Source organism: Nomascus leucogenys, chromosome 7b (assembly GCF_006542625.1).
Source record: "Nomascus leucogenys isolate Asia chromosome 7b, Asia_NLE_v1, whole genome shotgun sequence".
Lineage (NCBI taxonomy): Eukaryota > Metazoa > Chordata > Mammalia > Primates > Hylobatidae > Nomascus > Nomascus leucogenys.
In genome coordinates, this window is record NC_044387.1 from 103,216,340 (window position 1) to 103,288,428 (window position 72,089).

Below are 72,089 nucleotides of genomic sequence, written 5' to 3' on the forward strand. Positions count from 1 at the left end.
AGTAAACCTAATCATACATCAAGGGGAAATAAAAAGTTACACACATACTCAAACTTTACAGCTCGCTGAAATTTCTTTGCACTTGAGAAACTGAGTATATTAATCACTCTCTTCTCCCTACTTTCCTTCCCTAATTTCACTATTCTTTATTTAAGGTTCCATGGTAAGATTAGCAACAAAATAGAAAACATTCTTTCTTTCTGAAGCTACAATAGACTCCCTCAGGTACATCACTCAAGAGAATTATGAAGTAAGTAAGCCTCTCAGATGAGATTTTAAAAGGTGACTAACTTTCTCTGGTCTGCCCACCTACTCCTTGCTATATACCCAAAAGTCAGGGTTTGTTTTTGAATTTAGCCCATTGATGGGGAAGGTGCAAGAATGAGAGTGCTTTGGAAAGTTTGTGATGGAAGGAGCAGGGCTTGATGGCAGCCTAATTGGGGAAGAAAAAGAGTCTAAAATTCCTTCACATGATAGGTTTCAAGAGATACTAATCTTCCATCAAGTACAAAATGTACTTTAATGCATACTGAAAACTAAAAGTCACAGTTATTTTAAATAAGTAAACAGACAAGATTAAATGACATTAAATATCAAAAGCTAATTTGAGTTTCTCACATCAGAGCCAATGCTTCCTCCACACATGTGGGTAGTGGGTGATAGATATTCCTGAATTGGATTGTCACCAGCCTTCAGTTTGGGATGTCATCAGTCACCGGTAGGAACAGTGAACAATGAGTCAGAGACTTTCATGGAGAAAGTGCTCCTCTGGGAGGGGGTTCACTGCCATGTCCGCTTGCATATAATAGGGGAACAGTAAATGTTTACTGATATGTGGTTTTTCTTGCTTTAGAAAAAAGATAAACAGTCTACTAGTGTGTGTAGGCAGTGATATGTTAGGGTAACAGATAAAGTCTGAAAACTCAGTGACTTAGCACCATGAAGGTTCATTTCCAGCACACACAAAGTCCATCGCGGTTCCAGTGACTGCGAGTTGTGTCTTCCATGTCATTGAACCAGCTTGCTTATGACCACAGGCTTTACCCATTCAACGTGCAGCTTTAGTGCAGAAATGAGGCTTATCCACTTCCCCTCTGCAGGGGCTGAGCCTGCAGGGGAGCCTGGGAAATATCTGCTGAATATGCTGTCTCTATCACATGTGGGTGGACTTCTGCAAATCTACCTTTCAATACCAGATGATGGGCTCCTCTTGACTGTGCTTCCTATTGATTTGGGATGGATGGGAGAGGACTAACTAGAATTATTTATTACAGGGCCAGAAAGCTATTTCCCTCCCAAATATGTCAGCTTCTGGGCAAAAAAAAAAAAAAATTCAGCATGGTTGACTGTAGCAGTAGAACCACCAACTAGCAAAAGCACAACTATTGTTTAGTCCACGCTATGTTAGCTACAATTTGAGTGATAAATTTTAAGCTTAAGAGGTCAATCAATATTGGTTGATATAATGAATACTCATCAGCTGACAAAGTCAGCATCTTATTTACCCATGTCTTCCTCCTTCCTCAAAGTATTTCTGGAATAAAATGGGATTTAGTCTCCCATGACTCTGTTCCTTCTGGTAAAAGCCAATACTCAAACCCAGGAGTTTATCTGAAACGTCCAGACATCTGGGACCACAAATAGTGAAAAATGGGACTGTCCCAATAAGTGCAGATGGCTAATAAGCTTGTGGTACCATGGACTCATTTGCAGGTATGAGATCAGTCGTGATGGAGCCAAGTTATTTTCTTTTGTGAACTTTTAATGTTTTTTGGCATACTTGAAAAGTGCAATAAAAATGAAAAAATATTCATCAATATTAGTGTATCTCTGTAGTCCTACTGTTGCATGGTAATATCATTAATTATGTATGGCTCCCACAGGGTAGTGTGTTTCAAGGGAGTGGAAATTGAACACAAAGTCTTTTATTCTTGTTTTCACTCCAACTCAAGTCATTAGTTCTCTCAGAATATCTGCCCCCAACCCCAAGCCCCAAATCCTAATGCTCCCATCCTTGCCCGCTCACAGCAACCTTCTGGCAAGCCAAAGCGCTATGCGTCGAAGTGAATTCGTGGTTTTCCTTCAATTCCCAGCAAGCGAGCATTCCTATTTTGAGAACTGGCTTAGGCTAAGATAGCCACTCATTTCTCCAAGTGCCGTCAGCACAATGGTATTTTGTGTGTGGCATACACATTTAACCTTCCGCCCTTGGAACAGTGTAATTGCTTGACATTTTGGCTGCCTAGACACATTTGTATCTCTGACCCCCCAGGTCCCATACCCAGAGCAGTGACAGGCTGGGACGGATATCTGAGAGAAAACATTTTCCTCCTCCCTTGTGAGCTGCTCCTAACAGCTGCGCTCAGTTCTTGAGACCCTCCTTGTTTTTTCATCCTCCGCAGGCAAGAAACTGAATTGAATCCACTTGCAGGGCCATCCTTCTCCTGAAGATGGCAGAATCTGAACAGCCAAAGTGAAAGACAGGGGGCCCCACAAGCCCCTGTCCTACCCCCGGATCCCGAAATAGAAGGAAATGCCCTAAACTAGGAAGAAAAGCGCACCAAGAAAAGTGCACTCTGAGCGACACCTTCCGTGTGGACAACGTCAAGACGTGGGTTCCTGGAAACGGAAATCTTGTCACTGCCCTTCATCATTCGTTTTTTTCTTCTTCTTTTTTAGAGACAAAGTCTCACTCTGTCGCCCAGGCTAGAGTGCAGCGCAATCAGAGCTCACTGACCGATGGAGAGGGAAGCTAGATGGGGAGAGAAAAGAGGTTTAGGGGCGAGAGGGCAGACAGGTAAATACAGAGAAGTGGAGACTGATGGCAGAGGGGAAGGGCACAGGGAAGGAACAGTGCCCTGCTCTTCTCCCGGCCACACGCGGGAGGGCAGTATGTCCACCCGCATTTGGCCCGCGGGGCCGCAGCACAGCACTGCCAGGAAAAGGCCCGTTCCCCAGGAAATGGGGATCACCAAGGGGGCTGGGCTCCTCTCATTCCTTCTGAGAAATCCTCCTTCCCTTTCCGACTCCCCTCCAACCAAAAGCCACTTCTCAGGCCTGGCCATTCTCCTCTCTCATCAGACTAGACAGAGCTGGGGGCATTTGAAGATGCAGACTTCACGGAACGTTACCAACGTTTCACGTTATCACGGAACGTTACCAACGTTCCATGTTACCACGTTACCAACATGCCTCCTCCTCTGCGAAGCACCCCCGATTGCCCCTCCCATCTCCCATCTCAGTGCACTGTTTTCACTTACCCGCCTCTCCCTCCGGCTCTTGAGCTGACCGAGGGCAGGGACTGTGTCGTGTTTGCTGTTGTATTCTCGGTGCCCTCTAAGGTGCCTGGGGCATGGTAGGAGATCGATAAATATTGGACAAATAAATTAACAAATGAGTGGGGTGCGGTGGCTCACTCCTGCAATCCCAGCACTGTGGGAGCCCAAGGTAGGTGGATCATTTGAGGTCAAGAGTTCGAGACCAGCCGGGCCAACATGGCGAAACCCCGTCTCTACTAAAAACACAAAAGTTAGCCGGGCGTGGTGGCGCACACCTGTAATCCCAGTTACTCGGATGCTGAGGCAGGAGAATCACTTGAACCTGGGAGGCGGAGGTTGCAGTGAGCCGAGATCAGGCCACTGCACTCCAGCCTGGGAAACAGAGCAAGACTACGTCTCAAAATTGAAAAAAGAAAATTAATTAATTAACAAATGAATGAATGGAGCACATTATTACTTCTAAAAGCGCAGTGCTGAGTGTGGCATTCTTCCGCGAAAAGAGAGACTGGAACCCTTTGCATGTGGTTTTTCCCTCAAGGACAACCAGGGCTAAGGAAATTCAGCCCTTCGGGACAACACCAAGGAAAAGTGTGGCCAGCAGAAAAAACCATTTAATTTCCTTTCACAACATCTCTGGTCACCACTGTTCTTTATTTAATCCTATAAACCCCTCTTTATAAATTTACTTATTTATATTTAACAGGGATACTCATTCACTACTACTGAGTTTTTCAAAACTGTGTCTGTCTCAGCATATTTTATGGGCTGAAGCACATGCCTGGCCAGCTGCTAGAGCCGCTGGAACCGGCGTTTGGATCAGTGCTGGAACACGAGTTGGGGCCAGAGTGATTCCTGCCGCGACTGCTGACAGCCAGCTTGTGAAGGACTCAGGTGCTGATAGACCTGGCAGATAAACAAACCTCAACTTCTGATAATATTTCTAAAATAATTAAGTGTTGTTGGGTAGACCGTAGTATATGATGACAGAGCCTAGACATTCTGGCAGAACCATCTTAGAAATGAAAATAGACATATTATCATTTAAATTTCCAAGGAAACTTATAGCACTGGTATATTCAATCTGAGCGACACGTTCCCTGTGGATAACGTCGAGGCTTCAGTTTCTGGAAATGAAAATCTCGTAACTTTCCTTCACCTTTCAGTTTCTTTCTTTAGGAATGAAGTCTCACTCTGTCATGCAGGCTGAAGTGCAGTGCGATCATAACTCACTGCAGCCTTGATTTCCTGGGCTCAAACAATCCTCCCGCCTCAGCCTCCTGAGTAGCGGGCACTACAGGCGCACACCACCACACCCGGCTCTTTGATTCCTTTTTGTTTTGTTGAAAGTAATCAACTCAAATTGATCATCTTTTAGAGAATACGTGAGGGATATGGTACCTAACAGAATTCTTACCAGCCAGCAACACAATGAATGGACCAAGCCAATCAGACCAGGTTAAGTCTGTAACATCGTATGCTAAGTGAATTTCCCAAAGACCTGTTGAGACACTAGCTATTCCAAGTGGCATAAACCATCCCTTCTGGTGTCTGCATTCTCTGGTCCTTATTCTGTATAACTTCCCTGCAGTTCCTCCAGTAAAAGGCACAAACTGCCCATGGTGGGCTGCATTTGGCCTACAGACATTTTCCTTTGCTCACTCAGGAGTTTTGAAAGTTTCCATTAGGTGTTGACATTTAAAAATTGGGAGACCTCATTAAAAAAAAAAATCTAGGTTTTATTTTCTCTTTAAAAATCAGAAGATGTAGCAACACTAAATATGAATTCTTTTATGGACACATTGAGCTCAAATAGGAGCAACGGACTCTAATAACATTGATAAGAATAATAGTAGTAATAGCTATTTGTATAATAGGATGTACTACGTGCCACCTGCTCCTTAAGTGCTTTGCATATATTACATCATTTTATCCTCACATCAACCCTATGAGGTGGGCACTATAATTACCTGCAGTTTCTAAGTAAGGAAAACAAGACCTAGTGAGGTCAAGTCACTTGCCTGTAGTCACACAGCTATTTATTTATTTGTTTGTTTATTTATTTATTTTTGAGATGGAGTCTTGCTCTGCTGCCCAGGATGGAGTGCAGTGTCGTGATCTCAGCTCACTGCAACCTCCACCTTTCAGGTTCAAGCAATTCTCCTGCCTCAGCCTCCTGAATAGCTGGGATTACAGGCACACACCACCATGCCTAGCTAATGTTTGTATTTTTAGTAGAGATGGGGTTTCACCAGGACAACCTGGTCTCAAATTCCTGACCTCAGGTGATCCACTCGCCTTGGCTTCCCAAAGTGCTGCGATTACAGGCGTGAGCCACCGTGCCCAGCCAGTCACACAGCTTTAAATGATAGAACCAAGATTTGAACCAAGCAGTCCGAATAGTTAAATACTCATAAATGCAGTCTACCAAACGATGCTGGGTAGGAACAAACTATTGTAGGCACACGGATGTCTAGATGTAAATGCTGTTGTGACTAACATATAATAGTTCAAAATAGTATGGGGTCTGGAGTCAGATTCCCTCCATTTGAATCTAGTCTCAGCCACATTTCACCTGGGAGAACTTGGGCAACTTAATATTTTTAAGCTTTAGTTTCATCTGTAAAATGAGGAAATAGTACCTTCCCTATGGATTATTTAGACTTTACAGAATTAAGTGAGGTAATAAAATCCTTAGCACAGGTAAGCAGTGGCACATAGTAAATGCTCAATTAATGGTCACTATCGTTATTTTTATCTAGGTAACTTTTAGCACTGGAAATTTCATGTGTGTCTGATTGAGAGAAGTCTTAAGCTGAAGCAAAACATATTCTCCAATTTCTAACATTTTGTAGTTTAAAGGACATATTTATAGACAAAAATAATACGGCTCTTTGGGAAATAGTTCTCAAGTACTATTTCGCTGGAGAGCACAAGTATATAAAATGAAACGCTGCTTTAATTTTAGTTTCAGTCTTTCCGTAAGTACAGGAGTCCCTCCTTATCTGTGAGGGATATGTTCCAAGACCCCCAGTGGATGCCTGAAACCACAGACAGTGCCAAACCCTCCCTATATACAGCATTTTTTCCTATGCCTATATACCTATGATAAAGCTTAACCTATAAATTAGGCAGAGTCAGAGACTAACAACAATAATAATAAAATGGACCAACTATAAAGATACACTGTAACAAACGTTATGTGAATCTGGTCTTGCTCTCTGTCTCAAAATATCTTACTGTACTGTACCCACCCTTCTGATGATGATGTGAGATGATGAAATGCCTTTGTGATGAGTGAAATGAGGTGAATGCCATTGGCATTGTGACATAGTGTTAGGCTACTACGGACCTGCTGACGTTATGTCAGAAGGGGGATGAGCTGCTACGGGTGGTCCGGGTCACTGGGCCATGACAATGTTGATGGTTGAACGTCAGGAGTCGATGATGTTGATAGTTGGGGATCCTGGATAGTTGAAAGATTTTTTGCTGAAAACTTTTGGAAGAACATTGTAATCAGAAGTTTTCCCTAACTCTTCAAAGCTTTGCTGCAGATGTTCTAATCCTTTGGTGATCATGCAGGTGACTTTAATGCTGCATTCCAACTAAGGATCACATTTCATAATTTTGTCTTTAAAAGTCTGTGAAATCTGAAACACTTCAGCAAATGTTGGTAATGTCCACATTGCTGGTTCTGCTTCAGTTTCTTCTTCCTCTTCCTCTGTAGATGACTCAAGTTCTCCCAATTCCTGGTTTAACGCTTGTCAATGGCCTTCAATGTGTTCTCCCACTTCCTGTCAAGCATGTCGATTTTCTTTCTGCATGAGTGATTTTCCTAACTTCATCAATCCCAGAAAGCCTTTAAAATCATTCATGACTTCACTCCATAGGTTCTTGCAGCAGACATTTATAATTGCTGGTTTTGATTCATGCATTGTAGCTTTGGTGAGTGTTAATTGTGTCAGTGATAGTGAATAATTTCCAGCACAGCATTATGCCCAGATTAGAGTCTGCATCGATTGCTGATCAAAATCTCAGGTGGGTGTATATTGTTTTGACAAACTAAATGATGTCATGCCTTGGACAAAGGGCTGAAGCAACAAGGTTGTACTTGGAGGTAAAAACACAAACTTGACATTTTAATTTTCACAACAAACAAATTCAGGATGTCCAGGTGCAATGTCTATTGTCTAAACAGGACTTTAAATTCCAACCCTTCCTCTTCCAAGTATTTTTTCACTTCTGGGATGAAGCATCGGTGGAGCCATTCCATAAACAAGATGATTCTCACCCACACTTTCTGATTGTATTGACAGAAGATGGGCAGATAATTGGGGGGGGGGGGTGTAATCATGAATTTTTTTATTTTTAATTTTTGCGGGTACATAGTAGGTTGTTGTTGAGAGCACATGTGTTCGTCACTCTGTGCATGACACCTGGCTTTATCGTATGCCCTGTAGCATTGCCACTTGGTACCAGGGTTAATCTGCCCATCCATGCTTCATGCCCCAGTGCCTCCTTTGAACTTCTATGAATGTAGGTTCTATCGGGCATCTTCTTCCAGAAACACCTTGTTTCATCACAATTGAAGATTTGCTTTGGATGGTATTCTTTCTCCTTAATCAACTTCCTCAGCTCTGCCAGAAATGCAGCAGCAGCTTCTTCATCCGCAGGTGCAGCTTCTCCAGTAATTTTTTTATTTTTTGGTCCAAACCTCTTCCTGAATCTGTGCAGCCATCCCTTACTTGTAGTAAATGGCTTGATATCACTGTTTCAGGGGACCCCTTGCTCAAGTCTTCCCATAAGTTCAGTGCTTTATGGCACAATGCATTTGTCGTCAATCGAAACACATTTTCCACTCATGTCCTCCACCTGCAAATCTAGATGGTTCAACCTACAACACACCTAGGTACGTGGTATACCCTACGGCTCCTAGGCTACAAACCTGTATGGCATGTGACTCTACTGAACGCTGTAGGCAACTGTAGCAAAATGGCAAGGATTTATGTATCTGAACATATCTAAACACAGAAGAGGTACAGTAAAAATATGGTATCAAAGACAAAAATGAAACGCCTGCATAGGGCAGCTCCATGATAATCTTGACCGATGCTGATCGAAACATCATTATGTGGTGCACACCTGTGTTTATAAAAACCTAAAACGGGCATACTTTATGACCAATTAATTTATCTTGTATAAATTAATTTTAAAGGCCAGGGGCGGTGGCCCATGTTTGTAATCCCAGCACTTTAGGAGGCCAAGGCAGGAGGATCACCTGAGGTCAGAAGTTCAAGACAAGCCTAGCCAACATGGCGAAACCCCATCTCTACTAAAAATACAAAAATTAGCCGGGCATGGTGGTGGGCGCCTGTAATCTCAGCTACTCGGGAGGCCGAGGCAGGAGAATCACTTGAACCTGGGAGGCAGAGGTTGCAGCGAGCTGCGATCACACCACTGCACTCCAGCCTGGGTGACAGAATGAAACTCCATCTCAAAAAAAAAAAAAAAAAAAAAAATTCAACTTAAAATATGATCTCATTGATGAAAATGAGCAAAAAGTGATAAACCATCTAATAGGAAAAACACGCAAAAGATATGAAAAATACAGCCATTGTCCCTGTGTTCCAAGACCTCCAGTGAATGCCTAAAACATGTTTTCTGTTCCTGTCTTCCACCCACAAGTTTGATGCCTTTTATCCACCTTCACTGAGCGCTTACCACACGCTGTGGCCATGACTATAGCACCCTGAGATGCAACAGCAGAACTAGCACAAATTTCTCATTCCTTCTTCACAATTTCACAGATAGAAGATTTGACCTTACTGTAGATCTTAAGAACCTCAGCGTACAAGGTTTTTCCTTCCTTATAAGTTGAAAACTTTCTCTTTTTCACATTCACATGGCTTCTCTTTGGCATATCCAAATTGCCAGCATCACTACTCTCGCACTTTGGGGCCACTAGAAAGTAAAATAAGGGTGGCTTGGATGCAAGCATTGTGATACCCAAGACAGTCAATCTGATAATCAAGCTGGCTACTAAGGGACTAGCAGGCAGGTAGTGTAGACACCACAGATAAGCTAGACAAAGGAATGATCCACCTCTCAGGTGGGACAGAGCCAATGTTGCGAGATTTCATTACGCCACTCAGAGCAGCATGCACTTTCAAAACTTATGAATTTTGCATTTCTGAAATTTCCCATTTAGTATTTTCAGACCAAGGTTTGCTGCAGGTAACTGAAACCACAGAGAGCAAAACTGTCCATAGGGGGAAACCACTGCATTTTCAGTAAGTATTTATTGAGCATCTACTATATCGTATTCATCATTGTATCTCTAATATTTTAGCCTAGCTCATAGTAGGATTCAGATAAATGTCTGCAGAATGAGTAAAGACAAAAGTGAGAAGTTGATAGAATTTGGTTTGTTCTTTTAAAAGGTAAGATGCCAGAAAAAATTCTGAATATCAGTTCATGTTAGAGTAAGCAAACAAAAAAAAAAGTGTAATCAAAGAAATTTTCCTTGTTAAAATCAGAATGCATTAATACTAACGAAAAGGAGAATGCAGACCCCATCTGACATATTTTATACTGTTTAAAGATAAACATTTGTGCGCTGCAAGCCACAAATGGATTGCAACTCCAGTGAGGACTTTATAAGCCATCTGCTAGTCTCCTAATGAGGCTAGTAACTATCATTGTTTACAGTTAGGCACCAGGGGTCAGGGGTATTTGTTATAATGAAAGCTGCAATGCATCACTGCAGAAACTAAAAGAGCCTTTCTTCACAAGGGCTAATTACAAATATGATAAAACAACATTTAAAAAATCTCTTGAAATCCACAGAGAAACCTAACTTGGCACACCAAGTACAAACAGCAGTACCTGCTCTGTTTTCATTTAGTGGATTCTGATTACAGAAGCCATATCATATTTAACTACTAACAATACAAGGCCACCGATGGGTCCTTTGCCTCAGATCACTCAATCGCAAGATGCTTTGTGAACCATCTGGATCTCTAGGATGTTTGCTCTGACAATCTATGCATAGAGTATGCAAACTCATAGCAAGACCCATGGGGTTTTTGGGTCTGTGTGTATGTTTTTAATAAGATGCTACTTTAAAGTTCTGCCTCCCTGGTGTCCAAACTGAACTTTCTGAGTTAGTTATCTCAGTGTAGGGGTGGAATGTGAAAAACTGATTGCTTAGAGTCATAGAAACAAAGGAACTAATAGGCTGACTACATTTTTTTACTTTTTATTTGCAATTTTAGCATCCTAAAAATGTAGTCCAATCTTAATTGTTTTGGCCAATAGATAGTGGCAGTATCTCCACACTCCAGTGGAGAAATAATTTGGTCTGTTGCATTAGTTGATGACAACCACATCAATTTGTGTGTTCCCAGCATCTCAGACTAGGAAAACTTAGAGTCACAATATGAAGGGCTTCTTATAAAATGTTATATCAGTAACAGTATCAAAACCTGAGATCTCCCAGATGAGAAAAGGTTACCTATTTTATTAAGATTGCCTGTTAATAGGATTACTAATAATAAGACTACAAGAAGAAAAATGTCGCATATTTGTAGAGTGCTTCTCGCTTATTCCAAAGCCTTGTGCATGAAAACCAAAACCCAAAAACCACTAATATATGCACATCCCCTAAACAATAGCCAACACAAATGTGAAAATAGAAATTAGGTGGACCTTGCACTACCAAATAGGAAAACATACTAAGCTTAAGTAAAGTAGTGCAGTGCAAATACAAGAGTAGAATAAGGGATCAAAAAGTGGAACAGAAAGAAAAGAGATTTGCCTGCAGGGCTGATATGAAGGGAGCCCCTGAAATTGTGCTGAAGGCATATAAGAAAGTGTATGTCATCAACGTGACAGTGGAAATAAATGGAGAAAATAAAAATGATTTAATGAATACTACTGAGATAATATGTTAACTTTTTGGAAGAGGAATGGGATTCTCATATTATATGCAAAAATAAAGACCAGAGGGCTGGTTGTGGTGGCTCACGCCTGTAATCCAAGCACTTTGGGAGGCCAAGATGGGCAGATCACCTGAGGTCAGCAGTTTGAGACCAGCCTGGCCAACATGGTGAAACCCCGTCTCTACTAAAAATGTAAAAATTAGCTGGGCGTGGTGGCGGGCACCTGTAATCCCAGCTACTCAGGAGGCTGAGGCAGGAGAATTGCTTGAACCCAGGAGGCGGAGGTTGCAGCGAGCCAAGATCACACCACTGCACTCCAGCCTGGGCAACAGAGCAAGACTCCATCTCAAAAAAAAAAAAATCCAGAGAATTAAATAACAAAGGATAGAAAATAAAACTACGAAAAATAACCTTTAAAAATGTGAGCAAATCTTTAAGTGGAGAAGGCAAGAGGTGGAGAGCAGTGTGGCTCACACACCCTGGGTCATCCCTGTAAGGCAATCACGCATCCCACAGGCAGCCTCAGAGGAAAAGCGATGAGGCAATTTTGTTCATATTCATGTCATAAATTTAAAATGTAAGATAAACTATGCTTTTCAAGGAATGCCATTAACATGCTAAAAATAATTATGCATTCAGAGGTTGCACATGAGCCACAAATTGTGCTGATCATTTTGGAGGGAGCTGCTATCCAGTAAGTAGGGTCTGCTACCTTGTGGCTTATGTGCTTCCGAATCATTTACATAATACTGCTTACTTTATTCAAGGTGCCTTTTTATTTTTACTCACACATTGCATTTTAGCTTCATTTCACAAAAGTGGATTAGTGGCGCAAATGGTTTATTGAGGCATAAAGGCAGTAATGAAATAATAACATACATACTACAACCAGAATAACACCATACAGAAACATAATAAACAAGACTCCAGCACAAATGTGGAACGCGGACTCTTACATGTTGGGACAAGTGAATCTGTGAAGGTGATGATTTCACACAAGCATTGGAAAAGAAAAGTGTGAATAGGATGTAGCATCATGAATATCTGAAAATTGGATTTCGTTCGACAAGTGATTCATTCACTTTTTGCCCTTCATGCTTTGTCTGTATTGAATTTTGTCCCATAATGGCACAAAGCCATCCAAACTTTTGTATCACTTTCACACAAGCTCAGTGACCTTTCCAGCATCCACATGAGGTTTCCTGGAATAAAAGCAAAGTATCGCTTTTCAAGTATGAAACCGATCAATTGTATCACTAAAGGCAGAGAAGAGGTAGTAGCAGTAAGAGATATCAGTGACATGAACATTAAGAAACAAACACCACCAGCCCCAAAGTTAATGGGCAATATTATGCATAAAGAGAAAGCAGAATAATATGGCAGATAAATTGAAAGAGTCTTTACTACCACGTCCTCTTGCTAGCAGATATTTCTCGTCGAGGCTGGACAGAACTGAGGAACAGGGCATGAAGCTGCTCCTAGCGTACGTGTTCTCCTTGGGGATAATGTTCTACGGCTTTTGATCTTATTTATCTCGGAAAACACAGACTCTATAAGCAGGTATTTTCTTGTTTTGTTAATGATGATTTTGTGAGCTGTAGGGCACTTGTCACTGAAGAGGCTTTGGGACCAGAGCTGACAGAGTATCTGCTATGCATGAACATAGAATGTGAGTGAAAGAGAATTCAGGTGGCAGGGTGCGGTGGCTGGTGCCTGTCATCCCAGCACTTTGGGAGGCCAAGGCCGGAGGATCACTTGAGCTCAGGAGTTTTAGACCAGCCTGAGCAACATAGCAAGACCCTATTAAAAAAATTTTTTAAATGCCAGGTACGGTGGTTCACACTGTAATCCCAGCACTTTGGGAGGCCGAGGCGGGCGGATCACCTGAGGTCAGGAGTTCGAGACCAGCCTGACCAACATGGTGAAACCCCATCTCTACTAAAAATACAAAAAATAGCCAGGCGTGGTGGCAGGCACCTGTAACCCCAGCTACTCAGAAAGCTGAGGCAGGAGAATGGTTTGAACCCCCCAGGAGGCGGGAGGTTGCAGTGAGCCAAGATTGTGCCACTGCACTCCAGCCTGGGTGACAGAGTGAGACGTCGTCTAAAAAAAAAAAAAAAAAAAAAAAAACATTTAACCAGGCATGCTGGTGCATACCTACTCAGGAAGTATGTTTCACCTACTTGGGAAGCTGAGGTGGGAGGTTCGCTTGAACCCAGGAGTTCTAAGCTGAAGTGAGCTGTGATCGCACCACTGTGTTCCAGACTGGGTGACAGAGCGAGATCCTGTCTCAATTTAAAAAAAAAAAAAATAAGAGAAAGAGAAAGAATGCACCTAAATGCCAATTCATCCACTGCTTTAATTACGGAGAACAGTTGGTGGACAAAAAGATGACTTTTGATCCAAATTAGGTGTTGAAGGAAATGGTGAAACAGGTAAATATAATCAAATGGCCACCACTAAGTGTGCACTGTATGAAGAAAAGGAGGAGCGTGCTCTGCTTTTGAATGCTGATGCACACCGGATATTTAACGGAGAGACAATCAGAGAAGATTTCAATGTCTTTGGACAATTTTTATGACATCATTAATACCCATAACAACTGTTTTATGATTTCCAGTGATTTGTTGCCAGTAATTTAATAGGAATATCTTTGCTACTATCTGCCATGTTGAAACTCTTAGTCTTACAGCTTTGTCTGAGGCTTGTTGGCTTAGCGTCCAACAGAGCAGTGAGTGTAGACTTTAGCAAAAAAGCTTGAGATATTTTCAAGGTCTACCTTCTATCTTCATATGCAGAACTAACTGACAAACTATCGAATACTTGTTGTCACTTCTGAAGGCTGAAATTTCATAGAAATAAACTAGAATGGGAGGATGATATTCTGAGGCAAGACAGTGAAAGCCTACTGCAGTTCATTGCATGGAAATGAGAACTAATGCCCTTTCCTAATAGATACTGAAAGAATGCCCTTCCTAGATTAATAGCTGCGTACCACAGACCCAACCTGGATTCATCTGCTCTGTAGGGATACCATATCCAGAACAGCAGCTAAAATTAGGGTTAAGTTTGTGATTGTCCACTGTCATCTGCCATGATGCACCCAGATTTTGCAGAGGCGAGACTGGTGAATTAAATGGAGTTACAAGAAGGACCGCCAGCTTTGAACTATTAAAGTCTTCGAGGGTGGCTCCAATCTCCGCTCTCTCTCTGAATGGGATATTTACTATCAAGGTCAGAGGGGGTAATTTTAGGAACTTTCAGGTGGCCTTTCCTACTATGGTAGTTCTTATTCTACAGTCAAGGAACCAATGTAGGATTCTGTCTGCCAGCTGCCACGTGTGGTCAACAGCTTGTCTCTGCTGGGCCCAGTGGCTCACACCTGCAGTCCCAGCACTTTGGGAGGCTGAGGGATGTGGATTACTTGAGCTCAGGAGTTCAAGACCAGCCTGGGCAACATTGTGAAACCCCGTCTCTACTAAAAATACAAAAAACTAGCCAGTCGTGGTGGTGTGTGCCTGTAATTCCAGCTATTTGGGAGACTGAGGTGGGAGGATCACTGGAACCCGGGAAGTTGGTGGTGCAGTGGGCCATGATCAAGTCACTGCGCTCCAGCCTGGGCGACAGAGTGAGAGCTTATTTCAAAAAAAAAAAAAAAAAAGGAACTTATCTCTAAAAGAATAAAAATGAAAAAGTTACTTAGGAGACTGATGTATTCTGGGACGAAGGAAATGACACCTGGTGTTATGGGTGGCAGGATGCATAGACCCAATGACAGACAAACTTTATCAACGACTTTCTTTTCTTTTTTTATGAAAAAAATTTATTATAGACTTTTAAACATAAAGAAAATAGAAAAATAGGACAGTGAACATTCATAAATATACCAATTAGGTTCATTAACATTTTGCCATATATACTTTACACACACAGACACACACACACACACACATATGCACACATTTTGCTAAACCATTTGAAAATATCTTAGAGATATTTTAACACTTCACTCCTAAATACTTCAGCACGCACATTTATAAAGACATTCTTCTATAAACTACAATACCCTTATCCCAGCTCATAAAACTAGCAATAATTGTCTAATATCATTTAAAATCTAGTCCATATTCAAATTTCTTCAGTGGCCCTTTGCCCAAGTCTTTCACAGATGACTTTTAAAACCAGGCTTCAGGCTGGATGCGATGGCTCACACCTGTAATCTCAGCACTTTGGGGCGGGCAGATCACCTGAGGTCAGGAGTTCGAGACTAGCCTGGCCAACATGGTGAAACACTATCTCTACTAAAAATACAAAAATTGGCCAGGCATGGTGGCGTGCGCCCAGCTACTTGGGTGACTGAGACAGGAGAATCACTTGAACCCGGGAGGCAGAGGTTGCAGTGAGCCAAGATCGCGCCACTGCACTCCAGCCTGACCCTGTCTCAAAAAACAAACTACAACAACAAAAAAAAACGTGGGTTCCAATCAAAGACTTCACATTGCATTTAGTTATTAAGTCTCCTAAGTAACTTTTATTTTTATTTTTTTAGAGACAGTGTCTTGCTCTGTGAGCTAGGCTGTAGGGCAGTGGCGCAATCATAGCTCACTGCAATCTTGAACTCCTGGGCTCAAGAGGTCCTCCCACCCCAGCCACCCGAGCAGCTGGGACTACAGGCACTCACCATCACCCCTGGCTGATTTTATAAGGATTTTTGTAGAGATGGGTTCTGGCTATGTTGCCCAGGCTGGTCTCAAATTCCTGGCTTCAAGTGCTTCTCCCGTCTCAGCCTCCCAAAGTGTTGGGATTACAGACTTGAGCCACCCTGCCTGGCCTTAAGTAACTTTGAATCTAGAAGAGTTACCCACTCCACCTCCTTCTTCTTCCCAAATGCGGATATTTTGAAGAAATGAGGCCAGTTATCTCTACAACATTCCACATTCTGAACCCATCTGATCATTTCTTTAATGGTGTCATTTAACTTGTTGTTCTAGCCTCTGTCTTCTGCAAATGGGAAATTAGATCTAAAAGCTCGACTAAATTCCAGTTGAACTCTTTTGATAAGAACGCATCGTAGGTGCACACTACATGACAAATGAAAAAGCATGTCTGGTTGTCTGACTCCTGGTGATGCAATGTTATCAGATCCTAAGGGTCTCTTCATTGTAAACGTATGTTTTGCCCACACAACCAACCAGCAAGTCTTTGGTGAGATGATACTTTGACACCATGAGAATTCTGGGGTGGATGTAGATCAATTTTGTATCTAATAGTTTTGGCATCAAAATCCCCTTAATGTTGTTTTGCATTAACTTTTCAACTTTTCAACAATTCGATTTTTTAAATATTGTAAAACATTTGTTTTCCACAAACCATAAAAGTTATGCAAAAGTAAGATTCACTTTTATAATGATGGCAGAATTACTCCTTAATTGACATGTGAGCACCTTTCTTATTTTTATTTTGAAACTCACTGGATGTGGTGCCTCATGCCTGGCATGGTGGCTCATGCCTGTAATCCCATCACTTTGGGAGGCTGAGGTGGGCAGATCACTTGAGGCCAGGAGTTCAAGACCAGCCTGAGCAACATGATGAAACTCCACCTCTACTAAAAATACAACAATTAGCCAGGCATGGTGGTGCATGCCTGTAATCCCAGCTACTTGGGAGGCTGAGGCAGGAGAATCGCTTGAGCCCAGGAGGCGAAGGTTGTAGTGAGCCTAGATTGCACCACCCATCTCGAAAAACAAACAAACACACAAAAAAACCCTCATATGTATTAGTCAAGGTTCTCCAGAAGGACAGAACTGTTAGGATATATGTATATGTATATACATGGGCTATATATATATATACACACATACACACGTATATATATACGTATATATATATACAGACGTATATATATACGTATATATATATAGATACACACACACACCGTTTATGTTAATATTATATATACGTCATCTACATATCATATATTGTGTGTGTGACTGTGTGAGTCAGTTCTTCCTAAGAGTTTATCAGGGAGAATTGGCTCACACAATCACAAGGTGAAGTCCCATGATAAGCTGTCTTCTAGCTGGGGAAGAGAAAAGCTGGTAGTGGCTCAGTCCGAGTCTGAAAGCCTCAAACCAGGTAGGCTGATTATGCAGCCTTATGCAGACTGAAAGTCTGTGGCCAAAGACCCAAGAGCCCCCAGCAAAGCACTATGCAAGTCCCAGAGTCCAAAGAACCTGGAGTCTAATGTCCAAGGGCAGGAGAAGTAGGAGGAAGCACTCAGCACAGGAGAAGGAAGGCAGCCAGAGGACTCAGCAGGCAAGGTTATCCCACCCCCTTCTGCCTGCGTCACCGGCATCTGATCGGATGGTGCCCACCCACAATGAGGGTGAGTCTTCCTCTCCCTGCCCACCGACTCAAATGTCAGTCTCCTCTAGCAACACCCTCACAGACACACCCAGAAACAATACTTTACCAGCTATCTAGGCATCCTTCAATCCAATCAAGTTGACATCTAATATTAACCATCACACCATATAATAGCCAGTATGATAGCCAGTTAGGTACCGAGAGATGATCACACTTTCCAAAGCAAAGCTTCATTAAGAGACTCTGGACATACGAGAGGTGGGAGTGGAGGAATTATTGATGGTCCAGAGGGAAATGGAGGCAGCCAGCAGGACAGGAAATGGGGTGCTGGTGGAGGAACATTGAATTATAGACCTGGCTTTCCTGGTCTCAGTCCTGACCCTGGCATGGGGGTGGCAGGAGGAGAAAAGAGTTTCATGCAGTAGCTTTGATTTGATGTTATTTGGTTTATTTCCAGGAGACCTGGAGTTCTCATTTTCATCCATTGGAACTTGACTTTCATTCTTTTGAGTGTTCTATTCTATATTATTGGCTACTTCAGAGGTTGGGGAAAGTAGTAGATCAGGCAGATTTTGCTCTTCTCCATTTCCAAATCCAGTGTACTCTGCAACACGGGTTTTTCCCTTAAAATCAACCTAAGTGGCTCAGGCTATGGTGGCTCACGCCCGTAATCCCAGCACTTTGGGAGGCTGAGGCGGGAGAACCGCTTGAGCCCAGGAGTTCAAGACCAGCCTGGGCAATGTAGTGAGAAACCTATCTCTATGAAAAATAAAAATTAAGTCCCAGCTACTTGGGAGGCTGAGGCAGGAGGATCAGTTGGGCCTGAGAGGTGGAGGCTGCAGTGAGCTGTGATGGTGCCACTGCACTCCAACCTGGGTGACAGAGCAAGATGCTGTCTCAAAATAATAATAATAATAATAATAATAATAATAATAATAATAATAAAAAATACAATCAACTGAAGCAGTGATGTAGCTGGGTGAGGGCAGCTGTCTTCTGACCTAACGGCAGAACATGCGCCACCAGCTTTCCTGTGTTTCAAGGGAGTTTCATATTCTATTTTTGGCTCTTATGCTCCTTGGCTTTTCTTTTAGGTGTGACATTTGGTTATCTGAAGTTTCATAAATGTCATTCTTGTGAATGGTGGCTTAAATGAAGCATGGCTTTATCATAAGCTTCTATCAATGCTGTATCATTCCAAATGTCACAATCATCACTCTGGCCTGCACTGCACAGGAACAACACCCAGTCCTCCTATCCAGGACTCTATCTCCACCTCTACCACCACCACCGCTGCTGCCCATGGCCGTGCTGAGCCTACTGCCTTATTTATTTTCTCACACCCGCATTTCTCTACCACGGAGGCCACAGTGACATTTGACTTCTTAGATATTGCTCTATTCAAGAGCCTTGGATGTAAGATCTGGGGGTTCCCTTCTTTCCAAGGTATAGCACCTACATAGGTGGCTGGAGTTTCTTTTGGGAGCACTGGGGAATCCATACCGTGTAGGCTGTGCTGTATATCCTGCATGTACGGATCCTTCCTCATGGACCCGTATGGATCTTTCTTTACTCAATGAATTCTGGGTCTGAGCACTGGCTTAGGTCTTGAAACTGGGCAAGAAGGTATAATTTCCCACTAGGAATGGCCGACTTTAGCCTCCTTTTCATCCATTCTTTAATTTTTTGTTTAACTTTTATGGGTACACAGTAGGTGTATATATTTATGGGGTACATGAAATGTTTTGATACAGGCATGCAGTGAGTACTAATCACATCACATAAAATTGGTTCTCCATTCCTTGTTGCATTTATCCTTTGTGTTATAAACAATCCAATTATACTTTTAGTTATTTTAAACTGATCATCCATTCTTGATCTCTCTTTAGAGCTTAAAACTGCACTAAGATTTTTAGGGTACCCTATAAACAATGCCCTTGTTGCCTGCCCACTTATGTTTCCCCTAGAAACACCTCCCTAGATCTCCCCCAACTGTCATTCCAGATTTACTGTCCTTATTATGCCATCTAGCTTCTGATGATTAAGTGCTGCTGGCCTCTGCTACTGTGTGACCAGTTCTGTAGTGTCATCTCTTGTCAGCCTCAACCTGCAGAAGACAGTTGCCACTGAGTTTCCCAATGTGCTGGTGTCCTCACTGTCATGGGTAGCAACTACCTAGGGCTGGTGGCACAGATGGTAAAAAGAATTTATCGAGATAGTTTTAGGTAAAGAAAGGCAGACTTATTGGAAAAAGTAGGAAAATATGTTTCAAGAAAGCAATGGGCAAGTCAGCAAGAGAGGAGCTAACTGCAAGGAGACAAAAGCTAGCTAGGGATTTTATAGGATGGTGCTTGTGCTGTGTGCCGAAGAGGGCTTTGTGTGGTACTGATAATGCCAAGGTCACAGTGAGCTGACTTGCATTTTTCTATCAGCCGAGGGTCTGGTGATAGCTGGGTGCAGGAAGATTGTGAGTTATTTGCACAGGATGGCTCTGCGTCCTGGACCATGAAGAAAGGCAAACTTACAGCTTATCCGGTTTTTTGCTTTCTCCTGGTCCCACCATCCTGACTCATTTTCCCTAATTAGGACTCCAAACTCACCAGTGCATTTCTTATCACCTGCATACATGCAGTGTTCTCCCCAGGAGCATGGTCAACTGACCTCCCGTGGGAGACCTATTCTAGCATGTCCACTTCTCCAAGCCTCTTGATTCTTTTCTCCACAGTCAGTCCTGGCAGTTCTGCCATCTTTACTTCATTTTATGTAGGCCAACACTTTCTCCAAGTTTCCAAGACTTATCCAAGCAGTGTATGAGACCTGCATCCTGGGACCCTTGCCAGGTAGCTAATTCTGAGTGATAGGGGAGTGCCCCCTTATGGAGAAACTCTCTTATCCAGTTTTATATTCCAACCCTTTGGTCCAGCACCATGGAGATTCACTCCCAGGCATACTCACCAGTTCTTGCCAGTACACATCAGCCAGGTTCTGAGCTGCTTGGGTGTAGAATCCCTCTTCTCCCTTAGCAGGCTCTGCTTTCCCTGTTAGGTTGTGCTGACATCTGACCTTAATTATGAATCTTGTGGCTGGGAGTGGAGGTGGAGCAGATCCTGAGGAGGACAGATGTTGTCTTATAAGGTACTATCTCACTATCTGGTCTTCAAGTAAGAAGGGCCCACAATCTTCCAATTAGGCCCTGTGGGCCACTTCTGAAGTTCAAGGATTCCAGAGAATATTACAGTGAGAGCTCTCAATTGCATCTACCTATTGTCCCCAACCTAAGCCTTGGGGTCTCACTCCTTCCCTACCAAAGCTCTGAGTTCATCTTCCCACCAAACCAACCCTTCCTGGTTTTCTTTCATATCATAAAAAAGAGTCATTTATTGAGAGCACTGGGCTAAATTTTGGAGCATAAAGAGATATGACTAGTGCCTTCCTTCATGGGACAAGAGTAAGTTCACATTGGCTCAAGCCAATGACCGTTTCCCATCTCCTTTGCCACGTGACTGTGTTAGGGATGGGAATTTAACCCAAGTGAAGCCAAGAGGACATGAAGACTTAGCTGAGGCTCTGGGAAAGAGGGTCCTGCACTCTATTTTTTTTTTTTTTTTTTTTTTTTTGTGGTGGAGTCTCGCTCTGTCTCCCAGGCTGGAGTGCAGTGGCGTGGTCTCAGCTCACTGCCAACTCTACCTCCCAGGTTCATGCCATTCTCCTGCCTCAGCCTCCCAGGTAGCTGGGACTACAAGTGCCCGCCACCACACCTGGCTAATTTTTTGTATTTTTAGTAGAGACGAGGTTTCACCGTGTTAGCCAGGATGGTTTTGATCTCCTAACCTCATGATCCACCCGCCTCGGCCTCCCAAAGTGCTGGGATTACACCTGCACTCTTTATTGAATTTGCTGCTCCAAAGACATGAAGCTTGCAGTGGGCTTCCTCTGCAGCATCTTGAAACCAGGATGGGGAATCCCAGAGATTCTGGGAGTTGAAGTCAGGAGATGCTGCCATAAACACCTGGCAGGGAACCAAGCTAGAAGAAGCACTGTGGAGAGGAGAATCCTGCTGACACAATTCCTTCTCTCGGTCAGGCCATGCTCAACTGCACATCTTACTTGTGTGAAACGGTAGCCTCCCACTTCTGTTTAAGTCAGTCTGAGCATTTTGTCATGGTGTCTACCCTAAAGAAGTTCATGGTGCAGCAAAACTCAGTCACAGTTTATAATAATCTGCCCCATTATTTTATACAATTCCCTCAAAAACTGTTCAGTTATTGTTTCCTTCAGTTGGGTAGCTAGATTGTCTGCTCTATTGAGTGCCGATCTTAGGCCTTCTCCACCAGAATGCTTATAGAGGACATTCAATATACACTTAATGCATTGATTGTGTAGAAATTAAAAGAAGACCAATCAAATGAGAACTATGAAAAGCTGTTCATTCAGAGCTTGCTCTACAACAAGGGAATCACCCACTATTACTTGCGTTGTTGCAGAAACTCAACGGAAGGCAGAGGAGTGGGAAAGCTTCAGAGTAGAAAAAAAGAGAAGGCAGCCGGGCGCGGTGGCTCACGCTTGTAATCCCAGCACTTTGGGAGGCCGAGGCGGGCGGATCACGAGGTCAGGAGATCGAGACCACGGTGAAACCCCGTCTCTACTAAAAATACAAAAAAAAAAAAAAAAAAAAAATTAGCCGGGCGTAGTGGCGGGCGCCTGTAGTCCCAGCTACTCAGAGAGGCTGAGGCAGGAGAATGGCGTGAACCCGGGAGGCGGAGCTTGCAGTGAGCCGAGATTGCGCCACTGCACTCCAGACTGGGCGACAGAGGGAGACTCCGCCTCAAAAAAAAAAAAAAAAGAAAAGAAAAAAAGAGAAGGCGTCAGGTGTGCCCTGATGGAGACCACGGCCTGGGGAAGCTGCAGGCGGGCTGGCTAGAGGCGAGCATCCTATGTGATTGGTTAGGGGGGCATATTTGGTGTTGGAAGCAGGGACAAAAATTAGGGAAACTGTCAGTTATTAATCAAATCTTCGCCGTTTAGGGCCAGTTGTTACAGAAGCATTTTATATGTGGTCTGGCCATGGCTCATTTTGTATATTCAGTCTCTCTATTGATTGAATCTCCTTTCCCTAATTTACATCAAAAAATAGACTTTTCAAGAATAATTTGGGGATTGTTGTCTTTGTTGCTAAAACTTAAAAAAAAAAATGTGTCTAGTACTGTCACTGCCTTCAGGGCTGATTCAAACCCAATATGGATTTAGAGAATTAAACCCAATCTATGGTGATATTGAAGACAAGCTCAGAATGAGAAAAACAACTCTATTCAGACCAAATACACAATAATTAATTTGGATGCTGCACCTAGTGATGAAAGACAGAACCTAAAAGGGCATTTCTCAACCTGTGGAGTGTGTCTCGAGCAGTGAAACCAAAATTAGTGATGATTAGGAATCGAAAAAGTCTTCCTCATCAGGCAGAAGTTCTAGAAATTATTAATACATTTCACATGTTAAATGATGATACCAAGTATAAATATTATGTAAGTACAGCCATATATCCAATGCTGGGGGGTATATTTTTAGACTGAATTTAAGAAACTTAACGGCTGGGCACGGTGGCTCACGCCTGTAATCCCAGCACTTTGGGAGACAGAGAAGGGTGGATCACCCGAGGTCGGCAGTTTGAGACCAGTCTGACCAACATGGAGAAACCCCGTCTCTAGTAAAAATACAAAATTAGCCGGGCGTGGTGGCGCATGCCTGTAATCCCAGCTACTTGGGAGGCTGAGGCAGGAGAATTGCTTGAAGTTGGAAGGCGGAGGTTGCAGTGAGCCAAGATCGCACCATTGCACTCCAGCCTGGGTGACAGAATAAGTTCAGATAGAAGAAACTTAAAAAAGTGCACAGCAAATTTTTTTTAAAAAGAGGAATAAGATTCTAGGATAAGTTTAATATTTTAACAATTACCCTTTAAAAATAGAAAGCTGATCAGCAAGAAAGACTCTGATAGCCAATTTGATGATGTTACAGCTACATTTTCACAGTATATGTTCATAAACTTAAATACTGGAATTAAAACAAAGCAGCACATATGGCAAGACTAACAAAATGTAAAGTGACAGATGTCTATAAATATGAAAATTATGTATAGTATAGTTCATTAATTACCTGTCATTGGATCTTAAAATTAGGAATGACATTTATTCCCGCTCAGCCATTTAATGAATAGACTTTGTATGAGGAAAATAAGATATAACAAGCTGGGGCTTTCTAAAATATATATATACATTTTTTTATTATACTTTAAGTTCTAGGGTACATGTGCACAACGTGCAGGTTTGTTACATATGTATACATGTGCCATGTTGGTGTGCTGCACCCGTTAACTCGTCATTTACATTGGGTGTATCTCCTAATGCTGTCCTTCCCTCCTCCCCCCACCCCACAACAGGCCCCGGTGTGTGATGTTCCCCTTCCTGTGTCCAAGGGTTCTCGTTGTTCAATTCCCACCTATGAGTGAGAACATGTGGTGTTTGGTTTTTTGTCCTTGCGATAGTTTGCTAAGAATGATGGTTTCCAGCTTCTTCCATGTCCCTACAAAGGACATGAACTCATCATTTTTTATGGCTGCATAGTATAAGCTGGGGCTTAAGGTGTTACTTTACTTTTAACAATCATGCAATCAGAAGTATTGTGTTGATTTTTGTGGGGGAAAGCAGGGTCTCACTATGTTGCCCAGGCTGGTCTCAAACTCCCAGCCTCAATTGGTCCTCCCGCCTCAGCCTCTCAAAGTACTGGGATTACAAGTGTGAGGCACTGCACCCAGCTTTGTGTTGATTTTTACTACACTGTCATAGTGTGAATATTGCAAACTAGAGCTTAATTTAAATTTAAATACACAGTTGGCCCTCTGTATCCGGGGGCTCCCGCATCCATGGATTCAACCAACCAGGGATCAAAAATATGTGGAAAAAAACTGGATGCTTGCATCTATACTGAAAATGTACAGACTTTTTTCTTGGCCTTATTTCCTAAACAATACAGGGTAACAACTACTTACATAGCATTTACATTGCATTAGGTATTATAAGTAAATGGTGTAACTAGTAGAATCAAGTATATTAAAGGAAAATTATTAATATTTGACCTGTTTCATATCAACATTAATATCAGAGTAAAAAAAAATAGCAATGTTCAACTTTCTTTCTCCTAGGAGACATTCCTAGGTGGTTGAGGAGGGTGACTTATGACTTCCTCTCAAAGATATCTAAACCAAGACGTCTTCAACTTTAGCCTGCATACGCAACACCTGGAATCGAGGTGTAGGGTGGGGCCTGAGTTTGCCTTTCTAAGGAGAGATGCTAACAAGATCTGGACCATCAGCCACTCAAGACCTTTAACATGTTTCATACCTGTCGACACCCTGATACACCTTGGCCTCTGAAATACTTTACAAGCTTTGCTAAAGAACACGTTCATAATGTACCAGTTCTTTAGCACTGATTCCCTTAGGGAAATCTGTTCTTCAAGGCAAGTTTCCCATTGCAGTTCTCTATCAACCTGGTGGGGGAAGTTACTGCCAATCATTGACCAAGCAGCACAGATTGGGAGAACTCCATACCTTGGCTCTATAAGCAACATCACTGTTCAGAGTGGTCATCCTAAGCATGCAGAGTGGAGATACTGTGAACTCTGATCACATAAATGAAGGATTCACTGTACTTTTGTAAGCAGACAGAGAGGGTTTCCAGGGATTTTAGGAAATGAATAATCAACCTGAGCAAGCAGCCTGTTTTACAGCCTCTTGCCCTGCAGCCTATGTGGAATGCAGTCGCCTTGCTGGTTGGAACCAGCAACTGACAGACCCCAGCAACTTACAGATGAACCCCAGTGAAGTTTCTTCATGCCATGCTAAAGCCCTCCTCCCCTAGAGGAGCTATAGCTTTATTACCATAATCTGTGACCCATCGTGGCCTGTAGAGGGGAGGTCTGGGCCACTGGGACGCCCCCCCATACACATGCCATGATGCACCTCTCCCTTCTCCATCACTCCATCAAACCCTCCTGTCGCTTTCCCTTGGGAAGACACAGCTTTGGAGAATACTTCCCGTGTGTGTCTTACTTGTGCCAAGTAACACAATGCCTATTGATCAAAATCTGAGTTCTCCTGGAGAGTCGTTTGTCACTCACCAGGCAAATAAGCCCCAGTTTTTGGGAGGTAACATTATGAAATATTCTGAAGTAGTCCCATAAAAGATTTCTACTTTCCTTTTCAAATTATTCATAAATAAATGAGCTTGCTTTGGGCTATGGAGATAGTTTCACATGAATAAATCAATTCCTCTGAGCAGGGGCACCAGTGTGGAGACACAGGCTGACCCACCAGCTCTCGCCTGTCCCTGGGTTGGAGGGGCTGGGCCGGTGCCTCCCCTGGATTTTTTCCTGTTTCTGCATTGCCAGAGGCAGGATGAGAAGAAAGGGCTGTGGGGATCTGAGGCTTGGAATTCCAAGATTGCTCTCAACTAAGCTGTGGTGCTTAGATGGACACCTACACACCCCATTATCCTCCGGCTGGTCCTACATGTTCAAGGACCCTTAAGGGGCTCTCCACAACGGACTTTCATCTCTTCTTCCGAATTGGCCTGCTTTCTGTTCAATTCCCTCAAGGCAGGGATGGATGACTGGCAAAATTATCCAAGTGTTACGTGAGAGAAAGAGAACTATTTCTTTTGTCTGAGTCCTTTGTCTATCTTTTTCTTTTCAAGTATTCCCTGTCCTTCAAGAGCCAGGTGAATGCCACGTCCTCTTCAGAGCCTTCCTGGATGTCACAGCCGACCATTGTTGGGGCTCAGAAAAAGATACCTGAACATATGGCGCTCTGGCCTGCAGAGTACTTTGAACTGGAGGAGACTGGAAGGCTTCAGCAACGGCCTCAGCACTAAGATCTCTCTGACCTTCTCCTGCCCTCCTGTCTCGCTCCTCTTTCTCCCTCAAAGCACAGGGAGGGGCTGTCCCTGAACTTTCCTTGTCTCCTTAAAGATAGATCTTCTAAAAAGGAGCTCAGTTCCTCCTCCAGAGACAAGATTCACTATATCATGGGAGAAGAGACTGGGGGTCTACTCAATCTTGCTTGCAAGTCATTCCATTTTATTTGTTTTTACAGTCGATCAGCTTTAGGCTTTACAATCTTCTCTATCATTTCATCAATTTATGCTTTCTATTAATTCCTTGTATCTACTATTTTGGGGTTTACTCTGTTGAGTGTTTATGTCATTACTTCTCAGTCTTTTCTTTTTTACTAAGACATAAGCATCTAAGATTCTACATCTCCCACTTACTACACTTTTTAAAAAAAAATTTCAGCTTTTATTTTAGATACAAGGGGTACATGGCAGGTTTGTTACATGGGTAGATTGCCTGATGCTGAGGTTTGGGGTGTGGATCCTGTCACCATCCAGGTTGTGGCATAGTATCCAACAGGGAGTTTTTTAGTTCGCGTCCCCTACTTCCCTGCCTGCTCTAGTAGTCCACAGTGTCTGTTGTTTCCACATTTATGTCCATGTGTGCTCAAAGTTTAGCTCCCACTTACAAATGAGAGCATGAGGTATTTGGTTTTCTGTTCCTGTGTTAATTCACCTAGTATTATGGCCTCCAGCTGTATCCATGTTGCTGCAAAGTACGTGGTTTTGTTCTTTTTTATGGCTATGTACTTCCTACACTTTTGATGTGCTCTGCATATTATAATTTTCATGATCATTCAGTTACATATTACTTTCTTTTTTCTTTTTTTCTTTTTTTTTTTTTTTTTTTTTGAGACAGAGTCTCGCTCTGTCACCTAGGCTGGAGTGCAGTGGCACAATCTTGGCTCACTGCAACTTTTGTCTCCCAGGTTCAGGCAATTCTCCTGCCTCAGCCTCCTGAGTAGCTGGGATTACAGGTGCACGCCACCACGCCCGGCTGATTTTTGTATTTTTAGTAGAGACAGGGTTTCACCATGTTGGTCAGGTTGCTCTCAAACTCCTGACCTCATGATCCTCCCGCCTCAGCCTCCCAAAGTGCTGGAATTACAGGCGGGAGCCACACCCCCAGCCTCAGTTACATATTATTTTCTAAGTGAAGAAGCAGTTTGGGGTTGTGTTAAAAAAGATGTGTTCTGCCTCTGGGCAGAATCACACTGTTCCTCAGTTTCATTATCCGTAAAGTGGACACAATGGTAGTTCTTACTTGGGGTCGCTATGAGGATTAAATGAGCTAAACATGTAAAACGCACGGAAGAATGTCTGGCACATCATAAAAGCTCAACTACTGTTAGTAATTATCATTGTTATAATTTTTGGATTCTTTTTAGAAGTTTTTTTAATCTTTAGAAATATAATCCTTTGTTGCCTATTTTGTATTAATTTCAAATTATTGTACTGAGGTAAGAGAATGCAGTCAATATGATAACAAATGTTTTGCTCTCTACTGAAATTCCAGTATCATTTTTCACAGAAATAGGAAAAAAATCCTAAAATTCACATGGAACCACAAAAAAAAAACCCAAACAGCCAAAGCAATTCTGAAAAAAATAAGTTGAACACATGACACTTCCTGATTTAAATTTATATTACAAAGTTATAGTAACCAACACAGTCTGATACTGGCATAAAAACAGACACATAGCCCAGTGAAATCAAATATGGAGTCCCAAAATAAATCCAAACTCAGATAATCAACGAACTTTTTTTTTTTTTTTTGAGAGAGTCTCACCCTGTCGCCCAGGCTGGAGTGCACTGGCATGATCTCAGCTAACTGCAACCTCCGCCTCCTGGGTTCAAGTGATTCTCATACTTCAGCCTCCCGAGTAGCTGGGATTACAGGTGCCCACCACCGCACCCAGCTAATTTTGGTATTTTTAGTAGGGATGAGATTTTACCATGTTGGCCAGGCTTGCTGATCTCAAACTCCTGACCTCAGGTGATCTGCCTGCCTCAGCCTCCCAAAGTGCTGGGATTACGGGTGTGAGCCACTGCACCCAGCTGGTTAACTAATTTCTGACAAGGGAATCAAAAAAATACAACGGGCAAAGGATCATCTCTTCAGTAAATGGTGCTGGGAAAACTGGATTTCCACATGCAAAAGAATAAAATTAGATCCCTATCTCACACACGCATAGAAGTCAACTTAAAATGAAGACTTAAAATATAAGACCTGAAACTGTAAAACTACTAGAAAAAAACATAAGAGAAAGGCTCCATGACATTGGTCTGGGCAAGGATTTATTTGGATAGGACCCCAAATATTCAGGCAACAAAAGCAAAGATAGACAAGATTGCATCAAACTAAAAAGCTTCTGCACAAGAAAACAACTAACAAAGTGATGAGACAACCCACAGAGTGGGAAAAAATATTTGCAAATTATATATGGGATGAAGGTTAGTATCCAAAATATATAAGGAATTCAAACTACTCAATGGCATGAAAACAAATAACCCAATTACAAAATGGACAAAGAACCTGAACAGACACTTCTCAAAAGAAGACATAAAAGTGGCCATCAGGCTAATGAAAAAAAAAAATGCTCAACATCACTAATCATCAGGGAAATGCAAATTAAAACTACAATGAGATACCACTCCCACCTGTTAGAATGGCTCTTATCAAAAAGAAGAAAGGTAAGTGTTGATGAGAATGTAGAGAAAAGGGAACCTTTGTACCCCATTGTTGGCGGGAATAAAGATTAGTACAGTCATTATGGAAAATGGTATGGAGAGTCCTCAAAAATCTGAACACAGAACTGAGAGGTGACAGTGTGCTGGCAGCCCTCGCTTGCTCTCGGCACCTCCTCCACCTTGGCACCCACTCTGGCCACGCTTGAGGAGCCCTTCAGCCCACTGCTGCACTATGGGAACCCCTCTCTGGGCTGGCCGAGGTCAGAGCCAGATCCCTCTGCTTGCAGGGAGTTGTGGAGGGAGAGGTGCAGGCAGGAACTGGGGCTGCGAACCGTGCTTGCGGGCCAGCGCGAGTCCCGGGTGGGCATGGGCTTGGCAGGCCCCGCACTGGGAGCGGCCAGCCAGCACCGGGGGCCCTGGGCAGTGAGGAGCTTAGCACCCAGGCCAGCAGCTGCGGAGGCTGCGCCGGGTCCCCCGGCAGTGCCAGCCCGCCGGCATTGCCAGGCCTCAGCTGCCTCCCCGCAGGGCAGGGCTCGAGACCTGCGGCCCGCCATGCCCAAGCCTCCCCCACGCCACGGGCTGCTGCGCGGTGGAGGCTCCCCGACAAGCACCACCCCCTGCTCCACGGTGCCCAGTTCCATCGACCGCCCAAGGGCTGAGCAGTGCGGGCACATGGCAGGGGACTGGCAGGCAGCTCCACTGCGGCCCCGGTGCGGGATCCACTAGGTGAAGCCAGCTGGGCTCCTGAGTCTAGTGGGGACTTGGAGAACCTTTATGTCTAGCTAAGGGATTGTAGATACACCAATCAGCACTCTGTGTCTAGCTCAAGGTTTCTAAATGCACCAGTCAGCACTCTGTGTCTGGCTCACGGTTTGTGAATGCACCAATCAGCACTCTGTATCTGGTTAATCTGGTGGGGACTTGGAGAACATTTATGTCTAGCTAAGGGATTGTAAATACACCAATCTACACTCTGTGTCTAGCTCAAGGTTTGTAAATACACCAGTCAGCACTCTGTGTCTAGCTCAAGGTTTATAAATGCACCAATCAGTGCCTGTGTCTAGCTAATCTAGTGGGGACTTGGAGAACTTTTGTGTCTAGCTCAGGGATTGTAAACACACCAATCAGCACCCTGTCAAAACGGACCAATCAGCTCTCTGTAAAACAGACCAATCAGCTCTCTGTAAAGTGGACCAATCAGCAGGATGTGGGTGGGACCAGATAAGGGAATAAAAGCAGGCTGCCCAAACCAGCAGTGGCAACCTGCTGGGGTACCCTTCCACATGGTGGAAGCTTTGTTCTTTTGCTCTTTGCAATCAATCTTGCTGCTGCTCAGTCTTTGGGTTCGCACAGCCTTTATGAGCTGTAACATTCACTGCAAAGGTCTGCAGCTTCACTCTTGAGGCCAGCGAGACCATGAACCCACGGGGAGGAATGAACAACTCCAGACATGCTGCCTTAAGAGCTGTAACACTCACCGTGAAGGTCTGCAGCTTCACTCCTGAAGCCAGCGAGACCACAAACCCACCAGAAGGAAGAAACTCCGAACATGTCCAAACATCAGAAGAAACAAACTCCGGACACATCACCTTTAAGAACTATAACACTCACCGCGAGGGTCCGTGGCCTCATTCTTGAAGTCAGTGAGACCAAGAACCCACCAATTCTGGACACAGAACTACCGTGTCATCCAGCAATCTCACTTCTGGGAGCATATCCAAAAAAATTGAAATCAATATGTCAAAGGAATATCTGTATTCCTATATTCATTGCAACATTATTTCCAATAGCCAAGATATGGAATCGACTAGTGTCCATCAACAGATGAACGGATAAAGAAAATATAGTATATGTATACACAACAGAATACTAATCAACCTTTAAAAAAGAATGAAACTCCTCCATCCTGGCTAACACGATGAAACCCTGTCTCTACTAAAAATACAAAAAAATTAGCTGGGCGTGGTGGCGGGTACCTGTAGACCCAGCTACTCAGCAGGCTGAGGCAGGAGAATGGCGTGAACCCGGGAGGCGGAGCTTGCAGTGAGCAAAGATCGCACCACTGCACTTCAGCCTGGGTGATGGAGTGAGACTCCGTCTCAAAAAAAAAAAAAAGAATGAAATTCTGTCACTTGGGACAACATGGATTAATCTAGAGGACAATATGCTAAGTGGCATAAGCCAGGCACAGAAAAACAAATATTGCATGTTCTTACTTACATGTAGGATCTAAAAATAGTTGAACTCATAGCAGCAGAGAGTAGAATGGTGGTTACCAGAGGCTGAATGGTTTACTAGAGGCTGAGTGGGAGAGAGAATGGAGTGTTGCTGGTCAAAAGGTACAAAGTTTTAGCTAGACAGGAGGAATAAGTTTTCAGATCTACTGTACAGCAGAGTGACTATAGTCAATAATAATGTACACTTCAAAATATCTGAGGAAAGTTCAATTGTATTACCACAAAAAATGTTGAGTGAGATGATGTATTTGTTAACTAGCTTGATTCAATCATTCTACATTGTATACATATACCAAAGTATCATTGTACTCTATAAATATAATACAATTATGATTTATCAATTAAAGTAATATTAATTTTAAAAAGTTTTTGTATTGGTATTTCCTTTGTGACCCTAACATGTTACATGTATGCCTAAACATTATGTGTACTCTCTGCTTGTGAGGCATAGATGTTTTCTGTTTGTTTAGTTTTTTTTTTGGTTTTTTTTTTGAGATGAAGGTTTACTTTTGTTGCCCAGGCTGCAGTGCAATGGCGCTATCTTGGCTCAGCACAACCTCTGCCTCCCGGGTTCAAAGGATTCTCCTGCAGCCTCCTAAGTAACTGGGATTACAGGCCCAGGCCACCAAGCCTGGCTAATTTTTTTTTAATTTTTTTTATTTTTAGTAGAGATAGGGTTTCGCCATGTTGCCCAGGCTGGTCTCCAGCTCTTGACCTCAAGTGATCCGCCCGCCTCAGCTTTCCAAAGTACTGGGATTACAGGCATGAGCCACCACACTGGGCCTCCATTTAACTATTTTTTAAATCCCCAATAATACCTTTTGCCTTCAACACCAAGATGCCAGATATTGTTATAGCCCACAAGGTTTGTTCCATTTTGTTTTGTTTTGTTTTGTTTTGTTTTTGGATAGTAGATGTTTGGTTGCCCTTTTTGATTGTTTATTTTTGACTTTTCCATATCAGTAGGTATCTCTCTTATAACAGAATACAGCAAGAATCTTTAAAACACAAGTTTTAACTGATACTATATCCATTTATATTTGTTAGAATTACTGATGTATTGGATTTCTGCAATCTTGTTTTTGTGCTTCTTTCCATACTTTGCTTCTTATTTTTTCCTTTCTCATCCCCTAGCAAATGAACCATTTTCATCATCCCTCCCTTTTATTTTTCAACTCATTTTAAAGTTCTATGTTCTCTTTTATTCTTTTAGGAATTACCCTTACATTTTCTAAATGTATATTTGACTGAAAACCAAGAGTTAATCAATATGCTTACTCGTTTCCCAAACATCATTAGGATTTAAAAACACATTTTAAAACTCCCAAAACCTTATGTGTCATTTTTCCAGTAGTTTAGTTACAACACTGTTTTTACACCCTCGAATTAGCTATTATTGAGTTTGTTCTTTGACATAGTTAGTGCTTTTTAGACTTTGCCGAAAGTTTATAAATTTCTTTGCTTTCTATTTATTTTTGTAACTTGGTCTTTCCTTCTGAGCACAGTTATCTTCTTCCTGAGGAGGAAAATCAAATGGTTCTGTCAGTGAGTCTGTGAAGGCAAATACATGGTAGTGGTGTTCCCAAGCCAAGAAATGCACATAAACTGGTATCCTTGAGCTGGGACTGTGGATTTATGCTGATCTTTCTCTTCGAGGTTACTGCCTTTCACAGTTCTCAGATTTCTGCAGGGATCTCAGTTCTTACCTTCTGTCAACAGTAGGCCTGGGGCCCCATTCCTTGTGCCTGCATGAAAGTTAAACCCAGGTCCCTGTTCTCCAGGGACGCTCACCTATGGCTGCTTCAGACCATGTGCTAGCAGCTCTGGTTATCATTTCTAGATATTTCTCTGGGCAATGCTTTCTTGAGCACTCAGGTTTACATTTTAGAAAATATTTGTTCCCTTTTTACTAGCATTTGTAGTTCTTTAGAGGAGAGTTTTCAAAACATTAGGTCCACAGTATTGACAAGCCAGAAGTCTTAGATCTACAGTTTATTTTACAAAAATTTACTTTCTGGATTTGGATAATATTTTTCTGTGACACTGTCATGTATAACTTTTCTCTCTCCCAAAAGGCTCCAGTAAATTCTAAAATACATTGTATAAATAAAATTTTTCAAAATAACTTTAATAACCACTTTTACACTGAGCAGAATATGTCTCATTCTTTCAAAAATGGTCAGGAGATAATTTTTTCATTTATGACTTTCTATTGCAGCTTTCATTTTCTTATGTAGACACAATTTCAGAGACAATTCAATTTCAGGTTTGTTGCTGCTATTATAAAATATGGACTCAGTATAGACATTTAAAACACTAAATGGTTCATAGAAATAAAATGTTTCTGCACTAGACAGGCAGGCTGCCAACAGTTTCCAAGTATAAGTTCTGGCAAATCCCTTTCCCAAGAACCTTATGAACCAGGTAACCCTGTGAGGAATGCACATTACAAACTCCTGAACACACTAAATATATAAATTGCTTTTCAGAATATCTTTAGCAATAAATTCTTTAGTGATATGTTAGTGGCAGTCTCGAAAGGTCCTAATTTTATGTGTCAGACACACACACACATATTTGTTTGTTTGTTTTCTAAATCAAAATATCTGGAAAAGGATAATATTGGGTTCATGTCTCCCCTTATGGCCAAAGAACAACAGTAATGGAGAAAGTGAAAAAAAAAAAAAAAAGCTCGTCTGTTGATGTGCCCTGTACTGTGATTAAGATAAAGAAAAGATTTTTCTAGATCATAAAAGTCAGCATCTTAGAAGTGTCCAGGAACTCAATAAAATATTAGCAAATCAAATTCAACAACACATCAAAAAGATTAAACATTATGATCAAGTGGGATTGATTGCTGGCAGGCAAGGTTGGTTTAACACATGCAGATCAATCAATGAGATACATCACATTAATAGACTAAAACATAAAAACCACACAATTGACACAGAAAAAGCATTTGACAAAGTTTAACATTCCTTCTTGATAAAAATTCTTAACAGTTTAGGTATAGAAAGAAAGTTCCTCAACATAATAAATACCATTTACAAAAACCCACAGCTAACATCATAAGGGGAGAAACTGAAAACTTTTCCTCTAAGACCTGGTACAAGGAAGGGATGCCCATTCTCACCACCCTATTCAACATAGTACTGAAAGTCCTGTCAAGAGCAATTAGACAAGAAAAAGAGATAAAATCTATCTGAATTAGAAAGTAAGAAGTAAACTTATCTCTATCTGCAGATTACATGATTCTATATGTAGAAAATCCCAAAGATTCCACGAAAAACTGTTAAATATAATGAATAAATTCAATAAAGTTGCAAAATACAAAATCAAAATGGAAAAATACATGGCATTTCTATACACAAGTAACAACTTAGCTGAAAAGAAATTTAAAAACCATAGATCATGATGCTCATCTAAAGAGGAAAAAGAAAGATAAAAGGAAAATAGTTAATTAAGATTTTTTTAAAGAAATTTAAAAACCATCCCATTTACAATACCATAAAATATAGGAATAAATTAACCCAGGAGGCAATAAATCTGTACACTGAGACCTATGAAATAATGATGAAAGATATTCCATGCTCATGGACCAGAAGAACTGATGTTGTTAAATGTCTATGCTACCTCAAGCAACATGTGGATTCAATACATCACAACCAAAATCCCAACAACATTCCTCATAGAAATAGAAAAAAACAATCCTAAAATTCATACAGAACTGCAAAAAAACTCCAAATAGCCAAAGCCATTCTGAAAAAAAAAAAAAGTTGGAGACATCACACTTCCTGATTTAAATTTATATTACAAAGCTATAGTAACCAACACAGTATGGTACTGGCATAAAAACAAACACATAAACCAGTGGAACAGAATGGAGAGCCCAGAAATAAATCTAAACACATATGGCCAACTAATTTTCAAAAAGGGTACCAAAAAGACACAGTAGGGAAACAATAATCTCTTCAATAAATAGTACTGGGAAAACTGAATTTCCACATGCAAGAGAATGAAACTGGACTCTTATCTCACACCATACACAAAAAAGCTCAAAATGGATAAAAGACCTAAAGGTAAGGCCTGAAACCATAAAACTCCCAGAAGTATGCATAGGGTAAAAGCCTTGGCAATGATTTATTGAATACCACAGTAAAATCCAGGCTCCAAAAGTAAAAATGAATAAATGGGACTATATCAAACAAAAAAACTTCTGCATAGCAAAGGATACAATCAACAAAATGAAAAGGCAATTTACAGATTAGAAAAAAATATATTTGCTAACTATATAACAGATGAGGGGTTAAGGTTCAAGATTTATAAAGAACTTGTACAACTTAATAGCAAAAAATCCCATATAACCCGATTTACAAATTTCTCCAAAGTTGATATAAAAATGGACAACAGCTATACAAAAAGCTTCTCAGCAACACTAATGATTATAGAGATCAAAACCATTATGACATATCACCTCACACCTGTTAGAATAGCCATTATCAAAAAGACAAGAAATAACAAGTTTGGGGAGGGTATGGGGGAAAAGGAACACCTGCACACTGTTGGGAATGTACCATTGACCCTTGAACAACACAAGTTTGAACTGTTTGGCTCCACTTCTATATGAATCTTTTACAGTAAGCATTGAAAACATGTTTGGAGATTTGTGACAGTTCAAAAAAACTTGCAGACAAACTGTGTAGCCTAGAAATGTCTTAAAAAATAAGAAAAAGTTAGGAATGTCATGAATGCATAAAGTACGTGTAGTAGTCTATTTCATCATTTACTACCTTAAAGTATACACAAATATATTATAAAAAGTTAAACAGACAAACACAGACTGTACTTGGCACCACTCATAGTCAAGAGAAATGTAAACAAACGTAAAGATGCAATATTAAATCATAACTGCATAAAATTACCTGCAGTAATACCGTACTACTGTGATAATCTTGTAGCCACCTCCTGTTGCTGTTGTGGCAGAGCTCAAGTGTTGTGAATGTCCGCTTAAAATGCCGTGTGACGCTGATCATCTCTAAGTGGGCAGCTCATCTGACCAGTAAATTGTGCATCGCAGTAAAAAGTGATCTCTTGTGGTTCTCATGCATATTTTGTTGTGTTTAATGCAATACCATGAACCTCGAATAAGACCATGGGACTCATATGAAGTGCCACTAGTAATGCTGGAAGTTCTCCCAAGAAGCAATTAAAAATCATGACATTATAAGAAAAAGTTGAATTGCTTTGATATGTACTGTACATTCAGGTTTGCGGCTGTGGTTGCCACCATTTCAAGATAAATGAATCCAGCATTCAGACCATGCTTTAAAAAAAAAAAAAAAAAAAAAAAAAAGGAAAGGAAATCGTGAAGTTGTCCCTGCAGCTACACCAGAAGGCATGAAAACCTTGCACTTTTTGTGAAATGCCTTTTTTGTCTCATATAGAAAATGCAGCTTTTCTGTGGGTGCAGGATTGCTATAAAGTTGGCATACCTATAGGCTCTAATATAACTGGGGGAAAAGCAAAGTCATTAGATGATGAGTTAAATGACAAGGAAGGTGAAGGATCTAAAGGTGGAGAATTTGGTTGGGCATGGTGGCTCACGCCTGTAATCCCAGCACTTTGGGAGGCCAAGGTGGGCAGATCACCTGAGGCCAGGAGTTCAAGACAAGCCTGGCCAACATAGTGAAACCCCATGTCTACTAAAAACACACAAATTAACTGGCAGTGGTGGCAGGTGCCCCTGTAATCCCAGCTACTCAGGAGCCTGAGGCAGGAGAATCACTTGAACCTGGGAGGTGGAGGTTGAAGTGAGCCAAGATCACACCACTGCACTCCAGCCTGGGTGACAGAGTGAGACTCCATCTCAAAAAAAATAATAAATAAAGGTGGAGAATTTAATGCCAGCAAAGGATGGTTTGATAATTTTGGAGAGAGGTTTGGCTTTTAAAATGTCAAGATAACAGGAGAAGCAGCTTCTGTTGACCAAGAGGCAGCAGATGAGTTCCCAGATGCCATTAAGATAATCTCTGAGGAGAAGAGATACCTGAATGAATCAGGTTTTTTGTTTTTTGTTTTTTTGAGACAGAGCTCGCTCTGTCGCCCAGGGTGGAGTGCAGTGGTGATCTCAGCTCACTGCAGCCTCTCCTGGTTCAAGCGATTCTCGTGCCTCAGCCTCCTGAGTAGCTGGAGTCCCAGCTACAGGTGCATGACACCACATCCAGCTAATTTTTGTATTTTTTGGTAGAGACAGGGTGTCACTATGTTGGGGGCTGGTCTTGAACTCCTGGCCTCAAGTGATCCGCTCACCTCAGCCTTCCAAAGTGCTGAGATTACAGGCATGAGCCACCACGTCTGGCCCTGAATCAGTTTTGAATGCAGACAAAAGTGCCCTATTCTGCAAGCAAAATTGCCACAACGGATATTTATTAGTAAGGAAGAGAAGCAAGTACAGGATTTAAGGCAAGAAGGGATAGGCTAACTCTATTGTTTTAGGCAAATATAGTTGAGTTTATGAAAACAGCACTGCCCTTATCTATAAAACTGCAAACCCCAAGACTTGAAGGGAAAAGACAGACACAGATGCCAGTTTTTTGGTTATACAGTAAGAAGGCCTGGACAACAAGAACAATTTTTTTGGATTACTTTGTCCCCAAAGTCAAGAAGTACCTTTGCAGTAAGGGATTGTTTTTTAAAGTTCCTTTGGACAATGCTCCCCGGACACGCAGAACCTCATGAGTTCAACACCAAAGGTGTCAAAGTGGTCTACTTGCCCTCAAACACAGTATCTCCAATTTAGTCTCTAGATCAGGGGGTCATAAGAACCATAAGGCTCATTACACACTGCAACTCTATGGAAAGGATTGTCAATGCTATGGAAGAGAACCCCAAAAGAGAACATCATGAAAGTCTGGAAGGGCCACACCATTGAAGATGCCATCATTGTTAGGGTCAGAGCCATGAAAGCCATCAAGCCCACAACAAGAAATTCCTGCTGAAGAAAACTGTGTCCAGATGTTGTGCATGACTTCACAGATTTTACAACAGAGCCAGTCAAGGAAATCAAGAAAGAAATTGTGGATATGGAAAAAAAAAAAAAAAAAAGCTAGAGAGTGAAGGGTTGCAAGATATGCATCTTGAAAAATAAAAACAAAATACACACACACAAAAAAAGTGTTTTTTTTTTTTTTGCTTTTTTTTTTTTTTTTTTTTTGAGATGGAGTCTCACTCTGTCACCCAGGCTAGAGTGCAGTGGCATGGCACAATCTCGGCTCACTGCAACCTTTGCCTCCTGGGTTCAAGCAATTCTCCTGCCTCAGCCTCCAGAGCTGAGATTACAGGCACGTGCCACCACACCCAGCTAATTTTTTCGTATTTTTAGTAGAGATGGTGTTTCACCATGTTGGCCAGGCTGGTCTCGAACTCCTGACCTCAGGTGATCCACCCACCTTGGCCTCTCCAAAAAAAAGTTTTAAGATACAGATGTAGGAGAAATTCAAGAGTGAATAAACACCACACTAGAGGAATTAACAGACAACGACGATGGAGATGAGTGCGTCCGAACCAGCGCCAGACAATGAGGCAGTACCAGAAAACAAATTGGCATTAGATGATCTGGCAGAAGGGTTTTGATTATTCAAGATTACTTTTGACTTCTTTTACAACATAGACCCTTCTATGATATAGGCAATGAAACTAAAACACATGGTGGAAAAATGATTGGCATCATATGCAAATATTTTTAGAGAAATGAAAAAGCAAAAATGTCAGGCAGAAGTTACAACGCATTTCCATAAAGTTACACCTAGTGTGCCTGCCTCTCCCGCCTCCTCTTCCACCTCCTCCACCTCTTCCATATCTGCCAACCCTGAGACAGCAAGACCAACCCCTCCTCTTTCTTCCTCTCAGCCTACTCAATGTGAAAATGACAAGGATGAAGACCTTTATGGTGACCAACTTCCACTTAAAGACTAGCAAATATATTATCTTTTATGTTTAATTAATGGGAATACATAACAGTTATACATATTTATGGGGTACATGTGATATTTTAAAACAAACAAGCAATGTGTAGTAATCAAATCAGGGTAATTAGAATATCCAAAACCTCAAATATTTATCATTTCTTTGTATTAGAAACATTATAATTCCACTGTTTTAGTCATTTTGAAATATACAATAAATTATTATTAACTATAGTCACCCTATTGTGCTCCCAAATACTAGGTCTTATTCCTTCTATCTAACTGTATTTTTGTATCCATTAACTATTCCCTTTTTCTGTCCACCCTTCCCTTCCCGACCAACTACCCTTCCTAGCTTCTGGTAACCATCATTCTACTCTCTATTTCCATGAGTTTACTTTTTCTTCCAAACTCCCACATATAAGTAAGAACATGACATATTTGTTTTTCTGTGCCTCACTTTTTTTCACTTGACATAGTATCCTCTAGCTCCATCCGTGTTGTTGCAAATGACAGGATTTCATTCTTTTTTGTGGCTGAATAATATTCCATTGTGTATATACCCCACATTTTCTTTATCCATTCATCCATTAGTGGGCACTTAGGTCCACTCCATGTCTTGTCTATTTTGAATAGTGCTGCAGTAAACCTGGGAGTACACATATCTCTTCGACATACTGATCTCCTTTCTTTTGAATATATACCTATCAGGGAGATTGCTAGATCACATGGTCGTTCTATGTTTAGTTTTTTGAGGAACCTCCCTACTGTTGTCCATAGTGGCTGTACTAATTTACATTCCAACCAACAGTGTACAGGTGTGTTCCCCTTTCTCCACATCCTCTCCAGCATTTATTATTGCCTGTCTTTTGAATAAAAGCTATTTTAACTGGGGTGAGTTAATATCTTATTGTAGTTTTGATTTGCATTTCTCTGATGATTAGTGATATTAGACATTTTTCATATACCTGTTGGCCATTTGTATGTCTTCCTTTGAGAAATGTCTAGTCAGATTGATTGCCCATTTTTAATTGGATTACTTGGGATTTTCTCCTACTGAGTTGTTTCAACTTTTTAGATATTTTGGTTAAGAATCCCTTGTCAGGCTGGGTGTGGTGGCTCACGTGTGTAATCCCAGCACTTTGGGAGGCCAAGGAGGGTGGATCATGAGGTCAAGAGATCGAGCCAACATGGTGACATGGTGGCCAACATGGTGAAACCCTGTCTCTACTAAAAATACAAAAAATTAGCTGGGCGTGGTGGCATGCACCTGTAGTCCCAGCTACTCAGGAGGGTGAGGCAGGAGGATCGCTTGAACCCAGGAGGCAGAGGTGGCAGTGAGCTGAGATCATGGCACTGCACTCCAGCCTGGTGACAAAGCAAGACTGTGTCTCAAAAAAAAAAAAAAAATGGTGTGTTATATTCAGGATTTTTGCTAAATGGGCAGATTATAGTTGTACTTGTCACCAGATGGGGCCAAGGACAGTGTGGGGCTGAGGAATGGGTAACTATGTGAGACGATGAATATGTTTATTAATTTTTTCCATCATAGTAACTATTTTACTATATATGTATTTTGTGGGTTTTTATTGTTGTTTTTTTGAGACAGAATCCCACTCTGTTGCCTAGGTTGGAGTGCAGTCACACAATCTCGGTTCACTGCAACCTCTGCCTCCTGGGTTCAAGGGATTCTCCTGCCTCAGCCTACCAGGTAGCTAGAAGTACAGGCACGCACCACCATGCCCGGCTAATTTTTGTATTTTTAGTAGAGATACGGTTTCACCATGTTGGCCAGGCTGGTCTCCAACTCCTGGCCTCAAGGGATCCTCCCACCTTGGTCTCCCAAAAGTGCTGGGATTACAGGCGTAAGCCACTGCGCCTGGCCTATATATGTATTTTATAACATCATGTTGTATACCTTAAGTATACACAATAAGAAAAAAAATTTTAGATAGAAGTGTCAGGGTAGCTGTGTGGAAAAATCACCATAGCAAACATGATGGGATCCCCCTTCATGTTTCCCACACTCAGTAAAGCAGCCCTGTGCAGACAGAGCTGCTCCTCTGTGCTTTTCACTATTGCTTTGGGCGATAGAATAGCTATACATGTAGAGTTTAGCCATGAGTTATAAAGCCAGCAGGTGTAACCGTGACCAGAGTGAAGGAAAGCTGTGGCAGTTGTCCCAGAGCCACTCCTGATACCTCCTCCCTCGCTCCCTGCAGAAGTCACCACTCTCCTGACTTTTGTGGTAGCATTTGCTCTTTTTTAATTATTATTATTATACTTTAAGTTTTAGGGTACATGTGCACAACGTGCAGGTTTGTTACATATGTATACATGTGCCATGTTGGTGTGCTGTACCCATTAACTCGTCATTTAGCATTAGGTATATCTCCTAATGCTATCCCTCCCCCTTCCCCCCACCCTATTTGCTCTTTATCTCCTCCATGTGCGCACTCTAAACAACAGAGAATCGCTTTGTCTATTTATGAACTTTTTAAGGAACTTTAAATAAAACCATGATGTTTATATTGCTTTGTGATTTGTTTTCTCCTTGGCGTTGGTTCAACCTGGTCGTGAGTAGCTTAATTCATCCATTACAGTTGCTATATAGTAATCGCTCTATGACCATGCCATGATTGATGGATTGATTCTCTTGTTGCTCTGCCATATTTTATGACAATAACCTCCTTCAAATCCTCTGTATTTACCACTGTGCCTCCCATCCTCTGCACCCCAGGGGTGAACATCTAGCTCTTTACATACTTTGGACATAATATATTACTTTTGTCTTTGGCACTCAAGAGAATCTACAGTTGTTTATACTTTTCTTGAAATTCTTGGAATGCCAAGAGTTGCTTGATTAGTAATAAATAATATTCTTAAAGTCATTTTTTTCACCTTCAATCACAGCATTTATCTCAGATAAGGCCCACAGTGAGCGGTCAGCAAATTCTTGTGGATGATAATACTGATGATGCCTGGCCGGTCACCAGAAACACTTCAAAGCAGAGTTTTTTTGTTTGTTTGTTTTGTTTTTTGAGATGGAGTTTCACTCCTGTTGCTGAGGCTGGAGTGCAATGGCGCAATCTCAGCTCACCGCAACCTCCGCCTCCCCAGTTCAAGCGATTCTCCTGCCTCAGCCTCCCGAGTAGCTGGGATTACAGGCATGCGCCACCACGCCTGGCTAATTTTGTTATTTTTAGTAGAGACGGGGTTTCTCCATGTTGGTCAGGCTGATCTCGAACTCCTGACCTCAGGTGATCCGCCTACCTTGGCCTCCCAAAGTGCTGGGATTACAGGCGTGAGCCACCTCACCCAGCCCAAACCAGAGTTTTGAGTTAGACATATTTAAAGCACATCTTTCTTTTCCCCATTGAATTGAATAATCAAGGTTAAAGAAATTCACCTGATCTTTTTTTAAAAGTGGTAAAATATACATAACAGAAGAGTTACCATTTGAACAATTTTAGGTATACAATCCAGTGGCATTAAGTATATTCACATTTTTTCTGCAAAAATTACCACTATGCATTTCCAGAACTTTTTCATCATCCCAAACAGGAACTGTTCCTTTTAAGCACTAATTTCCATTCCTCCCTCCCCTCTAGCTCCTGGAAACCACTGTTCTCCTTCGTGTCTCTACGGATTTGACAATTCTAGGTACCTCATATACAGGCAGTCACACAATATCTTGCCTTTTGTGACTGGCTTATTTCACCACATGATGATTTTTAATTACAAATTAAATGAAATGTTAAAAAGTAAAATTCAAGCCCCAGATCCAATTCAGAGACCAGCCTCGCATGTGTATTCCTTTAGCTTCTCCCACCTCTTGCCACAGTGCCAGGCTGAGCTCCTGTGATGTTGGTGGCTGGAGAGCTATCAGTTCCAGACCCACCAGGGAGAATGAACGGGAGATCCTAGAGTTGTTTCAGTGGAAGGCTGTGAAGTGGTTTCCTTGAAACTGTTAGTTGCTTTTGCCACAGTATCGTCTGATTGAATAACCATACAGCAGTAGCATGCTTTACCCTTATTTTTTATTTATTTATTTATTTTGAGACAGAGTCTCGCTCTGTCACCCAGGCTGGAGTGCAGTGGTGCGATATTGGCTCACTGCAACCTCTGCCTCCAGGGTTCAAGCAATTCTCCTGCCTCAGCCTCCCAAGTAGCTGGGATTACAGGTGCGCACCACCATGCCTGGGAGTTTTTGTATTTTTAGTACAGATGGAGTTTCACCATATTGGCCAGGCTGGTCTCGAACTCCTGACCTCAGGTGATCTGCCCACCTCAGCCTCCCAAAGTGCTCAGATTACAGGCGTGAGCCACTGCGCCCAGTCTGCTTTTCTTTTTTAACTATGAAATACATCAAGGACAGAGAAGAATACCTGAAATATAAGTGCAGCTAAAGAGAGTCATAAAGTGAACATCCACCTAACAACCCAAATCAAGAAATAGAACTTGGCCAGCACCCAAAAGTCCCCCGGCTCCCTCTCCCGCTAGAGAGAATAACCACTCATCTTGACTTTTACAAGAATCATTTCCTTGCTTTTCTTTGCAGTTCTACCATCCATGAATGCAAGCTTTGCTCGCTTTTGAATTTTATGAAAGTAGAATTTTATTGTATGTATTATTTTGTGACCTGCTTTTTTCTTTTTAATTATGGTAAAATATATACAACAAAGCGGTTACCCTCTGAACCATTTTAAAATGTACAGTCCAGTTACATTAAGTGCAATCACCTTATTATGGACTTATCACCAGCATCCAGTCACAGAACTCTTTTTGTCTTTTGCAAAACTGAAACTTTGTGTCCATTACACAACTCCCCTCCACAGCCCCGAGCAACTACAATTCTACTTTCTGTCTCTGAATCTGCCTATTTTTAGGTACCTCAAATTAGTGGAATTACAGTATATGTCCTTTTGTCACTGGCTTATTTCACTTAGCATAATGTCCTCAGAGTTCATCCATGTTGTAGCATATGTCAGAATTTATTTCCTTTTTAAAGAAGAATCATATTCCATTGTATATATGTGTCACATTTTCTTTTTTCTTTTTCTTTTTGAGACAGAGTTTCACTCTTGTCACCCAGGCTGGAGTGCTATGGCATGATCTCAGCTCACTGCAACCTCCACCTTCTGGGTTCAAGTGATTCTCCTGCCTCAGCCTCACGAGTAGCTGGGATTACAGGCATGTGCCACCACGTCCTGCTAATTTTGTGTGTTTAGTAGAGACGGGGTTTTTCCATGCTGGTCAGGCTGGTCTCAAACTCCCGACCTCAGGTGATCCGTCCACCTCACCTCCCAAAGTGCTGGGATTACAGGTGTGAGCCACCACACCTGGCCCATATTTTCTTTATTACTATTTTTTTTTTTTTTTTTTAGATAGGGGTCTCATTCTGACGCCCAGGCTGGAGTGAAGTGGCACGATCTCGGCTCACTGCAGCCTCCACCTCCTGAATTCAAGCGATCCTCCCTCCTCAGCCCCTTGCATAGTTGGGACCACAGGTGTGTGCCACCATGCTGGGCTAATTTTTGTATTTTTTGTAGAGATGGGGTTTCGCCATGTTGCCCAGGCTGGCCTCAAACTCCTGGCCTCAAGCAATCCACCCGCCTCAGCCTGCCGAAGTGCTGGGATTGCAAGGGTGAGCCACCACACTCTGCCCACATTTTCTTCATCCATCCATCCCTTGATGCTTGGGTTGCTTCCACCTTTTGGCTACTGTGAACAACGCTGCTATGAACCTCGGTCTACAGATACCTCTTCGAATATCTGCTTTCAGTTCTTTTGGATATATACCCAGAAGTGAAATTGTTGGATCATATGGTAGTTCCATTTTCATTTTTTGAGGAACTGCCATGTTTTCTACAGTAGCTACTCCATTTTACATTCCCATTAACAGGCACAAGGATTTCAATCTCTCCACGTATTTGCCAACACTTGTTATTAGCTTTTTTTTTTTTTTAATAGTAGCCAACCTAATGGATGTGATGTGTATCTCATTGTGGTTTTCATTTGCATTTTCTTTTTTCTTTCTTTCTTTTTTTAGAGATGAGGTTTTGCTATGTTGCACAGGCTGGAGTGCAGTAGCTATTCACAGGCGCAATCATAGTGCCCTGCAATCTCAAGCCCCGGGCCTCAAGGGATCCTCCTGCCTCAGTCTCCTGAGTAGCTAGGAGTACAGGCTCATGGCAGCATGCCCAGCTTTGATTTGCATTTCCTTAATGATTAGTGATGTTGAGCATCTTTTTGTGTGCTTATTGGTGGTTTATATGTGTTCTTTGGGGAAATGTCTATTCACTCATTTTTAAAACTTGTTGCTTTTTGTTGCTGTGTTTTCATTTCTTTATATATTCTGGATATGAACCCCTTATCAGACATATGATTTGCAAATAATTCTTTCATTCCATAGGTGGCCTTTTCACTTTGTTAACTATGTCCTTTGAGACACAGAAGTTTTAAGTGTTTGATGTAGTTCACCTAGCTAATTTTTGTTTTGTTGTCTGTGCTTTTAGTGTTAATACAAAAAGTCATTGCCAAATCCAATGTCATAGAGCTTTTCTCCTATGTTTTCATCTAGGAATTTTATAGTTTTAGGTCTTATACTTAAGTTCTGAATTAATTTTTATATACAGTGTCAGGTAAGGATTCATCTTCATTTTTTTTTGGCATGACAATATCCAATTTTTCCAATACTATTTGTTGAAGAGAATGTCTTTTCTCCAGGTATTGGCACCCTGTTGAAAAACATCTGACCATATATGGGAGAGTTTATTTCTGGATTCTGTATTCTATTCCATTGGCCTACATGTGTGTCTTTATGCCAGTACCACACTGTTTTATGATAGCTTTGTAGTAAGTTTTGAAATTAGGATGTTTGAGACCTCCAACTTTGTTCTTCTTTTTCACCATTGTTTTGGCTATTTGGAGGTCCTTGAGATTCTATATGAATTTGAGGGCTGTAAGAATGTAACCTGCTTCTTTTTCTCAAATTAAGCTTGTGAGTTTCTCCCAAGTTGCACATTGTGGTAGTTCATTTATTTCCAGAGTCATATTTATCCAGTCTGCTCTTGTTGAACATTTGGGACCTTTCCATTGGGGCTACTAAGAACAGGGCTGCTATACACATCCCTACATATATTTTCTGGCATGGTCGTATAACAGTTTCTCTACGGTATATCCATAAGAGTAGAATTTGTATGTTTATCTGCAACTCTATAGAATAATCCCCTGCTATTTTCCAAATGGTTGATACCTGTTTATGGCATATAAGATTCCATTGTTCCACCTTTTTATGTATTCACCTGCTATGGTTTAAATGTTCCCTCCAAAGCTCACCTTGAAGTTTAATTGCCATTGTAACACTGTTGGGAGCTAAAACCTTTAAGAATTGATTAGGTCACAATGGCGGGGAATGGATTAATGCCATTATCATGGAAGTGGGTTAGTTATGGTGGGAGTTCAGCCCGCTTTCTCTTTGCCTCGTATGCTCACTTGCCCTTCTTCCCTTCTGCCATCCTATGATGCATCTGGAACTCCCTCAACAGACATGACCCCTTGAACTTGGACTTTCCAGCCTCCAGAACCATGAGCCAAATAAATCTCTTTTCTTTAAAAATTACCCAATCTGTGGTATTCTGTGATAGCAGTGGAAAACAGACTAAGGTATCACCAAATTTTGTTTTTTATCACAGTAAAAAATATTAGAAGCAACTCAAATAGCTATCAATGGGCAGTTAGCTAAATCAATTATTACAGAGCCATACAGCAGAATATTTTACAGCCATTAAAAGTGACAAGAACAGCTAACCTTTATTATCTAGACACCAGGCTCTGTTCCAAGTGCTTTCCATATATCATCTAGTTTGATTCTTACAATGACTCCATGAGGTAAATGTTATTATTCTGCCTGTGTTACAGGTGAAGAAACTAAGACACAAAGATATTAAACTACTTCCTAGGGCAGGGTGCAGTGGCACACGCCTGTAATCTCAGCACTTTGGGAGGCCGAGGGGGGGTGGATCACGAGGTCAGGAGTTCGAGACAAGCCTGGCCAGCATGGTGAAACCCCATCTCTACTAAAAATACAAAAACTTAGCCAGGCATGGTGGTGCATGCCTGTAGTCCCAGCTACTCGGGAGGCTGAGGCAGGAAAATTGCTTGAACCTGGGAGGCAGAGGTTGCAGTGAGCCAAGATCGCGCCACTGCACTCCAGCCTGGGCGACAGAGCAAGACTCCATCTCAAAAAAAAAAAAAAAATTACTTCCTCAATTTCACACAGCTGATAAATAGAACAGCCAGGATTAAAACCCAGCCAAGCTGATTCTGTAGCTATTATTAAATGGTCCAAAATAAAATTTAGAAATGAAATAAAAATAATCAAGAAAACCAGAACTAGGCAAATCCTGTTAGTCTTAAAGCTATCTAACCTTCACATGAAATTTTGTGGATTTCTTTAGACTGGATTTCAGAAAAAGAAATACAGAATTTTTCCCATGGCCACTCTTCTGAGGCATAGTCAAAAGGGCTAGGTCATTAGAAGAGCTACTAAAAGTTGAAATATTGCCAGAAATATCTTTATTCCTCATACATGACACATAGCCATTCAAAATCCATTTTGCTTGCAGAATACTCAAAATATATTTATGTATTTTCAATCAACTCCAGGATTTGGTAGTTTTTAGAATTTTAAAGAGTCAGTTCCTATTTTAGAATGTCTCTCTCTGCAAATGTCCATTCCTCTTCCCCTATCACCTCTTCCCCTCAGCTGATAGCCTCATGTCCTGTTTCATAGAGACAGGCAGTAACCACCGTGTGAAGCCCACCCCAACTTTCTGTCACCGAAACCAGAAGCCACCCAGATCCGAGGCCAAGCCCTTCTCCTTCCCTTAGAGGGAGTGTCCTTCCTGATAGTGTCCTCCCATGAGCCCTGTACCCCATCTTTGCACTCTGTCTCAGGAAGTTCAGTGCACCAATTATCCCTTGTACTCCTCCTCCTCAATTTGGCCTTTCCCAGAATCATATACTCATGCTGACAGCTCCCACCTTAGCAAACAAACAGGTAAACACAAGCACAAGTATCCAAACAACAAATCAGACATCTGGTCAAGATGGTGCAATGAATTTATGCTTTAAAGCACTCCTCTTCTTAAAACTTCGTCATGAGAGATAAAATATAAAAATAGAAACCAGACTCAAAAAGAAAACAAAACAAAAATCTATATCTCTTTGCACTGGAAATAGAACAGAACTGCAAAGCAAGGCCAGATGGGCTCCAGCTCCAGAGGAGAACAGTATGGTTGGGATTGATTCCTGCGTGATAAAGGGGTGAAGCCAGGCTCAATAACAAGGCCAGGACCTGGGGTGGAGCTTCCCTAGCATGTGAAAAGGGGTGGAAAAAACTGTTCCTGCACACTGTATTAACCACATCTTTTATTTTCTGTATTCTGATGCTTTAGACATCCAGGGCCTGGTTGATCCTGGAGGGACTGCTCCTCCCAGGGTAAGCCAATTTTTAGAGATAGTAAACAACTCATCCACAAGCATGTTTTTCAAATACCAACGAACCAATCCAGAGCCTAACCACCTCCTGTACTGGGCTCACATACTCTGAGCTAGTATCCCCTTGCTCTAATCACCACAGGACCAGGTGCCAGGCAACTAGGGCCAGCCACTCTGCCCAGAGCCCACTGAGATGATTCAAGCCAGCCATCCTAAACCTGTTTACTCGGCCTTGCCTGTTTGTTCCTGTGGAAACTACAGTAAAGACTCTGCCCAGCTGGGCGCGGTGGCTCATGCCTGTAATCCCAGCACTTCGGGAGGCCAAGGCAGGCAGATCACGAGGTCAAGAGATCGAGACTATCCTGGCCAACATGGTGAAACCCCGTCTCTACTAAAAATACAAAAATTAGCAGGCGTGGTGGCGTGTGCCTGTAATCCCAGCTACTCGGGAGGTTGAGGCAGGAGAATTGTTTGAACCCAGGAGGCACAGGTTGCAGTAAGCCAAGATCATGCCACTGCACTCCAGCCTGGCCACAGAGCAAGACTCCATCTCAAAAAAAAAAAAAAAAGACTCTGCCCACAGTTCCCGCTCTCTTCCTCTTCCACCCGAGCAATGATTTCCCTTACAGCCCTGCCTGGCATGGTGTGCCCCTTTTCTCCTGGGAACTGTGAGTAACAAACTCTCTTTGCAATGTCAGTCCTCTCCTGTTATGTTGGCCTTACAATACCTCGAATTTTCTACTAATAGACTATATTTTAAAACAAACACAACCTAGGGCTAAATATTTTAGCAAATAGTAGACCTAAGGCATGGATGGTCACGGAAACCCTTCATGACCAAGTATTATGGCTTGAGTGGTGTCCTCCAAAAAGATGCATTGAAGTCTTAACCCCTTAATGGTCAAAGACTGTTAACAGTCTTTGCAGATGTAATGAAGTTAATATGAAGTTGTTAGGATAGGTCCTAATCCAGTATGACTGGTGTCCTTATAAGAGAGAGGGGGGGGGGGGGGGGGGGGGGGGGGGGGGGGGGGGGGGGGGGGGGGGGGGGGGGGGGGGTGACCAGTAGGGTCGGACAGTTGACTGGAAAAAAAAAAAAAAAAAAAAAAAAAAAAAAGTTACCTATTATTTTTTTTTTTTTTTTTTTTTTTTTTTTTTTTTTTTTTTTTTGTAAATAGAGGATGAGTTATACATGATCCATAAAGTCCTCTTATTTTTTAATTGCCCATTTTTCGATTCCATGTGCACTTCCTATGTTTGATACGCATCTTTTTTTTATTTTTTTAGAAATTTTATTGTTTTGTGTGCAAAAAAAAAAAAAAAAAAAAAAAAAAAAAAAGAGAAGAGAGGCCAGGTGAGGTGGCTCATGCTGGTAATCCCAGCATTTTGGGTGGCCAAGGCAGGAGGATTGCTTGAGCCCAGGAGTTCCAGACCAGCTTAAGCAACATAGCAAGACCCTATCTCTACCAAAAAAAAAAAAAAAAAAAAAAGGAAGAGACACAGACACACTGAGAAAGACAGCCATATGAAGATAAAGGCAGAGATTGGAGAAATGCTGCCATAAACTAAGGAAAGCCTGGGGACCCCAGAGGCCAGTTTACAGAACACGGAAATAACGGAAGGCAGTTCTTAGAAAGGCCAGGAAGGATCTTCCCCTGGAGCATTCTGAGGAAGCGTGGCCCTGCAGACACCTTAATTTCAGACTTCTGGCCTCCAGACCTGTGATACAATAAATTTTTGTTGTTTTAAACCACTCAGTTTGTGGTAATTTGTTACAATAGCTCAAAAAAAATTAATGCACCAAGCATTGGCCAAGCAGAAGGATTAGATGTGCGTTATGGTTTGAATTGTATCTCCCCAAAATTAATACATTAAAGTTCTACTCCCCAGTACCTCAGAATGGGACTGTATTTGGAGATGGGGTCTTTAAAGAGATAATTAGATTAAAATCAGGACATTAGGTTGGGTCCTAATCCAATATGACTGATGTCCTTAAAAAAGTGGAAATCAGGGCCAGGCACGGTCGTTCATGCCTGTAATCCCAGTACTTTGGGAGGCCGAGGTGGGCAGATCACCAGGCCAAGAGATCGAGACCATCCTGGCCAATATGGTGAAACCCCGCCTCTACTAAAAATATAAAAATCAGCTGGGCGTGGTGGTGCGTGCCTGTAGTCCCAGCTACTCGGGAGGCTGAGGCAGGAGAATCGCTTGAACCTGGGAGGTGGAGGTTGCAGTTAGCCAAGATCACACCACTGCACTCCAGCCTGGTGACAGAGCGAGACTCCATCTCAAAACTCCCCCCCCTCCAAAAAAAATGGAAATCAGGTCACAGACATGCACAGAGGAAGGCATTGAGTAGACACAGGAAAAAGACAGCATCTACAAGCCAAGGAGACCTTGGGAGAAACCAACCCCTCCAGCACCTTGATCTTGGACTTCCAGTCTCCAGAACTGTACAAAAATAAATTTCTGTTGTTTAAGTAACTCAGTCTGTGGTACTTTGTTAAGGTAGCCTAGGAAACTAAGACAATGTGCAACTCAATATCACTACAAGACAAGAGCCCCAGAATGCCACTATAAGACTAAAAACAGGCTGGGCACAGTGGCTCACGCCTGTAATCCCAGCACTTTGGGAGGCCGAGGTGGGCGGATCACAAGGTCAGGAGTTTGACACCAGCCTGGCCAAGATGGTGAAATCCCGTCTCTACTAAAAATACAAAAATTAGCCGATGTGGTTGCAGGCACCAGTAATCCCAGCTACTCAGGAGGCCGAGGCAGGAGAATTGCCTGAATCTGGGAGACAGAGGTTGCAGTGAGCCAAGATCGCGCCACTGTATTCCAGCCTGGGTGACAGAGTGAGACGCCGACTCAAAAAAAAAAAAAAAAAAAAAAAAGACTAGAAACACTTTTGTGTTGGGGATTGGGGGCCTTGAAGCCAAGTGGAAACATCTGAGTAAGATAGAGAACAATCAGTTAACAAATGTAAAAGATAGTTGATGGTCAGGTGCAGTGGCTCGTGCCTGTAATCCCAGCCCTTTGGGAGGCTGAGGTGGGTGATTGCTTAAGCCCAAGATTTCAAGACCAGCCTTGGCAACATGCCAAGACTCGGTCTTTACAAAATTAAAAAATTTTAAAAGATAGTTGAGAAGCTCCAACAAACATTTCCAGAAGAAAATTGAAAGAATGGCAGGGAAACAACATTTGAATAGCCAGAAACTGCAAGTGTGAGGTGACTGCACATTGAGAGTGAACTCTGAGCAACAAGCAAGATTAGGATGAATTCCCATGGAGACACATTCAGATGAAATTAAACGACAAGAGAAGGAGTAAGTCTCAAAAGCTATCAAAGATAAAACACAGATTATTTACAAAAGATTAATAATTAAATTGGCAGCAAGAATAGACAGATGCCAGAATAAAATAGTCATATACTTAAAGGACTGAAGAAAAATAACTGTCAAATCACAATTTTGTGTCCGGCTTAAGTTTCACACAATTATGAGGGCAAATTAAGGATATTTTCAGACATGTACCAAAAGAAACATTGAAAGAGGTGCTTCAGCAGGAAGAAATCTGATCCCAGGAGAAAAAGGTGAGTTACAAGAAACAAAAGTGAACACAAAATGTGATAGACTGTGTCAGTAAATGTAACTGATTTGTAAATAATTAATATATTTGAGTTTTAAAAAAATCCAACAGACTGTTTTCTGGCAATCAGACAAAGCTGATTCTAAATTCATATGGAGAAAACAAACACATCTGACCTTTGTTGTCTGGTAATGATGGGCTATTTCCACCAACCTTCCACCTGAAGACAACTAAAAATGCTAAATAAAATATTTTTAAAATCCTCACCTGATCCTGAGGAATTACCCTGCAAATGTTGGAGGAGAAACGCCAGAATGGTACATGGAGTATGAAGGCCACAGATTGCCCAAAGGCTCTCTGGGGATCCTAACAATTGTGAATTCTCATTTTGAAGCTGAAGAGGACAAAGGGAAAAGAAAGGAAGCCCTGGGTCTGAACAAGGTGGAGGCTAAGAACAGAGTTACATTCTCAGGAGAGGCTCATCCTCCCTGAGATGAGCAGCCCAGGTTTGTGTTACCCGAGAGATCTCAGAGCACCTGAGGCCAACAACGTGGTGTAAGGCGCTCCTGGGCCAGTGGTATTTCCAGGTGCCTAGAAGATGCAAATGAACATCTTTTTTACAGAAAACCTTCATCTCAGATCCCAGGGAAAACCCCTTAACTAATAGTTTAATGATAGTGACGAACACACAGTCAAAGATAACCAGGAACACAAGGAAATAAGGCACCATGAATGAGAACAACAGAAATAACAGACCTGTTAGTCTGCTGAAAAAAGCAGACACCACGATGGGGTTAAATGGGAAAGAGATTTACTAGGGGAAACACCTAATACTTCTCCAATTCAGGAAATGAGGGAAAAATGGGCATAAGCCAGAGAAGATGGGGAGAGCCATCAGTCTGTGACGCAGGTGAAGGAGAAAGGGAAGGAAGGAGCGGGGGATAGAAGAGTCTTACCCTGCAGGTGCAGTTCTAAAGGAGCTTGTCAAGGCCGATGGGAAACCCCGAGCCAAAGGTGCCCATCACAGGAGTTTTGTGTTTCCTAGGGATAGACCCAGCTTAGCATCCCTGCCCTGCTTGGGCATTAGCTGGGAGCAGCAGATGGAAACGGACTCAGTGCACAGCAGAGGCCATCGGTCAGTTACACTCCCTGAAACTGGAGACCTGAGAGAAGTATCTCCCAGCCACCACCCCTTGTACTGTCCTGCACTTCTCCATATGGGTTCAGGGAGGAGTTCCTCTTTGGTTATTGTGGGAATTTATTCATAACAAGTGGAAACCTCAAAGAGGCGTGTCGGGGGAATGACGCCTCTATCACTGCAGCCGATTTCAGGGCTGCAGCTGCTACTCCTCTCCCCAGTTGGGATTCGCCTCATTTTCAGCAATCATCTCAGCAGCTCTTGGTGGCTCACCTGGTGGTGTGAACCAAATCTTCATTCCTGAGAGGTCTGAGCCCTTGATGATCACACTCTCCTAAGGCTGGGCTTGTTGCCTGTGTCCATTCACAATTACAGCAAGGCAAGGATGTACCAGGATGCACCCAAGTGGATCATGTGGGTTCCATTCATTCTCCTCCACTGCAGGAGACAGGGCCCCGTTGTAAGTTACCACTGAGGCTCCTACAGTTAACCGTGAATAATGTGTTAAGGGTCCCACTTTCTCATTATCTCTCTGCAGGGCATCAATACAATGTAGCAGTAACTAGCCACTCTGCTGTCTTGGCAGGCATGGCTTCCTGCCCCCACCTCCAGATCTTTTGAATGCCTGCATCTCTGCCACGGCCCTTTCACTGGGACATTTTTTCACATCATTACTGGTGAAATCTCTAGTAATTAGGCCTCGCTTTGTGCCAGGGACTATTCACACCCCACCTACCAACCAGGAGAGCATCGTCTTTGCCCACCTGGCAGTGTGTGAAGCAACCTCAAGTCCCCATTTATCATCTGTTTTCTTCAATTATTCCTTGTACTCTTTATGTTGGTCCAGGTTCTACAAGAGGCAGACACCAAGACAGAATTAGACATGCAAGACTTCATTAGGGGAATGCCTGTCCCGGAAAGTGGGTAGGCAGCCAAGGGAACTGTGGAATAGTGGAGAGTTATACTACAGTGCCGTTCTGGTCCCTGTGCAGCAGAGAGGGAAGAAGGAAGGCCAGGAGGAAGAATCTTGAGCTGCAATGCAGTTCTAAGGAAGTTCGGTAAGACTGATGGTGAGTCCTCGAGCCAAAACACCTATCAGAAGAATCCCGTCTCCCAGAAACAGGCTTTGGGCACAGTGGCTCACACCTGTAATCCCAGCACTTTGGGAGGCTCAGGCAGGAAGATCACTTGAGGCTAGGCGTTCTAGACCAGCCTGGGCAACACAGCAAGCCACCACCTTTACAAAAAAAAAAATCGTGTTTTAATTAGCTGGTATATTAGTCTGTTCTTGCAGTGCTATAAAGAACTATCTGAGACTGGGTAATTTATAAAGAAAAGAAGTTCAATTGGCTCATGGTTCCACAGGCTGTACAGAAAGCATGGCTGGGGAGGCTTCAGGAGATATACGATCACGGTGGAAGGTGAAGGGGAAGGAGGCATGTCCCACATGGCTGCAGTGGGGCAAAGAAAGTGAAGGCGGAGGTGCTACACACTTTTAGACAAACAGATATCACTCACTATCACACTATCACGAGACCGTCAAGGGGAAAATCTGCCCCCATGATGCAATCACCTCCCACCGGGCCCTTCCTCCAACACTGGGGATAACATTTGACATGAGATTTGCACAGGGACACAAATCCAAACCATATCAGCTGGGCATGGTGTCATGCACCTGTAGTTACAGCTACTTGGGAGGCTGAGGGAGGAGGTTGAGACTGCAGTGATCTATGATCACACCACTGCATTCCAGCCTGGGCAACAGAGTGAGACCTTATCTCAAAAATAAACAAAAGCAAACAAACAAACAAAAGAAACAGGCCTTCCTCAGAGTCCTTGCTGTGCCCAGCCACCTGCTTTTACGTATTAAGAAATAAAAGACTACCTTGAAAAATATCTTTGGGAGCCAGGCACTGTGATTCATGCCTGTAATCCCAGCACTTTAGGAGGCTGAGGGGAGAGGATTGCTTGAGGCCAGAAGTTTGAGACCAGCCTGGGCAACATAATGAGACTCTGTCTTTACAAAAAAAAATAAAAATAAAACAAATAAAATTAGCCAGGTACAGTGGCATGTATCTATATTCCAAGCTACTTGGGAAGCTGAGGTGGGAGGATTGCTTGAGCTCAGGAGGTCGAGGATGCAGTAAACTATGATCTCACCACTGCCTTCCAACCTGGGCAGCAGAGCAAGACCCTATCTCAAAAAAGAAAAAGAAAAGAAAAGAAAATGTCTTTGGGGAATCACGAACTATAAAATTACACTAACAAACAAATAGAACTTCCAAAAAACAAACAACTCTATAACTAAAATTAATTACTCAAATATAGTTTAACAGCAGGCTAGACAGAGCTAAAGAGAAAACTGGTGAACTGGATGTTGGTCAGAAGAAATTATGTAGAATGTGGCACAGAGGACAAAAAATACAGAAAAGAGGTTAAAAAACATAGATGATAAAATAAGAAGGTCTAATATACACTTAATAAGTGTCCTACAAAGAGAGGAGAAAAAATAACTAAAAGACAATATTTGAAATGATAATAACTAATAACTTACAAGAAAGACAAATCCAGATTTAAGAAACTCATCAGGCTGGGCGCGGTGGCTCATGCCTGTAATCCAGCACTTTGGGAGGCCGAGGTGGGCGGATCACGAGGTCAGGAGATCGAGACCATCCTGGCTAACACGGTGAAACCCCATCTCTACTAAAAATACAAAAAATTATCCGGGTGTGGTGGGCGCCTGTAGTCCCAGCTACTCGGGAGGCTGAGGCAGGAGAATGGTGTGAACCTGGGAGGCAGAGCTTGCAGTGAGCCGAAATTGCGCCACTGCACTCCAGCCTGGGAGACACAGCAAGACTCCGCTCAAAAAAAAAAAAAAAGAAAGAAACTCATCAAATCCTAAGCAGGGGAGAAAATCTACATCTAGATATATGCAGTGGAACTAAAACAAAACAGAACAAACAAAAACATGAAACAATACAATTATTTTAAAGATGCAAAGTCAAATTTTCAAAGCAGCCAGAGGAGAAAAAAACTAATTACCTTAGAGGGAGTTAAAACAGTCAGACTGTGTGAGACCTAATTCTTTAACAGCCACAGTGGAAACCGGAAGACAAAGAATGAGATTTTCAATGTGCTAAGAGAAAATAATTGTCAACTTGAAATTATTTCAGGAAGGAAACAAATAAAGACATTTTCAGACAAAGAAGACAAAGAGTTTACGACCAGCAGAAGCTTGCTAAAGGGAATTCTAAAGGGCATATTTTAAAAAAAGAAAAATGATCCCAAACGGGGAGCCATAAATGATGAAGGAATGAAGAACACAGGACGCTCTAAATGTGCCAATAAATCTAACAAACATTGACTGTATAAAACAAAAATAATGATGTCTTTGGTGATTAAAAAATAAATGATAGAAATGTAATTAATTTAATCTCTATGGAGGGAAATTTAGCATTACTGTACCTATCAAAATTATAAATGTACATATCCTTTGATTTAGCAATTCCACAAAGAATTGTAGGAATTTATTTGAAGGCTGAGTATTTCATATTGTAATTAGTCTTCACAATTGTTTTGATTGCAAGCAAGGATATTTCAGATATGTGGGCACTTACTGGAACCAGCGAAAATTCTTAAGTTGTATAATTCTTCCAAATTCTTTGATAATTCCTGGTTCAATCTGTGTTTACCCCCACTAAATGTATGACTACTTCTGTTTCTAAATGCTTTATAATTGAATCACAATTTAAATGTAATGAGAAGATCATATTTAAAACTCCATGATTAATTATTCTATAAAGTAACATTTTTTTCTATTATAAACAAAATAGCCTCTAATTTATCTGTTTTTCAAGTGCAGAAAATCGTCATGTTGAAGTGGACTGCATTGCAAAAGTGTTTAAGCTGCTCGTGTGAACTCTGAATAAATTGTTCCTAAAAACCATTTTATTAAAAATGATTATATTCACAAATAATATTAAGAAAGGTGGTTTAACCCACAATGAGTTGAAATGGTCCACACTTGTGATGAAAAATAGTAAAAAGCAACATTTGTTATTTCCAGAAAATTGAAAATGGATAAGAACAAGAATAAATCTTTTTGTTCAATGTCAGTGCCTCAGGAAAAGTGGGTGAAAGCAATGTAGACACACAATTAGATGAGAAGATGACAAGAGTCTTCTGTAGAACCCTGGGCCCTTTGTGAGGGCTTTATAAATTCATGGAGAAATCATAAAATATATTATTTTCCTTTCCCTTGGAAAAAAATATCTAAGACCATAACACCTTTGCTTTAAAGTTGTGATTAGTGTCATTATTGCTGCACAAACAGAACTCGAGAAAGGAGAAGGGAAATCATCATTTTTTTTTGTGAGACAGAGTCTGGCTCTGCCAGCAGGCTGCAGTACAGTGGTGCGAGGAGATCTCTGCTCACTGTAGCCTCTGTCTTCCGGGTTCAAGTGATTCTCCTGCCTCAGCCTCCCAAGTAACTGGGACTACAGGCGCACTCCACCATGCCCAGCTAATTTTTGTATTTTTAGTAGAGATGGGGTTTCACCATGTTGGCCAGGATGGTTTCGATCTCTTGACCTCGTGATCCGACCACTTCGGCCTCCCAGAGTGCTAGGATTACAGCACTGCGCTTGGCAAGAAATTATCATTTCTAAGGAAGCCAAACAGGGGTTAAGAGAGGCAAGGAGGAAGAGGAGGGCTTAAGAGAATATGAGTGCCAACAAAGCAACTACATGAGACTAAATAAACTGAATTATAAATGGCAAAACACAAAGGAAAAGTAGCTAGAGACAGGTCTGTCACCTGGGTAAGGATCACACTGCCTGGCCCTCGTGAAAGCTCAATGAAGATTTATTGAACAGAGCAGAACTGAACTGCCCCCGAGAAAATCATTTGAGGGTAGATGTTAGTTACCCATGTGGACCACCAGGTGGCAGCATGATCTCGTGACCCCTTAATTGTCCCAGGTAAAACCCGGATGGGTAAGAAGCCCATCTACCACCAGGAGATTTTTGTGGATAGATGTTCATTAGTCAAATGTTCATAATTTGCTAAGAATTTGTATGACTTTTCTCAAATCAGGTGAAGGACGGCTGAAGGAATCTTACTGATGGAATTTGAGTCCCAAACTCCCTATCTATTTTAACCTGAAGTCATTATTCTTCAAAAATTACCCAAAAAACTACATTGCTACATTTCTAACCATTAATATCAAGTTAAAAACACATGGAATGTGTGAGCTAGCAATAATCTAGATGACCGACATTCAGATAGAACTATTGCTACTACATATTGCCTTTTGCCTTTTTATAGCTGTGAATTGACCTATTTCCTAAAAATACAATTAGTCCAAGCTTTATTATTTCAGGCTTATTCATACATGAATATTCCTCTGAGCATTACTAAAATAAAAATCAAGTAAAACAGATTAAAAACTATATTTAATGGTCCCCAAAGAAACCCTTAAAAAAAATCTTCTCTCTGCCCATGCTGAAGAATGATACCAAAATAGTTTGAAAGTTTAAAGCAAATAATTAGAAAGTATAACAAAATGTTCTTAGGCTATGTTGACGGAGATCTGGCTAAACCCTTGAGAAGACAGGAAACGTAACTGAGAAATACGCTGCTCTCCTTTATCTAAGTGCGATTAACTACAATGCTTGCTCTGCAAGGTCGGGATCACGTTTCATGAATTCTTTCTCCAAGTGCGTCTTGCAGGGTCAGGCCCTCCCCTCCTGAACTCCATGATTGACAATGGATCCACTGGTACAGTTCTGTTTCTCTCCTGGATGTGGAAAACCCCAAAATTGCACTCCTCACCCAGATCTCTTTTCCACCTACGCTCAGCACTCTTCCTACTGAACATTTGCAATGGTGAACCTGAGGGTCTGGAAGTCCCCAGGAAGAAAAGTAAAGTAAGATTCCATTTCATTGTCATTACTGCTAAGGGTTATTCACACAAGAATTCTAACAATTTATGTAAGGATCATTATCCTCACTGGAAATGCATTTCATTGCAACAGACTTGAGTCTTATATTCTTGACATTTTCCAAGGAGTGGCACTGGGCATTGACCATCAGAAATGGCCATGGTGATTATGGAGTTTTAGAAATATGCCTAAGATACATGAGGGATGCATTCCCCCAAACCATTATCCTCAGCCCTACAGAGTGATCTGGATAAGATGTGCTGAAGCTCCATGAAGTTTAAAATAGTATTTATTGGCCGGGGACAGTGGCTTATGTTGAGGTGGGAGGATTGCTTGAGCCCCAGAGCTCAAGGTTGCAGTGAGCTATGATTGTCCCATTGCCCACTGCACTCCAGCCTGGGGGGACATAATGAGAACCTGTCTCAAGAAAAAAAAAAAAAAAAAAGCACTTACTAAAAAATCTAAATTCTCCTTTGTTTCATTCACTGTATAGGGTCTATTTTGAAGGGAAGTGTTGTAATCTACAGAAGGCAAGGGTAACCTATTAATATTTGCAGAAGATAAATGATTACTCTGATTACTATTTGTAGGATCACCAATTTACACTGATTCTGCACTAGTCTGATATGGCAGCAGTCAGTGTAAAGTGTACTGGGTGATTTTGTGGAAGCCACAATTTGTGCAAAATATATCCTCTCAAGCTGAAAAGGATGTTTAAAAGATCATGGAAATCACAAATGCCAATGGAAGTAATTTGGAGCTTTATGTGTTAAATTAGGCAACAAAATATCAGTAAGATATTTCAAGAGGAAAATATTATTTGTAATTTAGGGGAAAAAAATCCCTGAAAAATGGAGATCTGAAACCAAAGGTAGGGAAAATCATTAGGAAGAAATTGAAAAATATTAGGCAAGAGATGAATCCTGGGTCTGTGTAGTGGGGATTGGGGAAAGGGTGAAAAGTGAAGGAAAATGCGGGAAATGAGTTATAGGGCTTAGGGGTAAGAGGGTGATGAGAGAAGGAAACAATGGTTTTCTTCTCATAGCGGGGTCACTAAGGCAATGATAAAGGCATTAAGGGAGGGAGGAGAAGCAGGAGGAAAAATCTGGATGAAAAGACAATGAGCTTGGTGGGGGGCATATTAGCAAGATATCCTCATGATGTCTAGCAGGCATTTGGAAAGTCTGTGTGCATTTCAGGGGAGTAAAACTAGAGCTATAGATTTGGGACTCCTGGGCATAAAGGTGGCAGTTGGATCTATGAAAATGGACCATCAGCTCATCCTCATGGGGAAATATAGAAAGAAAAAGTGTTGAGGAAGAGCCTGGGGAATTTTACACTCTGGGGAGAGAAAGTGGCGAAGGAAGCTGTGAGATGGAGATGAGGGGCATCTAGAGGGATGGGGGAATCAGAAAGGTTCAAGGGCAGAGAAACCCAGGTTGGAGCCAGTTGCAAGGACAGAGCTTGCGACTGGACAGTGTATTCGTTTGCTAGGGCTGCCAAAGCAAAGTACCAAGATATTAGCACCACAGGCCGGGGGGCTTACAGAACAGAAATCTGTCCTCTCACAACTCTGGAGGCTAGCAGTCCAAGATCAAGGTGTCAGCAGGGTTGGTTTCTTCTGAGGGCCTCTCTCCTTGGCTTGTAGGTGGCCATCTTCTCCCTATATTTTCATGTGGCCTTTCTTCTGTGTGTCTGTGTCCTGATCTCTTCTTGTAAGGACATCAATCATATTGGATTAGGGCCCACCCATATGACTTTCTTTGACCTTAATTACCTTTTTTTTTTTTTTTTTTTTTTTTTCAGAGTCTGGCTCTGTTGCCCAGGCTGGAGTGCAGTAGCACGATCTCAGCTCACTGCAACCTCCACCCCCCAGGTTCAAGCAATTCTCCTGTCTCAGGCTCCCGAGTAGCCAGGATTACAGGTGCCTGCCACCATGCCCAGCTAATTTTCGTGTTTTTAGTAGAGACGGGATTTTGCCGTGTTGGCTAGGCTGGTCTTGAACTCCTAACCTCAGGAGATCCGCCCGCCTCAGCCTACCAAAGTGCTGGGATTACAGGCATGAGCCATGGCGCCTGGCCAGTTTGACCTTAAAGGCCCTAAATTCAAAAACACAGTCACTTTCTGAGGTACTGGAGATTAGGCTTTCGACACATGAATTTGTAGGGGGAGACACAGTTCAGCCCACACCACGCTGTAAGGTCTGGAAGTTCCCCACTGGCCAACTGAGGGATACACATTATAATGGCAATGGCGAGCCTGTCCTCAGCACATGCTACCTGCTGGGTTCCGTGGAGAGTGCTTCACATATATTAGCCCATTTAACATTCACAAGCACCCTATGAAGTAGGTACTATTATCATCAGCACGTCTTTTTCCAGAGGAGGAAACAGAGGCACCAAGAGACACTTTGCCCAAAGTCACAAAGATAATAAGTGGCAGAACCCATGAGCTCGGCTTCTATGCAGTGAATTTCGTCAGCGATTTCTAGTTTGCTCCACCCTCAACAGATACCTGAGAAGTAATGATGTTGCTGAATACTCAAAGGAACAGATGCGTTTCCCATCAGCTGCCACTGGCTGCAGGCTCTCTCTAAGGTATAAGGTGAATTCCGCAGGTAGATGTGACAGCTTGAAGAGAAAGGAAAATAAACAATAACTAATAGGTGGTTAAAGTGTCTCAGATTTAAAAAGCAAAGAGAGCAACCCTATTATGACTTCAAATATGTGCGTTTATTTAAGTTGTGTTTCTTACATTTGGGGTTGTGATCCTGGAAAGTATTGTAAAATGCAATGAGAAGGCCAGGTGCAGTGGTTCACCCCTGTAATCCCAACACTTTGGGAGGCCAAGGCAGGAGGATTGCTTGAGCCCAGGAGCTTGAGACCAGCCTGGGCAACATAGCCAGACCCTGTTTTGTAAAAATACAAAAATTAGCTGGGTGTGGTGGCTCGCACCCGTAGTCCCAGCTACTGTGGGGGTGGAGGCTGGAGGATCCCTTGAGCACAGGAGTTCAAGGCTGCAGTGAGCTGTGATCATGCCACTGTACTCCTGGGTGATAGAGTGAGACCATGTCTCAAAAGAAAGAAAAAACAATGCAATGAGAAAATATTTAACAATGCATTTATACACTAAAAGCCTTTTTTGTTTGTTTTTGTTTTGTTTTGTTTTTTGGAGACGGAGTCTCTGTCACCCAGGCTGGAGTGCAGTGGCACTATCTCAGCTCACTGCAATCTCTGCCTCCCAGATTCAAGTGATTCTCCTGCCTCAGCCTCCCAAGTACCTGGGATTACAGGCACACACCACCACGCCTGGCTAATTTTTGTATTTTTAGTAGAGACGGGGTTTTACCATGTTGGCCAGGCTGGTCTCGAACTCCTGACCTCAGGTGATCCACCTGCCTCGGCCTCTCAAAGTGCTGGGATTACAGGCGTGAGCCACCATGCCTGGCCCACTGAAAGGTTTTTTGACTTGCAATATGTAAAAGCATCTTTTAAATTCTAGATTTTCTACTGTTTTGGCTTTATTGGTTTTTAACCAGAGATGACTTTGCGAACTTTTTTTTTTTTTGAGACGGAGTCTCGCTCTGTCACCCAGGCTGGAGTGCAGTGGCGCAATCTCGGCTCACTGCAAGCTCCGCCTCCCGGGTTCACGCCATTCTCCTGCCTCAGCCTCTCCGAGTAGCTGGGACTACAGGCGCCCGCCACCATGCCCGGCTAATTTTTTTTTTTTTTTTTTTTTTGTATTTTTAGTAGAGACGGGGTTTCACCGTGGTCTCGATCTCCTGACCTCGTGATCCGCCCGCCTCGGCCTCCCAAAGGCTGGGATTACAAGCGTGAGCCACCGCGCCCGGCCTGTGAACTTTTTTAACTCCAGGTTAGCCTTTAACATGAGAAGAGTGAGGAGAAAGGAACACACACAGGTACACACAGAGAAGCACGCGCACACACACACCTTCAAACATGGATACACGGAAAGAAAAAAGTGAGAGGAAAAGATAAAAATTGGGTTACTAAAATTAAAATTCAAACAGGACCCTCTGGTGAGAATTCCTGCGAGAAGCTGGGTAGCCTGTCACTTTTATCTAAGAATTCCCAGGACAATGGCACAAAAGCTGGAAAATGGCTCTAAAATGTCTCTATCTTCACTTCTTAAATCCCTCTCCAGCATAACTGCATGGCGCAGGAAGTCACAAAAGCCTGAATGAAACTGCCTGCGGGTGAGAGGAGCTCTTCCGAAAAGACTGAGTGAGGGCGGCCCTCTTGGGCCAGGCCAGCGTACCCCTGCACCCCACCCCTGCAGTACCTGCAGATGGGTGTTGCTGCCGCCTTCCCTCTTCCGGCTTTGAACCACTCGTCACTGCGTCACTTCCCGTTGGGAGCATCTGATTGGCTGAGTCCAGTCAGTAGCACATTGGGAGCATCTGATTGGCTGGGCTAAGTTACTACCTGCCCCTTTCTAGTCCTCCAGCGGGAGGCATTCCCCGCCTTCCAACAAGGCTCCTGCGCCAAACGGTACCCAAATTTAGGAAAGGGGTTGAGATGTTACCAGAAAAAGGAAGTTCATTACACTTTTAAACATGTATTTTCAGAGACAAACGTTTAAAGACACAAGATTTATAAATTAGAAACTTTTAAAGTTTCCATTTATTTGGTAAGGTCAAACTATTTAAAAACCTTTTTTTTTTTCAGACAAAATCTTGCTCTTGTAGCCAGGCTGGAGTGTAGTGGCGCGTTCTCAGCTCACTGCAACCTCTGCCTCCCGGGTTCAAGTGAGTCTCCTGCCTCACCTTCTCGAGTAGCTGGGATTACAGGCGCAGGCCACCACGCCCAGCTAATTTTTGTATTTTTAGTAGAGACGGAGTTTCACCATTTTAGCTAGGCTGGTCTCGAACTCCTGACCTCAGGTGATCCACCCACCTCGGCCTCCCAAAGTGCTGGGATTACAGGCGTGAGCCACCTAGCTTGGCCAAAAGCATACTTTTTTTTTTTTGGCCATGAAAATGCAAATTTCGTGTTGGGGAAGGAGATAAACAGAGATGGCAAAGACAGACAAGACTGTTAGAGGGCAGAAGATGGAGAAGAAGCAGGAGCCAGGAAAGTGAACTAATTCTGACTGTCACCTGATGTCAGACACATTGTCTCAGTGCTCACTGCGATTCTGCGAGGTAGGTGCTTTTGCTCCTGTGCAACACATAAGATGGGAACGCAAAGTAAAATGACTGAGGGTCACCCACTAGTAAGCAGTGCAGCCAGGAATCCCGCAAAGATCTGTCTGACCCCAAAGCCCAGGCTTTTTCCCTAGGCTACTATAGTTTCGCCTAGTGCTCCTAAGAAAAGTTGTGGGGCACACATACACTAGGAGAAATACAACCAGAAGAGAAATGAGAAAAAGGAATACAACACACACATTTATACATATCTCCAAATTTATGCCTGGGGATATTGCTGTCTCCGTGTCATTCAAAGAAAAAGAAGTGAGAAGGGAGAGAATTCTGTAGATTCTGGAATAATAGTTAAGCTCTCTAGCTGCATCTTTCCATGCACTGGGGTTGTGGGATTCAGGGTTCCACCCATTCCTATTCTTTATAGTTGAACAGCTCTTTATACCTGCACGTGAAGGGTCCTGGTTCTGGACACTTGCAGAGACATTCAGGCAGGGGAGTTACTGATGCCCAGTGAAGCCAGGGTAGCAAAGACATTCACACCCCAGGAACCCTTAAATGGAAACAAAAGCTCAACTAGGCTGACATGTAGGAGGCTGCCTCACTCCTTTGCAGCTTTATAAGAAGAGTCTTCCAGCTTGCACCTTGGACTTTTCAAAACAGTCCAAGAATGTCCTCGGCCAAAAGGAAAAGACCCTGTTGTATCTCTACCACATCTCTTGTCAACACTTTTTTTTTTTTTTTTGCATTGAGTAACCAGAGCAAAACGCTGAAGTGAACTTTGTAGCTGTTCCACTAAAAAATCAAACACCGGCCAGATTGTTTAAAAGCTAACAGTGATCAGATGGCTATGCCTTTTAACTGCATGTTTGCAAACACACATGTATATTGCCTTGTGTATACTGGCCTACAAAATCATTTTAGTTGGACAATCTTTCTATGGTTCAGTATGAATCAATATTAGTGCTGTGGTACATTTGTCTGCCTTCATTGAGTTGCACAGAAATCCACCAAGAGGTTTGGCTAATATGTGGCTCTAGTGTATATGTCTCAGTCAAGAACATCTTAATGTGTGACTTCTCTGGGCATTGAGCCCAAATTAATTATGGTGCTCACTCTCATTTAAGTGTTTATAAATTATTATTCTGCTATTCATAATACAGACTTTAATGGGTCTGTATATAAGAATGAAAAAGCATACAGCTATGCAAATCATAATCACAATGGGAGAAAAATGGTCTTTTCATGCCTGTTACAATATAAGAGCCAAAATAGGAGAATTTTCTGGCCTTTATGGCTGGTCAGAGTCCATCTGTTTCATCTGCTATTTGGCTGTCTGAACGGTTGGACTTTATTTCCTCTACATCATACTGAACTTTTAAGAACAAACAAAAGACTTTTAGCTGAGGATAGTACACAGATGTGTTGTGTTATATACTTAAATAGGCATTTATATGCACCTCATTTTTATATTTGAAATAATTCAGTGAATGTAGTATTTATGATTATCTTTTCTAGCATTTAATCCATGACTCTCACCAGTTCAACGAACATACTACAAAATGTCTTATGCAAAACAGCCACTCAAGAATGTTTAAAAGACACTGTTAGTCCAAATAAACTAGAAAAGCAAGCAAAATTATTTAGAATCAGTACTAGTAAAAGATTTTTATGTGTGTTAAAATTTTTTTTCATAGGCCGGGCGCTGTAGCTCACCTTGTAATCCCAGCACTTTGGGAGGCCGAGGCAGGCGGATCATGAGGTCAGGAGATTGAGACCACCGTGAAACCCCGTCTCTACTAAAAATACAAAAAATTAGCCGGGCGTGTTGGCAGGTGCCTGTAGTCCCAGCTACTCGGAGAGGCTGAGGCAGGAGAATGGCGTGAACCCGGGAGGCGGAGCTTGCAGTGAGCTGAGATTGCGCCACTGCACTCCAGCCTGGGCGACAGAGCGAGACTCCGTCTCAAAAAACAAAAAACAAAACAAAAAAAAAATTTTTTTCATTACTCTTATTTGTACCAAAAAGTGTAATTTCATGAGGTTTGATTATATAATACAATAAAGGTTATTATTACTAATTATACTCTATTTCAGAATAGTCTATATGACATATATTTCTTAGCATTCATAGATGACTAGTCACTGTTGCATAAATTGAATTTTTTTTTTTTTGAGATGGAGTCTCGCTCTGTTGCCGAGGCTGGAGTGTAATGGCGTGATCTTGACTCACTGCAACCTCTGCTTCCGGGTTCACACCATTCTCCTGCCTCAGCCTCCCAAGGAGCTAGGACTATAGGCGCCCACCACCACTCCCGGCTAATTTTTTTGTATTTTTAGTAGAGACGGGGTTTCACTGTGTTAGCCAGGATGGTCTCGATCTCTTGACCTTGTGATCAGCCCGTCTCAGCCTCCCAAAGTGCTGGGATTACAAGTGTGAGCCACCGCGCCTGGCCGCATAAATTGAATTAAATCAAATTCCTATTAAGTTGGAATCATAGATCTGGAAGAAATCTCAAGATAGCAAATGATACAGTCCCCTCCCCTAGTAGTAGACCAACCTACCTGGTATAAAAAATAATGATTGCCTTTGCACATTTCAAGATATTACCAGGGCCACGTGAGGTGACTCACACCTGTAATTACAGAGCTTTGGGAGGCTGAGGTGGGAGATCATTTGAGGTCAGGAATTTGAGGCAACAGTAAGCTATGATCATGCCACTGCATTCCAGTCTAAGGGACAGAGTGAGAGCCTGTCTCAACAACAACAAAACAAAAACAAAAAACAACAATATCTTTAGAAAGGGATATTTCACATCATTTGATTTCTTGTTCCAGTACGATATTTGATCTTACAGAAAAGCAGTTGTTGCCAGCTGGGCACAGTGGCTCACACCTGTAATCCCAGCACTTGGCCCAGGAGTTTGAGACCAGCCTAAGCAACATAGGGAGACCCCATCTCTACAAAAAAACTCAAAAATTAGCTGGGTGTGGTGGCACATGCCTGTAGTCCTAGCTACTCAAGAGGCTGAGATGGGAGCATCGCTTGAGCCCAGGAGGTTGAAAGTTGAGGCTGCAGTCACCTGAGATCGCACCACTGCACTTTAGCCTGAGCGTCAGAGCAAGACCCTGTCTCAAAAAAAAAAAAAAAAAAAAAAAAAAGCCGCTCACGGTGGCTCACGCCTATAATCCCAACACTTTGGGAGGCTGAGGCAGGTGGCCAAAATGATGAAACCCTGTGTCTACTAAAAATACAAAAATTAGCCTGGCATGGTGGTGCACGCATGTAATCCCAGCTACTCTGGAGGCTGGGGCAGGAGAATTGCTTGAACCTGGGAGGAGGAGGTTGCAGTGAGCCGAGATCGTGCCACTACACTCCAGCCTGGGTGACAGAGCGAGAGTTTGTCTCAAAAAAAGAAAAAAAAGCATTTGTCTTAGCTCTACCTAAGCTATTTTTCTGTTAGTTAAGTCTTCACTTTGGAATATTCTGGACTTTAAGTTGTAGGATGAACCATTCACATGCACACTTTCTCCAGTCTTTCCTAATGCGAAAATCTTACAAATCTATGGTACATTTGTCAAAGTAAGAAATTAACATTGGTACATTACTGTTTACTAAATTCCACGCTGTATTTGGATTTCATCAATGTCTTGTTCTGTTTTAGCATCCAATCCAAAAAGCATTTAGTCATCATATGTCCTTAGTCTGCTCTGTTCTGTGACCGTTTCTCAGTCTTTCCTTGTCTTCCATGACTTGTTTTACAGAATGTTCCTCACTCTGGGTTTGTCTAATGTTTTCTGAGGATTAGGCTGGAGTTAGGGATTTGGGGGGAAGCCTATATCAGGATGGAATGCCCTTCTCATCACATCATACCAGGGGTACATGCTACCAACGTGACATATCACTAGTAATATCAACCTCATCACTTAATTAGATAGTGTTTGCCAGATTACTCCACTGTAAAGTTACTATTTTTCCCTACTCTATTTTTTTTTTTTTTTTTTTGAGATGGAGTTTCGCTCTTGTCGCCCAGGCTGGAGTGCAATGGCGCAATCTTGGCTCACTGCTATCTCTGCCTCCCGAGTTCAAGCAATTCTCCTGCCTCAGCCTCCCGAGTAGCTGGGATTACAGGCGCCCGCCACCATGCCCAGCTAATTTTTGTATTTTTAGTAGAGACGAGGTTTCACCATGTTGGCCAGGCTGGTCTCCAACTCCTGACCTCAGATGATCCACCTGCCTCAGCCTTCCAAAGTGAGGTCTTCCTTCTTAAAATACTGCCTCCCTAAGTGCTGGGATTGCAGGCATGAGCCACCGAGCCCGGCTCCTACTCTATTTTTAAAAAATGGGTCACTAACTCCAGCCCACACCCAAGAGGGAAGGGATTAGGCTTTGTTTCATGGAGGGACAAGTATCTACACATATCATTTAGAATTATGTGAGGAAGATTTGTCCCTTCTCCCCATTTATTTATTTATTCATTCATTTATGTAATGCGTTTGGACTCATGTACATTTATTTTGTTTTGGGTTATAATCTGTGATGGTTATTGTTGAGTGTCAACTTGATTGGATTGAGGGATGCAAAGTATTGCTTCTGGGTGTGTCTGTGAGGGTGTTGCCAAAGGAGATTAACATTTGAGTCAGTGGACTAGGAGAGGCCGACCCACCCTCAGTCTGGGTGCGTACCATCTAATCAGCTGCCAGCACTGGTAGAATAAAGCAGGTAGGAGAAGGTGGGAGGACTTGACTAGCTGAGTCTTCCAGCCTTCATCTTTTTCCCAGGCTGGATGCTTCCCACCCTCAAACATCAGACTGCAAGTTCTTCAGCTTTTGGACTCTGACCTACACCAGTGATTTGCCAGGGGCTCTCAGGCCTTCGGCCACAGACTGAAGACTGCACTGTCAGCTTCTCTACTTTTGAGGTTTTGGGACTCCAACTGGCTTCCTTGCTCTTCAGCTTGCAGATGGCCTATTGTGGGGCTTTGCCTTGTAATTATGTGAGTTAATACTCCTTAATAAACTCCCCTTTATATATACATCTATCCTATTAGTCCTGTCCCTCTAGAGAACCCTGATTAATACATAATCCAATTCTGTGTATTTATTTTGTTGCTCAAAATTGTGTCAGCTTTCATCATTATAGACTTTTTAAAGATGACTCCTGTGTGCCTTTGATGCATCCTCCTTGTTTCGTTTGTTGGGCACTCCCTTACTCTGAGCCTGCAAGATTTCCAGGCTCACCTTGTATTTTCCCTGCTCTCTCTCTAGAATCAAATCAGCCATTTTTCCAAGGACCCCTGATTTCTTTTATTAGAGAATGGTATTTAGCAACCAAGATCTGGGTGCTGGGTATCCTCCTTATGACTGGAGTGGCATTGCTTCTAAACCTTCTAGGGAGACAAGCTCAGAAACTCATGTGTCTATGCTAACCCAAGCATACACACGTATCTGTCTGTCTATCTGTCTGTCTGTCTGTCTATCCATCCATCCATGCATGAGTTCATAGCCATGTCTTCAACCTAATCCTATATGACAGGATTCATTCTCGACTTCCCCCTTGCTTATTTGTACTTTCTTTCTGTGTTAGTGAGAACCCTGGCTCAGGTCTACCTAAACTTTTGCCAATAATAATCACTAGGTTTTGAATGGAGACAGAAAGTAAGGAGACAATGTGCCCTCTTCATAATTGTGCATAGTAACCACTGCTCCACTATGATATGGCTGGGACACAGACACTGAAGTCCATCCCTTGGGTTGCATCCCAGCATTGTCATTTAATAGCTGTGTGTTCTTCGGTAAATGAGTTAAACTATCTGTGCCTCAGTTTCTTCTCCTCTCAAAAAAGAGTCATAATAATTAATATCCCATAGGGCTGAAGGGAGAATTGAAGAAGTTTACACAAGTAAACACTTCAGAGCAGTGCCGGTCTCATGGTAAGTGCTCAAGAATTAACTTTAGAAAAAAGTTTATACCAGAAGATTTATTTGACTGAAATATCAACAGCCAACAGGGGCCTGACAACTTAAAATTTTAAGAGTGTCTGTATATATTATTTATAAATCAATATAATACATAAAGAAAAATAGACCAGGCTCAGTGGCTCATGCCTGTAATCTCAGCACTTTGGGAGGCCAAGGTGGGAGGATTACTTTAGCCCAGAAGTTTGAGACCAGTCTGGGCAACATGGCGAGACCCCATTTCTACCAAAAAATAAAAATAAAAATAAATAAACAAAACTTAGCCAGGCGTGGTAGCCTGCACCTGTAGTCCCAGCTATTTGGGAGCCCAAAGTGGGAGGATCTTATGAGCCCAAGAAGTGGAGGCTGCAGTGAGCCGAGATCACGCCACTGTACTCTAGCCTGGGTGACAGAAAGAAACAGTCTCAAAAAAAAAAAAAAAAAAAAAGTAAGAATATCTGAAACAGCCTTGACAAAGGTACAAAAGTTATGTTCTGAATCTATCATTCACACGTATGTCATTTGAGTGTTATAGCTACTCTGTTTGTATCCAGCCTGCAGTATTTTCTTTAAAGTCCATGGTTATTGCACTATTTTCTTTAAAGTTTCATGGCTATTGGTCTGTAATTAAATAAAGTTTGTATAGTTGGGCAAAATCAAAATATTGTAGAATGGAAGAGAATATTCAGAGTCAGTCAGGGCAGTTTTTTATACATTAAATGTATAAAACCCATTTAATCAAAGGAGTAATGTGGAACTTGCTCAAGAGAAGCTCCAGGTCGTTGTTAAACACACAGACTCTCATTCCTTCCCCTGGAGAGTCTGAGGTAATAAATCTGAGCCTGGGAATAAGAATTTTATTTTATTTTATTACTTTATTTCATTTTATTTATTTATTTATTTTTTTGAGATGGAGTCTCATTCTGTCACCCAGGCTGGAGTACAGTGGAGCGACTTGGCTCGCTACAACCTCTGCCTCCCAGGTTCACGCCATTCTCCTGCCTCAGCCTCCCGAGTAGCTGGGACTACAGGCGCCCGCCACCACGCCCAGCTAATTTTTGTATTTTTAGTAGAGACGGGGTTTCACTATATTGGTCAGGCTGGTCTCAAACTCCTGACCTCTTGATCCATCCGCCTCAGCCTCCCAAAGTGCTGGGATTACAAGTGTGAGCCACCACGCCAGGCCTTATTTTATTTCATTTTATAGAGAAGGGGTCTTGCTTTGTTACCCAGGCTGGTCTTAAACTCCTGACCTGAAGCAATCCTCCTGCCTCAGCCTCCCAAAGTGTGGGATTATGGGTGTGAGCCACTGTGCCTGGCCATGAATCAGAATTTTATTTTTATGTATTTATTTTGAGGCAGGGTCCGTTTCTGTTGCCCATGC

General features: G+C 42.2%; 1 pseudogene; it reads right to left on the bottom strand.

Annotated features, from left to right (window-relative positions):
* Positions 1–17,739: 17,739 nt before the first annotated feature.
* LOC115835876 lies at positions 17,740–25,226 on the bottom strand (annotated as a pseudogene).
* Positions 25,227–72,089: the final 46,863 nt, after the last annotated feature.